The 72,089-nt window shown below is 34.0% G+C and overlaps 3 protein-coding genes and 1 long non-coding RNA gene across 5 annotated transcripts; 1 reads left to right on the forward strand and 3 right to left on the reverse strand.

The window, feature by feature from the left end:
* Positions 1-11,202: 11,202 nt before the first annotated feature.
* On the reverse strand, positions 11,203-15,005 carry LOC126667447 (14-3-3-like protein D). Of its 2 annotated transcripts, none has more exons than XM_050360422.2 (7): positions 14,808-15,005; positions 14,424-14,730; positions 14,249-14,336; positions 12,811-12,920; positions 12,572-12,720; positions 11,585-11,634; positions 11,203-11,486 (listed from the first exon to the last, which is right to left on the reverse strand). In XM_050360422.2, the coding sequence occupies exons 1-7, from the start codon at positions 14,878-14,880 to the stop codon at positions 11,484-11,486; spliced, it is 780 nt and encodes a 259-aa protein (XP_050216379.1). In that variant the 5' UTR covers positions 14,881-15,005; the 3' UTR covers positions 11,203-11,483. The 2 variants fall into 2 exon arrangements, with proteins under 2 accessions (XP_050216379.1, XP_050216378.1); XM_050360421.2 differs by having other exon boundaries at positions 11,585-11,637.
* A 12,187-nt stretch (positions 15,006-27,192) lies between these two features.
* On the reverse strand, positions 27,193-32,720 carry LOC126667446 (dol-P-Man:Man(6)GlcNAc(2)-PP-Dol alpha-1,2-mannosyltransferase). Its single transcript, XM_050360420.2, has 10 exons — positions 32,332-32,720; positions 31,814-31,901; positions 31,554-31,713; positions 31,136-31,353; positions 30,685-30,980; positions 29,886-30,000; positions 29,673-29,811; positions 28,200-28,396; positions 28,020-28,109; positions 27,193-27,646 (listed from the first exon to the last, which is right to left on the reverse strand). Exons 1-10 carry the CDS (start codon positions 32,607-32,609, stop codon positions 27,515-27,517), a joined length of 1,713 nt encoding a protein of 570 aa, XP_050216377.1. The 5' UTR covers positions 32,610-32,720; the 3' UTR covers positions 27,193-27,514.
* Positions 32,721-45,128: 12,408 nt separating this feature from the next.
* Positions 45,129-48,955, reverse strand: LOC126667448 (uncharacterized). The gene is made up of 6 exons (XM_050360424.2): positions 48,864-48,955; positions 48,599-48,738; positions 47,144-47,345; positions 46,233-46,281; positions 45,867-45,934; positions 45,129-45,334 (listed from the first exon to the last, which is right to left on the reverse strand). Exons 3-6 carry the CDS (start codon positions 47,308-47,310, stop codon positions 45,316-45,318), a joined length of 303 nt encoding a protein of 100 aa, XP_050216381.1. The 5' UTR covers positions 47,311-47,345; positions 48,599-48,738; positions 48,864-48,955; the 3' UTR covers positions 45,129-45,315.
* Positions 48,956-52,175: 3,220 nt separating this feature from the next.
* On the forward strand, positions 52,176-55,050 carry LOC126667449 (uncharacterized). The gene is made up of 6 exons (XR_007638196.2): positions 52,176-52,691; positions 52,780-52,910; positions 53,013-53,224; positions 53,984-54,136; positions 54,242-54,357; positions 54,822-55,050. It is a non-coding gene; the product is annotated as an uncharacterized LOC126667449 (long non-coding RNA).
* Positions 55,051-72,089: the final 17,039 nt, after the last annotated feature.

The following is a 72,089-nucleotide window of genomic DNA, read 5'->3' on the forward strand; positions in this document are numbered from 1 at the left end:
GCTAAAGGTCTATCTCGGGACCGTACCACTTGGGTTGGTTTGATTATAGATAATACAAATAGAACAAGATATATATTAGCAATAGTATAAGTAGTTTTGGAGGAAAGTTCAGTCCGTTTACATTATGATTAAGATTAGAGTTTCGATCGGACCTAATATTGTTGTTGGCTTTGATATATGTTTATGCGATTTATATTTGTAATATCTTAAGTAAATGCAAACTCACTCAGTGTCGAATGACCTCTCCACAGTGTTTTGTTTTAGGTTTGCTTGATGTTATGTGGTCGAGCTTCCATTCTATTTTCCTGAAGTCTCGGGTCAAAGAATTCGTGGAAAGCTTTGTTCCTCTGTAGAGCTGCAGTAGTTGTCAGTAGTGAACAAGTTATGTATCGACGGTTTTCATGTATACTCTTTGTTACATTATTTTATAGAAATAAAGTTGATTTGAAAACTACACTTTATAGCCGTTTGATTATTTCACCAATTGCCTATGTTGGAATTGGTTAAGTGTATTGGATTGTATGTTTAGACAAGGCATGCTTTATTGTATTCGTGGATTTAAAGAGGTAGAAGAACTTACCAAGTTACACAGTTAAAGGTCTGGAAAACTTATGAAGTTAGAGGTTTAAAATTCAATTAAAGTTATTTGTTTAAACGGTTTTAATAGCATAACTGTCCCTAGCCTAAAATAGAAATGCATTATTTCCACGACATGAGTAGAATGCATCACTACATACACATTAAATGGAAAGAATAAATGAATGAATTCATACATTAGTAGAACATGCATCATGCACATTTGGATGAGACAAGAGGTGAGTTGTGGCAACTCTTTGGGGATGAGAGACGTAATCACACTAGTGCACAATTACGCTAATCTTTAAAGGATTCGAATGTGATTTTTGTAAAGAGTCATTTTCTTTGAGTTTCAAAGATAATTAAATTATTTTAAAGAAATTTGTTTTAAGTGTAAGTAAACCTAGACCAAAACTTTGTAACGTAGGTGAAATGCTCAAGATCAAGCTGTAAGCAATTCTCGAAGGCACAACGAATGTGTATTAGAATGCGAAGTAAAGATTTTATATTTTGAATGTACGAAACTAACCGTAGTTTAATGAACTATAATGCGAGTAGAATAGTAAGGCGTATCTGTATAGCGATGTATATACGATTAAGCGATCAGCTAGGATGTTCCTATCTTTTAACGAGGACATCATAATAGACGACAGTAGACGTGTACAAGATGATAACAAAACCTAGTAATCGATTTATAGACCACGGTATTAGAAATATGAAGCTATTTTCGATAGATTAATGAAGTGAAATTTTCAGCGATATCGAAGACTCGTCAAATTTATTAAAACTAAGATAAATTTTGATTGAACCGTTGGATCGATTTGAGATTGGAGTATGTTATTCCTAAGACGGTTATTCAGGAATTAACCGTCGCAATCGTCAAACAAAGAGCTAGATGATAGTTTTCCATAAAAAGTGCAGAGAAGGGATTTATATGTCTAGAAATGGCCAGTCTAGTAGACAAACTGCAGGAGTATAAGGTACACAAGGACTATCAACATAGGATACGTATAGATATGTATGGTGGGAAGTACACGATCAATAAAATTAACGGACTGATTGCATGAGTGGTGTGGGGTACGTTAAGGATTTGAAAATTTTTATGGCATGATTTGCGATTATGACTTTTGACCAGCAGATTAAGAAATAGGTATATGTATAAGGAATGTATATGGAGTGTCAAGCCACAAGCCTGGAATTTGGAGTGAAAGGTATAGTACGGTGGCTATGAAAGATGGCCAATGACTCTTAAAGGAGGACGTGAACACTGCATATGAAAGGTTAGCACGCATTTCATAATGGAAAATATACTAGATATATAAAGTTTAAGAGTTGTGTATATTAGGAATGATGAAGGAGTCAACGTAAGCTAGCGTTTGAGATATATCACATTTTAAAGACGGAGGTATCCGGATAAGAACTTTATGATGAGGATAAGAGGGGGAAACGACTTAATGCAAGCAAAGAAAGGAAGCAGACAGTGTATAATGCATATAAAGATGCGATGGAACTCGACGTGATCTTGAAATTCCCATCCCATTGTCCTTGCTCATTTGTCAAGTTAATTTTTGCTAGATTATCCCGGTGGACTCAAGATCTTGAAATTTCCTTCTCTGTAAATCCATCATCCTTGTAAATTCTTACAGTTTCCAGATTGCCAATTCTCCATTTAGTGCATGCTTCCAAAATGCCCCTCTCCCAAATAGTGCTTTTCTAGCTATATGATGCCATTCTTGGCACACTAGCCTCCATAAAGCTACTCATCTTAAAGATATCAGGTTGAGTTAGTATTCTCCAATCTTGCTTCGCCAAAAGACTTCTGCTAAAGCCTTTAAATTCCCTAGATCCCATGCCACGAAGGCCTTGCACAAATCACTCAATTTAGGCTAAATATATTCTCCTCTCTCATCAGTGGTCCCATCTAGACTTGTTACACAATTTTTCAATGTCAGAAATTACAGACTTTAAGTCTGAAACAATTCATATAAAATGCCCTGTACGGTTCCAAAGCAACCACTCTTAAAGCAACTAACAATCAACTAATATGCTATAACGAGCTATTTAAAAACTAAAAGTTAATAGATACAAATTAAAGCATACAATATTTTTAGTGTTTATAATATTTGAATAATAATATCATATTATTATCAAAAAATATAAATAAAAAATGTCGTTATATTGTCTAAATTTGTAATGACGTTACAAGAAATTATTCGACATATAGTCTTGATATAATTAGAAAATTACAAATAACGTTTAGCATTATTTTACATGTTTTGTTTATTAAATTTGTACACCCTACATCTGCTATATCATGTTGTTCTTATCTAAGAATTTTAAATTTTTTAAACTCATCCCTGATTCTAGGGTTTCCTAAGAATTAGGGTTTAAGCATTATCTAGCTCTCCCGTATCTGTGGAGTTCTCTCTCCTATTCTAGGATTTCCTAAGAATTAGGGTTTTTTCTTCTTTGCTGAAGTTTTTTTCTCGGATTTTCTGAGTCTGCTACGTCTGAGTACGTTTTAGTAGTTACAATCTGTTCTTTGTTTTGGCATTGGGAGGGAGATGGGAGATGGTTTAGTGGAAGCCTGTGCTCAGCTTCGACTAACGGATGAAGAGCAAACAGCCATAAATCTAGAAGATGTGGTTGATGGTGTTATTAAAGAGAAGTCAGAGTTGTGTGTGGTGGGGAAACTCCTAACGACGAAACCCTATAATCTGAACCATATGAAAAATGCCCTTGCAAGTGCGTGGCGGCTGGCGAAGGGATTTGATCTCAGAGACGTAGGAGATAACCTTTTTATTTGCGAGTTCTATGCAAAGTTGGATAAGGCGAGAATTCTTAGAGAAGGTCCTTGGCACTTCGACAAAAATTTGATTTTATTGGAACCACTACAGGGTAATATGCAACCAAACAATCTCTTACTGACAGGTTGTCCGGTGTGGGTTCGCATATATGATTTACCACTTAACTGTAGGGGGAAGGCTGCAGTGGGAAAGATTGGAGCGAAAATAGGACGGATTGTGGAACATAATGAGGATGAAGGGAAGGACTGGAGTCGGTATAGCAGAATTCGAATTTCTATTGATACTACCAAACCCCTGATGAGAGGTATGAAAGTCATTAATCCGCTTGGGGAACACTGCTGGATTGAGTTCAAATATGAGCGGATACAAAATTTTTGCTATTGGTGTGGTATGCTTGATCACATGGAGGCGGAGTGTGAGATTAAACCAGAACAAACGGAGGTGTCGGAATGGCCGTATGGACCCAAGCTGCGCGCTACACCTCGTAGAAGGAAGCTGATGGGGAGTAGAACAACTTTAGAAGCTAGGAACAGATATCAGGATGGTCAGCCGAATGTATCTTCTTCTAATGAAAATTTGAGGGGGACGCCCAGACGCAACCTGAATTTTAATGATGAAAGAGTAGATGAGGAGAGGGCTGTAACTGATGAACCAGTTCAAAAGAGAGGTACGGCTGATGTGCATGGGACTGTTGGTAGCAATGAGGCCCATGCAGATGTGGTGGTTTTAAATGGTGAACTGGAGGGATTTGTTGAGGTGAATATTAGTGAGGGCCTCGTGGATATGACTATGGGGAAGAAGATTCATAATAGTAAGATCCAAAAGGATACCCATGTGAGCAGTAATGGGAAGAAGAAGACCTGGAACCGAAGTAAATCAGGTCGAAAGGGGGAGAAGGAGGGTACAAGTGTTGTAGGGAAAATGATTTCTACCAAACGGAATCATTCTTCGACTCAGGATGCTGAAGATTCGCTTAATTTTTTCTCTAAAAGAGTCAGAGATGGATTATCGAATCAGTTTGGGAGTATTGAGATATCGGCGGAGACTGCTGAGCAGTCTCGCCGGATGCAATGAAAATCCTAAGTTGGAACCTCCAAGGTATGGGGAATCCTTGGACGGTGCGCGCGCTCAAATTTATTATTCAAACTAATTCCCCAAACATATTTTTTCTGATGGAAACTAAACTCTTCCGACGAGAGTTTGAGACTATTGTAAATATTTTGGATCGTATAACTCTTTTATCATTGACTCGAATGGTAGAAGAGGGGGACTGGCGTTATTTTGGAACAAAAACTTAGATGTGATTATTAATGATTTTTCTGCTAATCATATTGAGTTTATGGCTACGGATATGGAGCTGGATGTGAAATGGAAGGGATTGGGTATTTATGGTTGGCCAGAGGGGAATAACAAACATCTTACGTGTGAGTTAATGAAGCGATTATGTGAAAACAGTAGTGGACCGACTTTATTGTTTGGAGACTTTAATATTTTCTTGTACAATCATGAGAAGCAGGGGGGTCGTATTAGAGATCAAAGGGAGTTGCTTGAGTTTCGGTGTACGATCGATGATTGTGGTGTAACGGATTTGGGCTATGAGGGAAACCCTTTCACCTGGACGAATAGGAGAGATGGCGAGCAGCTCATCCAGGCGAGGTTGGACAGATTTCTTGCTAACTCCCAATGGCAGGATACTTATATTGATTGGCAAGTTAGCCATTTAGTCAGGATCCAATCGGACCACTGTCCAATCATGATATGCACCAAAACTGAAGGTCCAAAATCTGCGGCAAGAGTTTTTCAGTTTGAACCATTCTGGATGCGGCAAGAGGGCTTTGATGAATGCGTGATGCAGGCTTGGGGGAGTCAGGATTTATATGAAGGCAATGTCATGGAAAAAATTAGAGCTTGTGGGTCTAATTTGAAAGAATGGGCGTTTCATAATATTGGCAGCCTGAGGAAAAGCATTAAAGAGAAAGCTGAGAAGTTAAAAAAGGCCCAAATGGACAGAGATCAGTCACAAAACGGAGCTGTTGTGGTAATTCAGGCAGAAATGAATGAATTATTACTCCGTGAAGAGATGATGTGGAAACAACGATCAAGAGCGGATTGGTTACGAAGCGGCGATAGAAACACAAAATTTTTTCACCAAAAGGCATCAAACCGAAGGAAGAATAATTTGATTTTCCGAATCAAAGACGATGCGGACTGTTGGCAGGTTGGTGAAGGTGTGAAACGGGTGGCTATCAAGTACTTTCAGCAGCTTTTTAGTACTTCAAACCCGTCTAACCAGGATGACGTGTTAGCGTGTATAAATTCGTCAATTTCTGATGTGCAGGCAGCAGCTATTAATCGGCCTTTTTGTGTTGAGGAGATTACCCAAGTTCTTAAGCAGATGAGTCCGTGTAAAGCCCCGGGGCCGGATGGTATGTCTGCTTTGTTTTATAGCGCCTAAACGTCGTGGGTAATGATGTGGTTAAGTGCGTGAAAAAATTCTTCGTGGATGGTGTTATGCCTGCAAGTATGAATCATACCAATATCATGTTAATTCCTAAAGTTGCCAAACCGGTAGCTATGAAAGACTTCCGACCGATTAGTTTGTGTAACGTGGTTTATAAACTCATTTCGAAGACTCTAGCCAATAGAATGAAGCGGGTTCTCTCAACGGTCATTCACGAATCGCAAAGCGCGTTTGTTCTAGGTCGGCTTATAACAGATAATGCTTTAGTGGCTTTCGAAATGTTTCATTCGATGGCCAAAAGATCGAGAAGCAAGCGGGGTACTATGGCACTTAAGCTTGACATGAGCAAAGCGTATGATAGAGTGGAGTGGTCTTTTGTTGAGGGTGTTATGAGGAAAATGAGATTTCCTGATCATTTTATTATGTTAATTATGGCTTGTGTTACATCAGTTTCGTTCTCAGTTATGGTCAATGGGCAACCTCATGGGAAGTTTTTTCCCAAAAGGGGCTTGCGGCAGGGAGACCCGCTCTCCCCATATTTATTCCTGTTGTGTACTGAGGGTTTTTTGGCTTTGCTAAGGAAGGGTGTGGAGAATGGGAGGCTGAAAGGAGGTAAGGTTTGCAGAGGGGGTCCGAACATCAATCACTTATTCTTTGCAGACGACAGCATTCTTTTTGCTAAAGCTAACGTTCGTGAAAGCGAGTACATAAAGGATGTGATCAGACGCTATGAAAGGGCTTCAGGACAGATGGTAAATTTCGAAAAGTCCGAATTGATGTTCAGTACGGGTACGCAGCGTCACACTCGTGATAATATTGGTAATATTCTTGAGGTGAGGGAGGTTGGGCATTTCCAGAAGTATCTAGGCATGCCTACTCTGATAGGTAGATCTAGAAAGCCGATTTTTACCTTTCTTCGTGACAGAGTTCATAAAAGGATGGAAGGGTGGAAAGAAAAGTTTCTATCCAAAGCCGGGAGAGAAGTTTTGATTAAGTCAATAGTTCAATCTATCCCTACCTATATAATGAGTTGCTTCGCTCTTCCTATATCGTTCTGTAATGAGATGCAAAGCTCAACTGCGAGATTTTATTGGAGCGGGACGGAGGATAAGCGGAAGATCCCTTGGGTTAGTTGGGATACAATCTGTAAATCCAAAAAGAATGGAGGGTTAGGGTTCAGGAATTTGCGAGCGTTCAATTTGCAGATACCCATTAGCAACCGTTTGCCGCCGGACAAACTGTTCTGGCCTCACAGCAGACTGGGTTTGTTTACAGTTAAGTCCGCTTATTATGTAGCTGTAAATATGGATAAAAAGGATGAAGCTGGGCCTTCAAATGGGAATGGGAATGCTGATTTATGGAAAAAGATCTGGCGTGTTTCTATTCCCCCTAATGTCAAACATTTCTTATGGAGGATTACTCACAACGTACTACCCTGCAATTCGAACCTGGCAAAGAAAAAGATAGAGGTGGAGTTGATTTGTCTGAGATGCCATAGTGAAGAAGAAACAGCACTTCATTGCTTAAAGGAGTGTGAAGCTATACGGGGTTTGTGGCTTTTGTCTCCCCTTAATTTGCGAGTTGATAATTTCTTGTGCAGGTCTATTCCGAAGTGGCTGTCAATAATGTTTAGCTCGCTGAAGAGTGAGGAGCTGCAGCTTTTTATTATGTCATTATGGGTGCTTTGGAACGACCGAAATAATATTGTCTTTGATAATCAGCGAATTCCAATAAGGATGTTGTTTAACAATATACCTTCGCTGCTCTCGTCAAGCAATATAGCTGAGCGCAGAGTTTCACCAAAGGCTGTGGTAGATCCGCGATGGACTCCTCCGTTATCTTCTGGTCTGAAAATCAACTCGGATGCAGCTGTGTCAGTGGAGAAAAGGTTATCGGTTTTGAGCGCAGTTTGTAGAAATTCCACAGGTGCTGTTGTTCGGTGGGGGGTTTCTGTTTTACATGGATGTATAAATGCTGAAATTGCTGAAGTTAAAGCTGTCAATTTTGGTTTGCTTATAGCCAGAGATCTGAATGCCGAAATGGTGATGTGTGAGATGGATGCTTTAAATGTTGTTAACAGACTTCGAAATCCCGGAGAGGCTGCTGATTATTTGCAGATTTTGGTGGATGATTGTCTTGCTTTATGTGAAGATAGGAATGTGAGTTTTCACTTTGTGAGTCGTAATGGCAATCAAGTGGCTCATGCGTTAGCCAAATGGGGTATTTTCTTTGGTAAAGATTGCGTCTTAGACGGAAATGTTCCTTTTCCAGTCAACGAACTTGTAACCGTTATTAATTATTAATAAAGCGCAATATTGATTCTAAAAAAAAAAACTCATCCCTGATTTCTTTTGTATTATGCAAATAAAAACAAATATCAATAGTCATATATTATAAAAAAAAAATTAAATTAGAATATAGATTAAACATTTTTGTAAATTAATAAAAAACAATTGTTAGAAAATTGTAGTTGTAAAAACTGAATTTCCAATAAAAAAAAAAGCTACCAAAATAGAAGTAAAATACAATAAGCTCAAACAACAATTAATGAACAACAAATAAGTTACCAATGAACCACCATAATCAACAATTAACAACTAATAATCAACTAAAGAGCAACTAATGAGCTACTAATTTGCTACTAAAAAATAAACAAAGATAATGAACAGCTAAATTCAACCAACAATCAACGATAACTAAAAAATACAGTTTAAGATATTATAATGAAAGATATCATGGAATTTCAATTTCCTAGAATGTGTAATCTCTAATTTTTGGACTTTTCTTTCTATTGTCTTTCAAAAAAAGTTGATATGTTATAGAGATTTAGAGAAATTCGGATGTATATTCAGAGAATCAAAGTAAGTTCAAAAAGTCTCTTTATCTTAGATATTTTATTGAACATGTTAAATTTATTATAAAAAAATTATTTTCATTCATTATAAATAAATATCTCTTATAATTCTTTTATTAATTTTAATTTTAATAAAATCGAAGTTTAAATTTATAATGTCAAAATTTTGTTTGTTTAGAGACTGCAACTTTTGTGCATCTTGATCAAGCATGTGTTGCTTCGTTAAAATTGTCTAGTAACAATGACTCACACCAACGAGTTATAACTCAAATGGTATAAATATTGATCATCACTTGTTATAGTCGTGAGTTTAATTTTTTCCACAAGCACTCCCCTTCTCTAATTATAAATTAATGATTCATAAAATTTAATATATTTTATTTTTATAATTATGTAAAATTTGTTATATTTATTTTAAATTATATTAAAGTTTAATTTTCTTGAATGAATTTTAAAATGCGTAGAATCTTTTAATTATACTAAAATATTTTTAATATGCTAAAGTAAACTAATTGAATATATAAAAATTATTCTGATAAAATATATGCTTTAGTTTTTTTAATTATGGAGGAAGAGCATTTGTGGGAGAAAGTGAATCCACAACTTTATCATAATGATGTTTTAATTAAGAAAATAATTTCAAATAATTTTTTTTAATCGTTCAAAATTAATTTTTGATCATTATTTACGAATTTTAACTCATAATTTATATAAAATAAATTTATTATAAAATAACAAAAAAATCAGACATTTTGTAAGATAAATCAACAAATCTATTTATTGCATGAAAACATTGTCAATTGTTTTTCGAAAAATATTCTATTGATTTAAATATTATAACATATTGCCATTTGGATTAAAATTAGAGACACCAAAAATGAGGGGGATGTTTACGTATTTACTTCAAAAATTGAAAATAATTGTTTTTTAACCTTAAAATGGAAAAGTTGTAGAAAATACTCTAAGATTTTTTTTTCAAATTTATGTTTTTACTCTCAGTTTTAAAATAATTATGATTTTACTCTGTTATCATGTAGTTATCATCACATTATAATCTCGTTATCATAATTGTTTTTCATACAGGTATCGTATTATTATACTATTACCATAACCTTATCATTTTATATCATAGCACCTTATCACTCTATTATCTTCATATTATCATCTCGTTATCATAATTTTTCTGTAATTTTTTTTCATGTAAGTATCATATTATCATGCTGTTATCATAATCTTATCATTATATTATCATAAAAACCTTATCACACTAATATCATAATATTTCATAGTATTATCATTATCGTACATTATATTATCACAACTTTATCATAATCATATAATGTTATGATAACGATATTAATAATACAGTGGTATTCATATGATAATCAGCCACCGTTTTTAATAATAAAAAATCAATTTTCTCAGCAGTGTTATAATATTTACATAATAATGAAGCGATGATACTCATATGATAATCAGAAGCTGTTTCTTTTGCAGAAAATCGATTTTTGTCTATAAAATTATTTTCAATGCATATTTTTAGATCTAAAAATGAAAAAAATTCAAAAGTAATTTATTTAGATATGAAAGTTAAAACAAATCGTATTAATCACCACGAGTTGATGAAAAATCGCTAAAATCAAATATGAAAAACGGCTGAGCGATAGTGGAGATATGAAGGAACGACGACGGAACGATGAAGGAACGACGAAGAAGAAAAGAAAAAGAAAATGAGGAAGGAAAGAAGAAACAAAGAAGAAAAAAGTTGACGAAAAAAGAGAGAAAGAAAAAAAAATATGAAAAAATGATAGTTGTCACCTGATAAGAGTAAAAAAATATATTTAGAATAAAATTAAGGGTTAATGTCAAAAAAAATCACGAACTTTACATGTTTTCTCATTTTAATCACGTAGTTTAAAATTTCTCATTTTCATGCAGGGAACTACCACTTTTTCTCAAATTCATGCACGGTGCTGAGGTGACACTCATCTATTGGTGTAAAATGACCTCCACCTCAGCGAATTACACCAATGGAGCTGTGACACCTCAGCATCGTGCATGAATTTGAGAAAAAGTGGTAGTTTGTACATGAAAATGAGAAAATTTAAACTGCGTGATTAAAATGAGAAAACGTATAAAGTTGGTGAATTTTTATGACATTAACCCTAAAATTAATAAAAAAATAGGAATAATTATAATATAAACATATTTTAAAATAAAAAAAAATAAAAACATTAAAGTGGTATTTTTTTTCTTTATTGAAATAGGAAATCAATTTTATTTTTTTTAGAATAAGAAATCAAATTATTTTTAAAAATAAAATATTTATCCTAATTTTCTCAAAATGAGGTGGACTAGCCTTGTTGATATTGTAAATTTGTAACATAGTAATAGTCTAAAATTGCAATGCCAACATTAAAAAAAGAGTAAATATGAAAAACATTTATTTGAAGCGTAAACTGGAATGATGTGGACTAAAATAAGTATATGTGTAGAAGACCCGATAATTAAAAGTCACGTCGATTTTCAAAATTTAGAGGTACAACTGTAATTTTGATCTAGATGGTTGATCATAAATAACTAAAAAAGTATTTAGAGTAAAGGCTTCTTTGGAGAAACCAAGAATCATGAATACATATTTTCCTGCTAATGTATGCAGCAGACAACAAGGTACAGCAGAAGACAAGAAACTGTCAAAATCCTCTCAAACAACAAGAAAACAAAGGTGAGGGGAAATCATCTTCTCCCTTCCACACATTTTACAGCTACAAGATTTCCATCATCTTCACTGCAAAAACATTACGAGAAAAAGAAAAACATGTTTATATATTTAACAATCTAAAATAATGGTCCGTAAGCATAGGCAATAGGCGAATGACGACCAACCTCTGCATCTTTTTCTCCGCCAGCTATGCGGGAGGTTTCCATTTTCTGGTCTTCTGCCCCAAAAAATAAAGACAATTAATGGCATTTATAGGACTAATCTCTTTCATGCACTTGACAATGAAAATAAAACAAGAGAAGAATCATTCCGGTCTACAAAATGTCGCAAAATTAGATAGATCAAATTTAACCAATTATGGTCAAGTGGATCCAATATTTTTAAAAATCAGATCAAATAGATTAAAATGATCCAAATTGAGATGGAATAATAAGAAAACTTGGATCCATTTAACCTAGAACTATAACTTTTCGGTCTATTTGACCTTAATGAATGAAAATAGACCTAATTGATCCTGTCACACGAGTTTGTAAATCAAAATACCCTTCTCCCAAAATAAAACAGATAGTAAAGGGGAGAACCATTTCATTTAAAAATAATAAAAAACTATTCATAACAACCCCAATCAAATCAGCTAGCTCTTCTAATGCAATAACATAAGCTCAAATCATAGAATTAAGGACAAAAAGAAAGGCAGCGTACTATATAAAATTCATAAATTATGAGCAAAAAACGTTCAAAAATACACTCCCGCATGTCCCATAAAGATGGAAAAGCTGCACTTTTAGAAGGATTAAGTAAGTAGCTAATTATAGACAAGTTACTATAATGTTTCTAAAATATCGTTTTAAATTGTTTGAAATGAATCATTATTGATTAATAATTTATAAACCAAAACTACTATAATGGTGTTCTAATAAATTTTCTGATAACTAACATCAAAAGTAGTCACGTATCACGTTTTCTATTTTTATGGGACATCAAAAGTAGCAACTTTTTCTATTCTTATAAGACAGGGGGAATATTTAAGTTCCATTTCATGGCTGGTCTGATTGTATAATAAAAAGGTGAGATAAGACTAGGTTCTATACTTAATCGAATAAGCTGTAGATAATGTCACAAACTGCAGAGACGGATATGAACGGAAATACCTCCATCCTCTGGAATGTCAGAAGTCCATAAAGTTAGGTTATCCCTCAATAGTTGCATGATCAAAGTGCTATCCTTGTAAGATTCTTCACTAAGAGTGTCCAGCTCTGAAATAGCTTCATCAAAAGCTTGCTTTGCCAGGTGGCAGGCCCTGACAGGCAATCAACATAAGGTAAACATTTGTATGCATGATAGTTATCAAACCGAAGGCAAATAGATTAAGTTAGTTATCTTTACATACCTTTCAGGCGAGTTCATAATCTCATAATAGAAGACTGAAAAATTAAGAGCCAAACCCAATCGAATGGGATGAGTGGAAGGTAAATCACTCTCTGCAGCGGTTGAAGCACTCTGCAAAAGACAAAAGAAAACATTATAGGAAATGTGAGCTATAAAATTGTTAAGAAAATGAAACAGAAAACTGATAAGTCGCAATTTCTTCTCCTTCCACAACAAAACAAAGAAAGGCCACATAAACTATATTTCGATTTGCAATTTGAATTTCTTTCCTTTATTTCTTTCTGTCATTTATGTAATTGATGTACGATTGATTTTCTTTTGATAATATTCCTTCAGTCAGACAGTGAAATTAAGAATCGAAAGTCAAGAATCAAAGGACAGACTAAGAATGCGAAAAATGGATTGAAAAAATAAAAGGACCTAACGGAAGGACAAAAACCATATCTACCATAATATTCCAATCTAGCTCATCTTCCCAAAGGCGCAATTTACATTATCAAACATCAAGTATCTACTTACATACGACATGATAATGCATGCTTTTTAAATGAGAAGCTAAATCTCACAGCACATGGTATTAGTAATTTCATAATCATTAGGAAAACACATAGAAAATATCATAGTCCTAGTGCACAATGAGCATACAGCATAAAGACAATAGCACAATCTCCATTTCTACTAACCCAAAAGTGGATTCAAGTGATGTTCTAGTTATGTCGGATAAATAAAAGGCTTAATTGCTTCAAAAATCATGAACTTCAACATGTTTTGCAATTTGAATACGAACTTTTAATTTTGGCAATTTAATACATGAACTATCATCTTTTGCAATTCCAAATACTGAGCGATTTTCCGTCAAAACAATGCTGATGTGAACACCGAAATAAACATTGTTCAGGCGTCCACATCAGCACTTTTTAAACAGAAAATTGCTCGGAGTTTAAAATTGCAAAAATTGAAAAGTTGGTGTCCAATATTGCCAAAATTGGAAGTTCGTATTAAAATTGCAAAACACGCTAACATTCGTGATTTTTTACACAGTTTAGCCTAAATAAAATGAATGTTCATATGAACTGAAAAAAAAAATAGTACTCCATAGTTTTATCAAGTAGAATCAGTTACCAGATATGAGATAACAAATCTATCAAATGATTCCTAGTCAAAATTATTGATTTAGTAAAAAAGAAGAGCTTAAACTGGTATGCTAATAAGGAAACCTCATCCATGTTATATCCATGCATCACGAAAAGTTAGGTAGAACGGACACTTCATTCAATCAATGTGTCCTATTTCAAAAACGTTTCGGACACGAAACTTCATTTTTACATAGAAACCTTAAAATAACATTGTTTTGCAGTGTCCGTGTCCAAGTGTCCTATTTTTTCCGTGTGCATATCCGTGCTACGTACAGAAAAGCTAGAAACAACTGATAGATATACCTCATATGCCTTAAGTGACTGATCAGCTGCCTCTTTCTTCTCATTACCACTCTTAAACTCTGCTAAATACCTATAATAATCACCCTTCCTGAGCACACAATCAAAAACAAAAAACCAAACTCATCAAAAAAATCAAATCCACAACTTAAAAAAAAAAACAAATCAAATGACTCACATCTTATAATAAAAGACATTAGATTCACCAGCAGTACTAGAAGGTATAAGATGGTCATCAATAACAGCCATAATATCACTACAAATACCCGACAACTCCGACTCGACTTTTTGTCTATACTCTTTAATCCTTTTCACATTCGTTTCGTTCCCTTTCGACTCTTCCTTCTGCTCAATCGACGACAAGATCCGCCACGAAGCTCTTCGGGAACCCACCACATTCTTGAATCCCACGGACAGTAAGTTCCTCTCCTCCACTGTCAATTCCACATCCAGTTTCGCTACGTTCTTCATCGACTCCACCATTTCTACATTAACGTCGTCAATTTAAGTAATTTCAAGAAGAATGTGTTCAATCAAAAAAAAATAAGGCATTAGATCTAACCGTCATAGCGCTCGGCTTGCTCTGCGAGCTTGGCCACGTAGACGAAGGTTTCACGATCTTTGGATGAATCCATGGCGGATCGGAAGAAAATCTGACTGTTTTTGGTTTCTCTGGCTAGTTTCTTTCTGCAACTAGAAGGGTAATTTTGTTGCTAGAACGAAATAAAGTGCAGGCCAGAAGATCAAGGGGAGACAATAATGCTTTTTGTTTTTTTACTGTTTTTTAATAGGAAAATAACTAAAAGTGCTTTATAGACACTTCAACTTTTTTTTTTTGGAAAAATATGACACTTTACCTTTTAAAAAAAAGGATTTATGTAAAAAAAAAATGGCTTAATTCCTTAAAAAAACCCCACCTTACACTTTTTTTTCGTTTATACCCTGATCTTGTAAAAACACCATTTGTACCCAATTTTGAGTTTTTATGTTTCATCTATACCCAAAAGCATTAAATTGTACTCTTTTCATTTGAAAAAGAGTTTAAAACAATCCTTCATTCTTAACTTATATAGTAATTAGATATTAATATTATTAATAGTACAAAAATATCATTTTAAAAAAAAATAGAAATAATAATAATTTTTTTAATTTTTTTCAAAAATATTTTCGAATTTTTTTTAATTTTTTTTAAAAAAAATTCCGAAAAAAATTAAAAATAATAATAATTTTTTTTTATTTTTGTATTATTTTATAAAATTAAAAAATTAATTAATTATTTGGATGTATTTGATAATTTTTTAAGTTTAAGGATTTATTTGTGTTTTTTAAAATAGTTTTAAACTCTTTTCCAAATGAAAAGAGTGCAATTTAATACTTTTGGGTAGGGATGAAACATAAAAACCCAAAATTGGGTACAAATGGTGTTTTTACAAGGTCAGGGTATAAATGAAGAAAAAGTGCAAGGTGGGGTTTTTTTTAAGGAATTAAGCCAAAAAAAATCACGAATTTTGCACGTTTTCTCATTTTAATCATATACTTTAAATTTTTTCTATTTTTATACACGAACTACCACTTTTTTTTTAAATTTATGCACGGTGATGAGGTGACACTCATTTATTGGTGTAAAATGACCTTCACCTCAGCAAATTACACCAATGGAGCCGTAACACCTCAGCATCGTACATGAATTTGAGAAAAAGTGTTAGTTCGCGCATGAAAATGAGAAAATTTAAACCGCGTGATTAAAATAAGAAAACGTATAAAGTTGGTGAATTTTTATGACATTACCCCTTAAAAAGATGCAGAAAGTCAAACGCTTGCCGAAAATTTCCGTTTTTGTTCAAACATTTAAAACGTCATAATGTCCAATATCATATTATATCATTTCAAAAATATCTCAACTCAAAAAAGAGTGTTGAGTTTTGATGTTGGATGAAAAATATTTTAAAATTTGGAATAGTAGAGTTTTTCACTACATGTGTGGACATAATAGGGATTTTCACTAAATGTTTTGTTTTTTTTATTATCTATACCTTTTATTTTATATTTGCCATATATGGCAAATAAGTGGCAGTTCACGTCAATGACACATAAACATCAGCCCTCTCCTTTTCGACTTGGAACATTTTTAAAACATTATAATGCTATTGCGAAGACGTTTTTTAATGTTTGGGAATAACAGAGATTTTCGCCAAATGTTTAGCGTTTTGGAGTCATTTCACCATTAAAAAATATTTGAATGTCAATATTTTTTTAAAAGAATAATTACTTAAACCTCCATAAAAAAAGGTTGGATTATTTAAGTTCTCCCATGTTAGTTCAAACTTAGCAATTTAGTGGTTTTATTGGAAATAGATTCACCAACTATCAGGGTTAGAAATGTCTATTCTACTGATTAAACGTTTTCACTCGCTTATGTATAAGACGTTGCTATCAGACCAAAAGTCCCGATTTTATGGATACAACTAAATCTTGTACTTGCATGGCTTATTAATTTTATTGATTTACAAATAAACCCCAAGTAGGTAAAATCATATTATATAGACAATAGACAAGCAACTCATCATAATCAAAACAATTGAAAAATACTAAAAAATGAATAAATTGAAAATAAAGTGTTGAAATAATGAAAATATCCATCATACTATGGGTGATCCATGATTCAATATGGGTTGGAAATCAAACATCTAATTTTGGGATTTTTAACAAATAATAGACAAATGATTGTATTCATTTACATACACAAAACCTATACTAAATGCATAAAGTGAGATTGATTTTAGTGTTTACCGCCTAAATAACCATTAAGCGTATGTATCATGAAATATGTATTTTTCAACGCAATGATCTTCTGTTGTAGATGGATATAGTACTACTCCACAGTCTCCACTACTTCTCTGATAAGCATTAATTTTTGAACGCATTGAATCATTATAAATGGTCATGCGGAGAACTAGTGGACACTAGACTAGACAGAATCCATAGTCTTGAAATTTCCACTAACGTATTAATACTAGAAGATGTATGACTGAACTAGTCTTTGAATCATTTTAATGATTACTGCAGTTTGTAGACGGCTTGTCTACAGTCACTTGCCATATCGTATTAAATAGGGGCGGAGCCACTATCCAGAATCTGAATTCAGGAGTTAATGCTAATCATTAACACTGTTAATATACACCTTGATACTAAACGGTTAAACCTTAACCTTATACTATAACCCTGAAATTAATTTAGTTAGAAGTTTCTTAATAATAGAAATGTAATAAACAGCTGGTCCCTATTGATAAAACGGCTCGGATTTGAATTGGATATACACTTGCTATCCTGTTATTAGCCAAAAGTTTTGTTCCCTGTCCGAGACTCTATATTGATAGCTCTGATTTTTAATTTCATATTTTGATACCAAGGAAAATCTACATTTCAGAAGCTCATTCTGAGGTGCCCTCTACTTGAAAACTTTGGTACCGGCAAGAAAGCAAAGTTCAATCTATCAAAGTACGGAATAAGTAATTCCAGGAATCTAATTGCTTTGTTACAATTTTAGATATGAAGATAGATGTAAAGGCCAGGACTCAGGATTAGTTTTTTGGAAACAAGTTTTTAACTATATTTGTATATTTAAAAAATCCTCTGATGTCTTATGAATACCTTGTTATTCAATTCGGGATATTTCAATAAAAAAACATTTTATCGCAATTGTTTTACGTAAAAAAGGATCATAATATATGCAGCAGCTACACGTCGGATATCATGTAGATACATCTTTAATTGCTGAGTTAGGACTTCCGGAAAGGAGATATGCCATAAATAACAGTTTAACTTGTCACTGTGCCATGCCCTCTAGAAACTTAAGTAATCTTAAACAGTAGTATTATTTTTGGAAAACACATATTTATTTATTTATATAGGGGGGTCTTAATGAGTAATTGGTTAGATTAAGTAATTTATCTACTTGTAGCTTCTGACGCAAGCAGCTTTAAGGGACATGACATCCGGATTAAGAAGTTTTATTAGATATTCATTTCAACTAGTATTTGGCTAAATCTGTTTGAGCCGTATGAGGTGAAATTCTCATATACGTCTCGAGATATCAGTTGGGCGTCGGAGTTGGAGGGAGTAGCTGTTTTATTTAGTGATCTAATTTCTTCTATCGACTTCTTCCCAGGCCTTCATTTAGTGATCTAATTTCTTCAATCGGCTTCTTCTAGGTTTAACACGCTTGTTCCTCCTCAATTCATGTTTTTAGACGTTTGACTTTCAATTCAACACTTCCCTTTATTACATTCTTCTAGATAAAGCCTGAACATCTACAAATGCATATTCGATGGATATACGTCAAATATGAGTATGATAGAAAGAGTTATGGTGAATGTAATTGAATCTAAAAACTCTACCATTGATTCGCCAAATGCATTTCAAACTTTATAAGGATGGGACTGATTGATTCGAACGTCCCTGGGTCACTCTCGAATGGCTAAAATTTATTCGCCTATTGCATTCCAAACTCTATACAGAGGTGGTTTTCTATGTTTAGCTTGTACAACTAATTAATGCGCCCATTAGATGAACTTGTTAGCAATCTAACATATTGATGAACTTGTCAGAAGCTTAAATCTTCTTCCTTATGATCTCAATCAGAATATGACCCTATTCTCTATATCTTATGTTGACCTTTCATTATAGGTTTTGGAATGCAATTAGTTAACCAGGGGTGTTCGGATCATTTCAATCGGACTCCGGAAACACAAGTTTTTGCACGAAGAGAGCCGGCTAGCTTTCCTATTTCTTTTGTGTCCCCTGGTAGTAAACTTGATTCTCATAAATTCACGAATCGAAGTAAAATATTATAGCAACATGTGGAATTACCTAGAAAAAAATAGATCATTATGAATTCTCTTTAAAAGCGACGTATATTTAAACTGAAAAGTAAAATAATCAAACATGTATTTTACCTACTCAAAAAATAAATAATTATAAACTGTTTCCGTTGCCAAAAGGTCCATGTCTTTTACTATAAGTTCATCCACTATGCACCTCAACCGTAAAAAAGGTAAACATGGATTACCCCAATCGGACGCTGGGAACACCAGGTGTGCATGTACTCTTTTTTTATCGAACTCTCTAAAAAATAAGAGAAGTGGATATATACAGATACAAGCATTTGTACGTTACTTATCTGGGCGATATCCGCCCAGATATGGTGTAGATTTCACCGTACTTGGCACACGCAGAGGCTTCAAGGGAGGTTTCGCCCTTTTTAGAAGACGAATCCGGGTAGGATGTCCCCATGAAAGCAGTAGGAAGTCTAGGGACGTTCGTATGATTCCAATCGGACTCCAGAAACACGAGTTTTTGCACGAAGAGAGCCGGCCAGCTTTCCTATTTCTTTTGTGTCTCCGGATAGTAAACTTGATTCTCGTAAATCCACGAATCGAAGTGAAATATTATAGCAACTTGTGGAATTACTCGGAAAAAAATAGATCATTACGAATTCTCTTTAAAAACGACGTATATTTAAACTGAAATGTAAAATAATCAAACATGTATTTTACTTACTCCGAAAGTAAATAATTGTAAACCGTTTTCGTTGCCAAAAGGTCCATGTCTTTTACTATAAGTTCATCCACTAGACACCTCAACCGTAAAAAAAGTAAACATGGATTACCCCAATCGGACGCCGGGAACACCAGGTGTGCTTGTACTCTTTTTATATCGAACTCTCTAAAAATAAGAAAAGTGGATATATACGGATACAGGCACTTGTACGTTTCCTATACGAGCGATATCCGCCCGGATATGGTGTAGATTTCACCGTGACTCTACACACGCAGGGTCTTCAAGGGAGGTTTCGCCCTTTTTAGAAGATGAATCCGGGTAGGATGTCCCCATGAAAGCTATAGGAAGTCCCAGATCATTCCAATCGGACTCCGGAAACACGAGTTTTTGCACGAAGAGAGTCGGCCAACTTTCCTATTTCTTTTGTATCTCTTGATTGTAAACTTGATTAATTAACTAGTCCATAGAGTCGAATTCAGCATATCTGCCCAGTATCTATAGGTATTTTGTTGTGTTATAGGTTTTAATACTGCAGCTTGACAATATAAGGCATAACTCTATTTTCCAATGTTTGATTGAACCGATTCAAACGTCTCTGGAAACTTTACTCGAATACCTACATCTTTTATAATGATGAGAAATTAAAACGTCCCTGGTGCATGTAAGATTGCATGATGACTCTTCACAAAAAGACGTATTTTATAAAGAAAAGTTTGTAACTCTTCACCAGTTGGATTCAAACTCTATAAAGAGGGGGTTATCTATGTTTATTTTTATTTTGTCCACTTGTTCCCATTAGATGAATTTGTTTTAATTTAAATGTACGTCGTTTTTATTAATTTATAATAAACTATTTTCATCTGGATTGTTCAACACTCGTATCTATGCTTATCTATTATATATTTTTAGGGAGTGTATCCACTCTCTATGTAGATGAGAGTGGTTTTGAAAAAAAAATCACATGTAAGAAATATTTTTTTAAAAAAATAATACTGCTAAACGAGATATACTGTTTAACTCGTGGAGAGTGTATCCACCTTCAAAATGATGAGAGTGGGTTTGAAATATGTCATAATGTCACATGTACCTATTAATAATTACTGTTTGCTTTACTTGGTTACACAAATAGCTAATTGTTATTGTCTTATTCTACCGCCAAAATACTTGGCTCTCCTTGCGCTGGACCGGTCCAGCGCTGGACTGAAGTCCCCCATAAACTATGAACTAAAGTAATGTAAAAACATTATATAAATCAATACGAGTCTAGTGGTCAGGTTAGCCGGAGGAGGGGGATCTGGTGGCATGGAAGATGTCTGCGACAACTAGAAGTTAAACCATGACGTTGTTCTTCGGAAAAGCATATGTTTTGACAAAAAAACATCGTGCAAAATAGCCAAAAATGCAAAAATAAGTCTTTGGAACACGCACGTAATCATTAATAAACATTAAAACAACTCTAAATACAGAAATGAAGGCAGATTTAATAAAAATCACGACATGCAGTCCTAAAACATGCAGTCCTATATTACAATGTCATGAGAGATATTAGATTTTCCAACCATTATAGGTAGAACCAAGAAAGATAGCTTTAAAGCCATTAAAGAGAGAATTTCAAAGAAGCTACTGAGCTAGAAGGATAGGATGTTATTTTAGGGAGGAAAGGAAATGTTTAAGTTGTAATCGAGGCAATACCAACTTATTCCTTGAACTATTTCAGACTCCCGAAGTCTGTAATTTAGGACATTGAAAAATTGTGTAATAGGTCTGGATGGGATACACTTATGAGAGAAGAAGAATGTAAATAGCCTGGGTTAAAGATTATAGGGGTCACCAAACTTTGCCCAAGTTGCAAAATGGTCACCCAATTTTAATTCGTTACAAAATAGTTACTCTACTATAAAAATCTAACTTCCGACGGTTTCTAAATAAATTTCGGCTAATTATTTCCTGTGTGGCAGCCGAAATCCGAATCACCCTCCCTTTTTTTGCCATATCATCATCTTCTTCCTCGAATTTCTTAAAAATTAAACACCAAAAATGAAATAAAAAATTAACCATCTCCTACCACCTACACCATCTGCCAACCCTACCTGCCGCCGCCACCCTTATCAGCCGCCTTCCTTAATCGTCGCCACCTCTACTCTTCGTCTGTTTTGATCCCAGACGAAGATCTCTTCATCTAAGAACGAACCCAGATGGAGATCTTTGTCTGGGTTCGTTCTCGGACGAAGCTCTTCGTCTGGGGATGAACGCAAGACGGAGAGCTCCATCGGCTTTCATCCCTAGACAAACAGTTTCGTTGACGTTCGTCCCCAAACATCATTCGACGGTCTGAATGGTGGTCGTGCTAGAGGAGGTGGAAGTGCTGGGACAAAGAGATGGCGGTGGCACTGGGAGGTGAAGGTGGCGGCTGCGCTGCAACATGAAGATGGAGTTGTAGGGTATTTTTGGTTAGGAAGAAGAAGAAGAAGCTGACATGGCAAGCTGCTGTGTACTCCAGCTGCCACGTCTGATTATTTTGGCTGGAATTCATTTACAGACCATCATAGGTTCACTTAGTAAGAGTATGGTGACCATTTTGTAACGTTTTGAAATTCGGTGATAATTTTGTAACTTGGTGATAGTTTAGTGACTCCCAGAATCTTTAACCCATTTAGCCTAAATTGAGTGATTTGTGCAAGGCCTTCCTGGCATGGGATCTGGGGATTTTGAAGGCTTTAGCAGAAGTCTTTTGGCAAAGTAAGATTGGAGAATACTAACTCAACCTGATATCTCAAGATGAGTAGCTTTATGGAGGCTAGTGTCCCAAGAATGGCATCATATAGCTAGAAAAGCATTATTTGGGAAAGGGGCATTTTTTAAGCATGTACTAGAAACAGAATTGGTAATTTGGAGATTGTAAGAATTTACAAGGATGATGGATTTACAAAAAAGGAAATTTCAAGATCTTGAGTCGACTAGGATAATCTAGTAAAAATTAACTTAAATTAGCAAGGACAATGGGATGTGAATCTTATGAAGGCAGCTTTTAATCAGGAGGATATTGACCAAATTCCAAGCATTCCTCTGGCTTCTTCAAGTCAAGTTGACATAATGAGATGGCACTAAAAAATGGGTAAACGCTAGCAATCTGTATTAAAGACAACACTTTTTCATTTAATGATGAGTTGTATTTCAGTTGGTAAAGATTTCTCTAGAACTTGTCACTATCTTAAAATATAAAGACATTTATTTAAAAATAGGCTTATCACCTGAAAACCCCCCCACCTTTCAACCCCCTTCGTTTGCACCCTCACCTTTCAAAATCTCCGATTTTACCCAAATTACGACCTTTCGTTTTTAATTGCACCCTCAAATATTAAAATCACCACCTTTTAGTTTCAATTACACCCTTAAACATCAAATTAACCTTTTTTCATATACTTAAAATTTTTAATAAATATTTTAAATGGTCCTCATAATTATAATTAAAACAAAAAACCCATCTTTCTTAAATTTTCAAAAGTAATAAAATACTTCTAATTTTAATTTAAGAAAACAAAAAAATTAACCCAACTCGACGATCGACCCAACCACCACATCATCTTCTCCGATGTCCCGATGACCGGAAAAATTTCCGGTCATCAGAGCAGACCCAAAATTTTCCGGTCATCAGAGCAGATCCAAAAATTTCCGGTCATCAGAGCAGATCCAGGCTGGATCTGTCTTCATGAACAATCCAAACCGGATCTGTTCATGAAGAACATATCCATGCGGGATCTATTCTTCATGAACAGATTCCCGCCAGATCTGTTCATGAAGAACATATCCGCGCCAGATCTGTTCTTCATGAACAGATCCCGGCCGGATCTGTTAATAGATCTGGTTTGGATCTGTTCATGAAGAACAGATCCATGCGGGATCTGTTCTTCATGAACAGATCCGGATGACCGGAAAATTTTCCGGTCATCGTTAATTTGGAGAAGATGACCTGAAACTTTTCCGGCAGTGGCGGCGGATGACGGTAGTAGTTGGGTCGAAACAGATTAAAATTTTTAATTTTAAAAAAATAAAAAGTATTTTATATTTAGAAAAATTATTGAATGTAAATTTCTTTAACGAGTCGAACAATTTTGACAAAATTATTCAAATATCGTAATATTGTTAGTTAATCTCATAGAGTCGAGGCGACGTATTTACATATATAATTTTCTATAACATAATATTATTTATATTAAATACAAAATTAGTATTAAGTTTTATAATTTTTGAAAGAAGTGTTTTTTATTTTAAATATAACATTAAGCACTATTTAAAATACATATTAATATATAAAGTATTAATTTAAACATCTTTCCAGTAAAAAGAGATCGATTTGATGCTTGAGCGTGCAATTGAAAGCGAAAGGTTGTAATTTGGATAAAATTAGAAATTTTGAAAGATGAGGGGGATTTTCAGAGGATTAGCCTTAAAAATATTACAATTATTGGCTCCCCATTAAATTGAACCTTATAAAAAGAGGTACGCAAATTAATACTATTAACCTTGTTTGTAACACGATTAATGAATATGTTCTACATCCTCTAAGGCTCTGTTTTAGTGCAAGACAAGGCTGGGAAACATGAGATAGAGTTTCTCTGATCAAACTTGTAAACATGAGATAGGAAGAATGATCACACAAGGGAGGGAAGGTGCTCTTGAGAAGGTTGGTGATATATCGTGCAAATGTAAATGTCCTTGTTTGGTTCAACTGTTTCTTATAGCTGGTGGCTGTTAGCTGTTGCTGAAAACTATTAGCTGTTGGTTGGTAGCTGATAGTTGATAGACCATAAGTGTTTGGTGAGATTTAATTAGCTGTAACTGTTTATATATAAAATATCCGTAAAGGGCATAATTTTTATTTTTATTTTTATTTATTAAATTATGAATATCTTATATCATATATTATTTAATAAAAGTATTAATAATTATTTTTTTATAAGGAGCAATATTTAGTTTAAACTTATTTAGATATTTTTTTGATAAATTTATAATAAATATTTCAAAAAGTTATTAAACTATATTTGTTTTAATATGAATAAAACAATTTTATATAATTTATAAATAATTAGAGTATTTAAAAATAAATTAAATAATTTTATATATAAAAAAGCGGTATATTCTAATAGGGGTAATTTTGTCTAAATAATGAAACCGCTATCAGCTGTTGGAGGTTTAAAAAGCTCCAAAAAGCTCTGAAAAATTTCCCACCAAACACTTTGGTGGAGTTTTTTGAAAAGTAAAAGTCAAAAGCTCCACCAAAAGCCAATGATCTCTAGCTCAGTTGGTTAAGAGTGAGGCATCAAGTCTCAAAGGGCGTGGGTTCGAATCCCCTTGTGAACAAAGAAGATGAAGATTATTGAAGATTTATGGAGAATGCTACAAGCGTTAGAAGCGACGGATGCGGCGTCGTCCCGCCACAATGGCGAGTCCCGTAAAGCGATGTATTCAACGTAACACGGCGTGGATGACGTGAATAGCGTATAATTTGTATATATTTGTAATGTCGTAGATATAATTAGTTTAAATTAATCTATCTCTGTTAAAAAAAAAAAAAAAAGCTCCGCCAAAATACTAAACCAAACACCCCGTAGTGTTTAATTATCAGAGATATGGGTCCAATACAACGAAATGTTAGGATTAGACTACAGGGTTTGAATTTAATTTGCTATTAAGCCTATACATAATTAAACTCACACTTAACTTTGCACTTCCTTATTAGAATTAAAATCCTATATTTTAGTATTTATAATTCATTAAAGTATTTTCTCTAATTGAAATTAGCTCATAGTTAACTTTATATTTCTTTATTATAATTAAACTTCAACATTTTCCATTATTTTTTTCATATTTAAAAATTACTCATTATTACTAATAATTTAAATAAATAAACTTTAATTTAGAGTAATATCATAATTTTACTTTCCTTACATTATGTTATAGATATAGATAAATAGATAGATCAATTTAGTTTGCATTTATAAACTTATGTATATATAAAAAAATGGCAACAAACTATTATCTATATTTAAAAGAAATTGTTGTATGATTATTACTGCTTAAAACTTCTTCTCACTAATTGTCTCTTTCTAAATTGTTTACTTTATAATAGAAAAAACTAAAACAGAAATCCTTTATTAAGAAGAGATTTATGAAAATTAGAAAAACAATTGCTAAATAAATTAGGGTTTACGTATTTTATCTAAAAAAATAAAAATAATTATTTTTTTCCCCTCAACACGAAAAAGTTTTAAAAAATGCTCTACGTTTTTACCAAATTTAGATTTTTACTCTGAATTTTAAAATAATCATGATTTTACTCCGGCATCATGTAGGTAACATAACATTATCATCTCGTTGTCATAATTTTTCTGTATTTTTTTTCATATATGTAACATATTATCATACTGTTATCATAACATTATCATTTTATTATCATAAAAACATATTACCATAACTATATCATAACTTTATCAATATTGTATAATGTTATGATACCAATATGATAATACAATGATAGCGATATGATAATCTAGCATTGTTTCTATTAAAAAATTATTTTTCTCTGCAGTGTTATAATGCCGATATGATAATGCAGTGACACTCATATGATAATCAGACGCTGTTTTTTTTAAAGAAAATTGTTTTTCTCTACAATGTTATGATACCGATATGATAATGCAGTAATACTCATATGATAATCAGACGCTGTTTTTTTGTTGTAGAAAATCCTTTTTTTTTTATCATAAAATCGTTTTTCATGCAAATTTTTAGATTTGAAACAGAAAAAATTTAAAAATAATTTATTTAGAATTGAAAATTAAAATAAATCGTAATAATCAACACAAGTTAAGAAATAAAATTGCAAAATCAAATATGAAAAGAACGGTGGAGCGACAGAGGAGTGATGGCGGAACGATGAAAGAAAGACAAAAAAATAGAGAACAAAAATAGACAAAAAAATGAAGAAGAAAGAAAAAAATAAAAAATATAACGAAAAAATGGAGAAGAGTGACAGGTGGTTGAGAGAAGAAATATATTTATAGAAAACAAATAGTAAAAAATAAGTATAATTATAAAATAAACAAGTCTTATGGTAAAAAAACAATATGAAAAAAGAGATATTTTCTTTATTTTTTTCTTATTGAAATAGAAAATTATATTATTTTTAAAATTGAAGTATTTATCCTAATTTAATATTCTCAATAAATTATAAACTTGAACGTATTATTTGTATTGCTTGATATTTAGAATTACAAAGAAATAGCAATTTAAAATTTAAATTCAAAAGTTATAACCTATATTAAAATTATAAAACACGCTAAAATTCATAATTTATTTTTACAATCAAATAAAGAGTCGTGAAGCCATGCAACAAAACGTAAAAGAGATTGATTGAGCAGGAAACATATACTTATACAACACTTTCTTCAGTTGTAAGAACAAAAATAAATTAATGCTACCTTAATCTTAAGCATTACAAGTATTAAATCCAACAAACTAATCAACTTAAGTTTCCACCATAATTGTCAAAAATTAAAAGTAAAAAAGAGGAGACAAATGTTAGGGTTCATCAACTATAGTTATTTCAAGATTTTCCTGGGTTTGGGATTAACTTTCAGCTATTAAATTGCTGTTAGGATTCAAAATTGTGAACAATAATTCCGGGGCTGCACGGGCGACAGCCGCATCTCATTTTTGCACCCTTTTGAGCAGTTTGTACATGCCAAATATATTCTTTTCCTGCCACAGATAGGGTATGAAAAACGATCTGTGCAAGGGAGGTGAAAGCTCCCTGTCTAGATAAGGATATGCTGCAATGGCCTGAAGTATGTAAACGTCAGTACAATTGGGAAAGAAATAAAAACAATGACATGTATATCAATTTTACTTATTACATTTGTATGTAACGGACAATTAACACTAAATTTAACTTTTTAATTAGTTACTCCCACGAACTTGTTAATTTTTTATCAATTAGCCCAATTTTTTTATAAATTAATTCAGTTTTTTTAGTCAATTAGCCCCCCCACAGTTATTTTCAGAATTGACACATTTGGTGTAACTTATAAAAATCGAGAGAGAAATTGGCAGACAAAACTAATTCTGGAATTAATTGTTCGTTGCAAGGGGCAAATTGATATTTGTAAGTCCCAAAACAATTGGAGGAAAGAGATGAGACAAACATATGTTATACCTCCCAAGTTGACATGTCGCTTCCACGTGAAGGATAAGGCCGATCAAGCTGCAGCTCTACTAGGAAAGTACACTCTTGGAGATCTCGAAGCTGCATGTCGTCCGAAAGTGTAATTCGCGTTAAAGCAGAAAAATTACGATATAAATAAAGGAAATCATAAAAAGCAATCAAGTACATTACATATTGCTTTTCGTCTGCCTTGTTCTTATTGTTAAAATATGGAGGAGCGGCAGCAGTTCCACCCAAGGTAGAATTGAATGGGAATGGAAGAAGACCTCTGAACCCATCATCAATCCATCGAATTTCACTGACGTAATCAGGAACAAAAAATGATGATGGGAACCGGTGCCATTCACTTCCAACACAAAGCACAGAACCTGCAAATTGCAGATATTAAACAAGGATATGTTTCTCCAAAAATCTTATACTACATTGCATAGATTAGGAACTATCTAATTAACAAATGACTTTTTTTGTATTATGTATGAAAAGGAACAAAAAAAGTAATTTGAAGCAAGCCAAGCAACTGCACTAGTGTAACAATTGTGATTAAGAATAGAGAATATGTTATTATGTACAATAACAGAAAGTGCAAAATGCGCTTCTAATGGGACTTTTTCTGTACCACTATAAAAATAGTGATCCAGAATTTGCTACATGTAAAGCATTTTATTAGGTCTAACTACTACATCATATGTTGTACTGAGATTTCTCCATAGTTATCAAAAGCGCGCCTCAGGCGTGCCTAGGCGCTAGAAAAGCGCTAGGCGAGGGTGGTGCGCCTGGGTGCGCTTAAGGCATGAAGTGCGCTTTTTCCAGGCAAGAGACATTGTTGGAAACCCTATTTTTTTGTATTTGTTAAAGTTTTGGGCTTTGGACTTTGAGCTTTTAAAAAATCAAATATAAATAAAACAATTAATGAAAACAGAAGCCTTACAAATATAAAAATATTGCACTTAAAAACTATTATGCTCAAGACTCCTCTATCTTGATCGATGATCTTGTTTTTTATCACATTAAAATAAGAATCAAGGTCATGGACAAAGAATCATGTCATCTGAGCAAGCTTTTATATATTTATAATAGGTATTTAACTTTTTTACGTATATGCGCCTAGATTCACTCGGGCGTGCGCTTTTTTTGCGCCTAGCGCCTCGGGCTATTTGAGGCCCTTTGCGCTTTAGGTGCGCCTAGCGCTTTAACAACTATGGATTTCTCAAATCCTATGTTTCAGCTTTTCGTTTAAATGCTTCTCAAACACCAAAATTTTATATTTAGAACCTACTTTTGTAAAATATATTATTTCGTAATTTTCTATTTCAGTCGCTTTTCATTTCAACATTTTCTTTTTCGTGCCGCATAGACTACACCTTTTGCCTACAACTTACTTTTTCTAACACCAAAATAAGAAAAATGATTTAAGCAAAATTGGAGATAAGAAGAAAACATAAATGAACACTCCCAAATTTAGGGAACAGTACTAAAATAAACTTGTTGGAGACTTTTTGCACTACAGAAAGTTGACACAGCTAGTGCAACAAAAGGCATTTCATAGTTTACATTAGCTCAAGTATGGAGAACAGATTTCTCAAAGCCTGTAATTTCAAAAGAATAACAAGACACTTGTGCAATTTATTGGTTCATATTTCATACCTGTTCCAGCATCATCATGGTGCTCCAAAATTTTGTAAATCTCAATAGGGGCACCATAACCATTGATTAGAGAGAATGTACGGGCATGCGATGCACATAATATGAGGCTAAGAACCACAGGTCTGAGAAGTTTTGCTATCTGCATGTGGAGGTCTGTAAGTTTTATGTTTATTTAATATATAGCAATAATTGGGCAATGGAGAAGAAACCTACCATAACCCACACAGAACTGTCACGGGAGCTATATTTATCTCGGAAGAGATCAGGAAAGCTCTCAATGACGGCAGATGCAGCAACACAAATAAGGGGGTAAATTGGATAAAGGAACCTGCATTGATCATAGAAGATATGTCTAGTCACCAGAATGATACATTTGGAAAACAGTTCCCTACAGTCCCCTAGGCCTCCATGCTAGACGGGAACCTATTGAACCAAACCAAAGATTAAACCGCCATCATGAACAGTGCATGTCATACTGCAAACTTGTGCCAGTAATTGAAGATTATCTTTCTGATCAATTATAATCCCAAAGTTTAAGTCATACAGAAGGTTATATGCATTTATGGTGCAATCTAATGCATGTACGCATAATATGGTTCGCGGTAACATGTGGCATAAGGTTCATTTAATATAAAACAATTCACAATAATAAAAGGAGAGCATTTAGATGTGATTCGAAAAATCCACAGATCTACCATAAATAAAGTTGTTGACTCTACTGAATAAGAGAACTTAAGAATGGAACTGATAATGATACACTACATTCACTAAATTGAGAGCATCAAAGTTAAATTTCAGTGCAGTGATTTAAAAAAGGCAACATTGCATGGAAACTGTTACAAGCAAGATAATTTTCATTGTTACATGTGCTCAGCCACAATTTTCATTTTCTGATCGGCAGATATTAATTTATCAAATCATTGTTAAAATTCAAGCGTCTAATAGGGAATAAAAATTCAAAATTGATCAAGAAAAGGAAAGGTCTCAACTAAATGATTAGAAATAATCAAACCTCTCTTCTTTATGTGGCTGCAAGGACATAAATGCCAGCCATATATAAAGAGGCGAGACGACGATTAGCAGGTCCGGGGCATACTTTCTCTTTGCAATTGGAAAAATTCCAAGGAAAAGCAATGCAAGAACGAAACAGAAGTTGAAATTGTTAAATGCATTTCTGAAATAAAATAATTGCCCTTCGACCCCATACAAGTGGCTCTCACCACCTCCTGCGACATTGTAGAGTAAAAGATTCAAGACAGATGATGTCCATCTTCTGTAGTAGTGATAGTCAACCAATACTGAGAGTACCTGGGAATAGTATCACTTTAGTTTGTAATTTAAACGTATGTTAAAATAGGTTTCAACAGAAGAATACCCATAACTTCTCAAAACTTGTCAGTTAGAGGTATACAACTAAATGAGCGACTAAATTAGTGTGAAAATGAAAACAAAGATGGACTTACTAAAGCACCAGCAGAAGTGACAGCACCGGCAAAAAATGTTTGTTTAAATCTTCTTTTCAAAGCATAGAATGTAATGGGAAGGAAAGCCAAGATTGAAAATGGCCAACCAAGGATTACACCAATAGCTGCAACAGCTACAGCCATAGCAGGTTTATCAAGAAGAAAAAATCCAGAAGACAGACTCATGGCATACATAGAGAATGAACTCGGGAGAAAACCTGTCAAGAAAACCAAAAGAAGCATAATTTATAAAACTAGGATAAAGAAAAATGCCAAACAGTCTAATATTAGGAAGACAACGACCGAAAATTGTAATATGCTGCTGAAAATTGGCTACTTAATCTATAAGGCAGAGTACCAGAAAAGAAACTAAATTCACAATCCACGGAAACAAAAAACAACTTAAACGTTTACTCACTTGTGCTGGCAAAGAAACAACCACTGGTTAAGCATAGCATAGCAAGTGCATATGAAGCAAGACGTTTCCCGTATTTTCTGGAAAGCGCAACCACCAGAGTGGCATCGGCAAGAACAGAAATGAGACCAAGGAAGAGTCTCACTGCATAAAACACTCTCACCTGAGAATGACATACAAAGACATAATTCATTAAACACTATTTTCATATAGCAAAAGCAAAAAACAAAAAACAAAGCCATCAAGAAGGACAGAAATCTTACTTTGTCCTCACCGTACAACCAGGAAGCTGGTAGACCCACTAATTCGTGAAAATTAATGTACAAGTAGGACCGAAGAGCAAACTGAGAGCTGCAAGCAGTATATATGTTACAAATTGATCAAATATCAAAATGAAAAAGACTTAGCAATTGTTTCAAACTAGGTAGCATGGACACGGGAAACGGGACACTTGGAAATGTACCCTACGAAACAGCCTTTCCTATGTAAACAACAAGTGTGGGACACATTTCTGAAACGGGAAACATTGATTGAATGAATGAATTGTCCGTGCTACCTAGGTTTCAAACAAAACCAACCCTCTAAAATCTAAATAATCATCAAGTAATACGAGACCCAGTTCCAAATTCAAACTCAAACCCCTGCTAAAAATCACCAAACAAACAGCTTTCAAGTACCCACTACAGAAATGCTGAAAAACCCATTCGTTAAAACCCACTAAAAACACTAAATTTTGTAAAGTAAAGATTAAACCAAAGCAAAAATAAAGAGTCATAGCTACCTGTATTCCCAAGTTTGAAAGCCAGAGTTGTAAAGAAGATAATGAAGAGGTTCCCAATAGTTAAAAACCTCGTCACAATCATGTATAATATTTGATGTAGCGCTCATATACCTCAGCATTCCCAAAGCTAAAATTGGAAATAACCATGACACCCCCTTTTCTTCTTCTTTTTTGCCATTCGATCCATCAGGTTTGTTTACCTTACTGTAAGGTTCTGATGATGATGATGAGGTGTCGCCGGAAGGTAGCGGACGCCGCTGCCTTGTTGACAGAGACATGTAGCAGGCTGTGAGTGAGAGTGTTGTTTCGCCGGTCAGTGTGAAAATAAAAAGGTAATTCCTTCCTTCGCTACAAAGAAAACTTCAGCTTCTTTTAAGGAAAGTATAAAGAGAGCATAGTGTTCATTTATATTATTTAATTTCGGGTTAATCTTATAAAATTTCATCAACTGTATACGTATTCTCAATTTAATCACGTTTTTTGAATCTTTTTATAAAAATACACCGACTTCTATTTTTCTCAAATTCATAAACGGTGTGACGTGTCACTCATTTATTGGTTAAAAATAACTTACACCTTTGTAAATTGCACCAATGGATGAGTGCCAAGTCAGCAGCGTGTATGAATTTGGAAAAAAAATAAAAGTTAGTGTATTTTTATGAGAGGTTTGAAAGAGCGTGATTAAATTGAGAAAATGTGTAAAGTTAGTGAATTTTTATAACATTACCTCTTTAATTTTCATAAGGATAATTATACATTGCAACAGTTGTGGCACGTCATTTGTACAACAAACCAATGAGCCGGTAACCATTTGTAAATATTTAATAAAAAAAATAAAAAATAATTAAAATTTCTCTACCACATATACTCATTAACTTGTTGTTAAAATGACGTGGCATAACCGTTGCATGGGATAAACACTCTTTTCATACATATCAATATAATTATTTTTATAAATATGAAAGCGGTACGTGGTTCGAACATATTTATAACAAGGAAAATTAAAAAATACAGCTAATACATTGTATCATTCGTACAATAAATCAATAATGCGTTAGCCATTGTGAGTGGAGCGGTATTTGGGGGCTGCTCGCCTAGACTTATGTCTGACTTCTGATATGGAAACATTTTGAAAAATGGAGTCGGCACCTATCTAAATTAGGAAATGCATTTACTACTGACTAGATAACCTCATACGCTTATGGGAGAGATCATCGTGCATCAGATCAAAAGACAGGCTTCGATGTACCAAAATTCTTGTACTTGACTGATCGATTACATTCATTTACAGGACAATATCCGGTATATCTCATCTCAATCATACATGTAGTCTATAGGATAATGTGCTGGAAATATAAACCAGTCTGAAAAGTTGATAAAGGAAAGCGATAAAGCATGTGATACATGCATATGACTCGATTTGTACTTCCATGTGAGACATGTAGCAAATAGTCCCAAACAAGCATCTCCTAGGGTTTCTATCATGTAGCAGACATAAGTGGGTGTTAGTCATTTTGCATGCACAAAGACTAAACTGGATGTATATGTGATATTTGTTAGTGATATGCACTAGGTCAATCATGTTTGACCATGTTTTGACTTTATCATTTTGTTATTTATTGATTGGCAATTTTATCATTTTATATTAATGATTAAAGACTTGAATGGTTAATTCTTTCTAAGGTCATCAAGTATGCGACTTGATAGTAGAATCCTTAGGTTTAATAAAAGAATTATATACCATATATCCCTAGTCTTAATAGAACATTGAGACTAGTATGATGTTGACTGATGATTATGTTTTACTAATCATGTATATGAGATATTAAGTCAAATCATAGGTGCTATTTGAGAAATAAGGCACTGGATGACCCACTGTGAGAATACTACATAGATCACTGTCATAAGTAATTCTCATTACAGTTCTATTAGTATAATCTTTTGACCTTGAAATCATCATGGATTTCTACATAGCTATTTCATATTTTGATACAGTCTTACATTATCTTTAACAGGATAATGGAATAGATTGTCATTGGATATGAAAGTAACTATGTGAGAAATGCGAGTGACTGAGAATGAATTTGTCCCTCATTTATTTGAGTAAGATATCTATGGGCCCCTTGAAGAAGATAGACTGAAGGAAATGCATGGCCATGCTAATTGATAAGGAGTTATCATTTTCAGTCTACTTAGAGTCAAGAAACTAATGATTGAATATTATAAGGATGACAGAACTATGCCTTATATTCAATTTGGATATCGAGAGACAAAGGGATTAAAATATTATTATAAATGGTTAAATCGGATTATCGATATTCGTATAACTTGGGTAGTCATAATGTCTTGTTAGAGGCCACTTATGACTTGTGGACTGAAATAGGGATTTCGAGCCTACTGCCAACGTTATATGAACCTAGAGGGTCGCACACTAAGAACAGGCCCAAAACAGTTATGGGTTGTACAAGTTCAATGTGATTAAGTGATTAATTATATATATATATATATATATATATATATATATATATATATATATTAATTCGAAATTTAAGGATAAGTGTTTTCCTTAATTTATTATTTTTTGGAAGATAATAAATATAGTAATTAATATATATGGATGATTATCAAAAAGAAGTTTTTGATAAACATAAACTTGTAGAATTGCAATGAGATTGAAATTCGAATTTGTCTCAAACCCTAATGTTGTTGTATCACTATAAATACACATTAAGCAATTGGTTTAAGAATCACGAAATTCATTATTCACTAAATCACTAAAATTCGAAATTGCTTGTGAAGCAATAGTGCTAGCACACAAGCACTAGTTTTGGCTAAGGTCTGTTCGTGTGGATACTCGTAGAGGACGCGTTCTTTTGGAGGTGTTTCTGATCCGAGGCCAGGTATCACCAAAGTGAACCACCTCCTTCCTTCCTACATTGCTGTTGAATTCGACATACAAGTAAGTACTTATTCTGTTAATTCGAATTACATGGATCTTGGTTTGGGTTTTTAGATAAAATTTTGAAATTCCGCTGTGTTATGAACCTAGAAAACCCAGCAATATTGATTTTATTTTAAGTCATCTTGAATGCTTATTCAACGACCAATTACTTTTTCATATATTCTTTCTAAGTGATTTGTTGGAATTGCTGGATTTTGAGTTAAGTTAACGTGGTTAAAATATTAAGCATGTTAATATTGGATTTGACATGCTTTGGAAAGCGCATAAACATTGCAAACATACACAAGTGTAGTTGATATACATGCAAAGTTAGATATACTTTTTAACCTTGTTGAACCATAGAGTCTGGCACTCATCTGTCGTCTGCTGTTTGTGTGATCGGAATATGGAATTGTTCAAAATATGGAAATTCTTCGTCTCATCGATATGGTTACACAGATCCAAACATAGGTTGATTCCAAGTTCAACCAAACCCGGAATTACTTCTGGAAGTTTCTGGTCTCTAGCGGGCTCAGGTTTCGGGGCCTGTTTGGCTTGGCATGTTATAAAAATGGCTTTTAAATCCGAAAAACATTTATTCTGGCCCATTTCAATGCAGAATATAAAACTACAAATAATTATAAAACTGTGGGCTCAAACAGAGCCCAATTTCGAGTTCAAACGAGCCCGAAAACATGAAAACAAGTTTTGGAGCGATTATGGAAGATCTAGGAGTGGTCCAGGCCAAAGAATGACAGAGCCAAATGGATTAGCACTGGCGCCAAGAGGATTTGCGGCTGCACCACTTTCAAGTAGCGGCGGCGTCACTAAAAGGTGGCGGTGGCGCCACCAAATACTAGTTCGCGGCAGTTCGTCGTTTGGTTCGTCTTTCATGCAAAAAAAACACAAAAACGAGCAAAAACGTAGAAAAAACATACTTGAATATTCTGAGATCAAAATATAATGATTAAAACTTATTTAAACATCCTAAATATATGTTTCAAGTTTGATTTATAGTAATTATGGCAAAAACAACAAATATGACAAATATGGCAAACATGGCTAAACATGCGATTCTAATATCAGATTTGAACATATTCAATATATGATGATTAAAACTGGGTGAAATATCCTATAAACATATTTTTAAATCAAATTTATGGAAATCATGGTAAGAAGACGAAAAGCATGGCAATTACGGCAAAAATACTGAAAATAAACTAAACATGCATCCTAGATAAAAGGTATGTCCTTCCTTCGCTACAAAGAAATCTTCCGATTCTTTTTAAAGAAAGTATAAAGGGAGTATAGTGTTTATTTATGTTATTTAATTTTCATAAATATTAATCTAATTATTTTTATAAATATGAAAGCGGCGTGTGATTCGAACATATTTATAACAAGAAAAATTATAAAACACAACCATTGCGCCATATCATTCGTACAACAAACCAATAATGTGTTCACCATTATGAGCGGAGCAGGGTTCGGGGTCCGCTTGCCCAGATTTATGGCTGACTTCGTATATGAAAAGGTTTAAAAAAAATGGAGTCGCCACCTACCTAAACTAGAAAATGCCTTTCCTACTGACTAGACAACATGATATGCTTATGGGTGAGATCATCATGCATCGGACCAAAATACCGGGTTTGATGGACATTATCAAAACTCTTATACTTGGCTTATCGATTGCATTCATTTACTGGGAAAATCCGGTATTCTCATCTTAATCATACATGTAGTCCATAAGATAATGTGCTGAAAATATAAACAAGTCTGGAAAGCTGGTAAAGGAAAGCGATAAAACATGTGAGATGCGCATATGACTCGATTTGGACCGGCATGTGAGACATGTAACAAATACTCCTAAGCAAGCATCTCATCTAGGGGTTTCTATCATGTAGCATACAGAGGTGGGTCTTAGTCATTCTACATGCACAAACCCTAAACCGGATGTATATGTGATATTTATTTTATTTTAAGTCTTCTTGAATTTTTTTTACAACCACTAATTACTTTTTCGTAGCAATCCTATGATTTCCAAGTGATTTGCTGGACTTGCTGGATATAGAGCTAAGTTAACGTGGTTAAGTTATTATGCATGTTAATATTGGATATGTACACGCTTTATAAATCGCATAAACATTGCAAACATACACAAGTGCAGTTGATATAAATACAAGGTTAGAGATACTTTTTAATCTTGTTAAACTAGAGTGTCTGGAACTCGTCTGAATGTCTATGCGATCAGAATCTATAATTGGTCATAACATAGAAGTTCTTCGTCTCGTCGATAAGGATCCATAGGTCTAAACTAAGGTCAATTCCAAGTTTAAACAAACCCATAATTGCTTTTGTATGTTTTTGGTATCTAGCGGGCTCGGTCTTCGAGGCTCGTTTGGCTTGGCAGATTACAAAAATGGCTTTTAAGCCCGAAATACATTAGGTCTAAACCATTACAATATATAATATAAAACAACAACTAAGTACAAAACTTTGGGCTCAAACGGGGCCCAATTCCGAGCTGAAACGAGCCCTGAAACACGAAAACAAGTTCTGGAACAATTTTAAAAGATCTAGGAGTGGTCTGGGCTGAAGAACGGCGGGTATCTTGTTCCCTCAGATCGTACACTAGTTGTTTTTTCATACTTATAAATAATCGATAAAACGATAAACAAATAGATATTTAACGATCAAATCATACTATATGCGATGCAATTTAATACTAATACTTATGATATTACAAAATACCTTATGCAAACAAATATAGAATAGACATGTCGATCGATTCTCCCCCGGATGTACTAACTGGTCGATCTCGTAGCTTGTCGATTCCTTTAATACAATGCAACATCAAAAATGTGTTTAATTCACAAACGCCAAACTTATAATAAAACCCTAAGTTTAGGGCTAAGCCGACATCGTACTTTTTTTTGTTTACTCACTGAACTTGTTGTTTTATTTAACTACTCGACTTTGAAAACACTTGTACTCTTAACAATTCATTTGATTATAACATTTAACTTGTTAACCCTCTACGAATCTTATCGATTCTCTTTTACACTTAATCGGAAGGTCCTCGATATCCTATTTATTGTCCGATAGAATTCCACTCGAATACACGGGTAGAGGGAGGGCAAAAATGCCCTGTACGGTGTCCCTGTCTGCTGTGCACCCGCACAGTTGGCACTGTGCGTTTGCACAACTTGGTGTGCATCCGCATAGCACGACTGTGCTTACGCAGAGCCTCAGAATTCATATTTCGAGCTGTTTCTAACGTGCCAAAACGCTCCAAACTCAATCTAGAACCAAAACCTAACTCAATACTATCATTAAACGTCATAAAATCAATAAAACGACTAGGTTATAGCATTTTCGATTCAACCGCAAACACTTTAACTAAAACAGCCCACAAAACCCCAATTTTCAACCCTAAAATGAATTTCTTACCTTGATTCAAAGCTTGAAGAAGATAGAGGATTGAATTTATAAAAGAACGGTACAAGAATCACGCAAATCCGATAAGAAACGATCAAACACTAGCTTTCGCCAGTTTTTCTTGCAATTTTGATGAACTGAGATGAAAATGCTTTCTGGATTCTTCTTTCTTCATTCAAATGGTTTCTTTTTTATATGATGGTCAAAGTGCTTATGGGCTGCCCATAATTTTTTTATCATGTTAATGTTGAATTGATTTTAATAATGTTGATTCAAAAGAAAAGAATTATGTGTTATGCCATTTGGTACGTGGTTTTGCCATTCAGTATAATAATCGAGTCATATGCCTTTGGTTGATTGTTTGCTCGATTTTGGATTGTCCAATGCTTATGTATGCGTGGTACGAGTTTATCGATTATTTTGATATTGTAAGTTGTTGATAGTTTAGAATTTTCCAAGCATGTTATAGGGTTGTTTTGCATGTCTTTGCGATTCATAAATGTTGAGCTATCAATTGTTGTTTTAAATCCAAGTTAAGTGATTGTTAATTGAGTTTCTATGATGTTTGATACCTATAAACTGTTTTGGGTTGAATTGGAGTTTATGGATGTTTTTATATAATTCAAATGGATAATGTTATTTATGGTTTGTGATATCCGTTTCATGTTGGTGTTGGTTCAAACGTAATTTTTGGATGTTGTGCTATGCCATGCTTTATTTTAAATATTGGATTGATGTTTAGTTTATTGTTGACTTTTCTTGGGCATGATGGATTCATTTATGATGTTTTGTTTGCTAAGGCATGTTGTGGCTTGTGTTGCCATTTCGTGCATGATTGGTCATTTTGGATTTCTATCCAACACTTTGGGTGCGTGTTGTATATTGTTGATTTATTAAGTAATATTGAGTTATGTTTGCTTTCAAACTTGACATTGATTTATTAAATGACTTTCCAGATTTTAAACATCGTTTATAAATTGTGAATACGTTGGGTCGTGTTAGACTTGGGTCGCGCGATATGTGAGATATAACTTGGAAGTCTTGTTGACTCGGCTAACTCACCACTTCAGGTTGTAACTTGTTTTATCGAGTTGTTTGAAAAAGTTTTCGGATTATGTTTTCAAGTGGAACTCTATAGGACTTAATTTATTGTATATCTTTGGCTATTGATTCCGTATGTATGTTTTATTCAATGTTCGATTACGCTTTTGCTTGATTGTGTTTGTGCTAGTCCTATGTGATGTCTAGTACTCTTTATAGTTAGGGGTTGTTTTTAATCATAACTTTGTTTTGTTTTAGACCCGTCGACTACTCGTGCCTTAGAGTTGAAACATGTCTAATTTGCTTGCCAAGCTTTCTCGGGAATTTGCAAGCAGTGAGTTTATATTATCGTTTACCGCTTTATTAAGTAAAATACATATACTCCCTCCGTCCCAAAACAATAGTCCACTTTCCCTTTTTCACACAATTTAAGAAATACAATTAATGCTCTAACTTTTCACAAATTTATCTTCATTCTTCCTATCATACCCTTATTAAATGTTATGACTATAGGCTAATAGCAATAAATGATACACATTAAATAAGGATAATATGGAAAATAAACACTTTAAATTGTGATTTACAAGAAAAGTAGACTATTGTTTTGGGACAAAAAAATAAGGAAAGTGGACTATTGTTTTGGGATAGAGGGAGTATTTTGTATTTATGTGTTGTATATGCAGTTTCAAAATGGGTTTGAATTCACTATGGATCTGGATTGGAACGAGCTACTCGAAGGGCATCATCGAGACTGTGTGCACCAATTATACTTATTATCGGCATATTATTATCTGGCCTACTTTGGATTCAACAGAGGTATATCTCTAGCCTACTTTGGATTTGGTGGAGACGCGTCTCACCTACTTTGGGATTGATTCAATACTTATTCCATAATGACTATATATAAGTATAAAAGGTTTTATTGTTTTTAACATTTTTCACTTAATAAATGTATGAACGCATCTCAGTATACCTGACCCCTGTTGTTTTCCCATTTTCCAAGTTTATGAATTTTGAGCACACCTGATTGATTTCCAGTTTTCACATTCCTTCAGAGGTCTCGTTTTTATTTAATAAAGATAGTCAAAACTATTTAACTCTTAGACCGCAGTAGTATTAGTTGATGTCTTATTTATTCTAGACTCGTGTTTGTCGAATAGGTCCAACTGTTATTATATTAATGTTGGCATGTTTACACTTTGGTTTGATTATTATTTATATATGCCATGTGTTGGAGCCTCGATTTGAACCGAGCATTATTATATTTATTGTTGATATAATTGCTAGAGTAAGGTTGGAGTCTCGGTTGCCCCATGGTGTTTATGCAGGTTAATTGTTATATTTAATTGTTTGTATGTTTATCCGTGAGGCTAGCTGCGGGTTTCGGAGCTACCACTCCCATACCCTAGCGTCGGTCACGATCTATGAAATTGGCTCGTGACACAAATAAAAACAGGCTATGATTTATAAAATGTGTTAAAATAGCCTAATAACGTGTTTCTAATCAATTTGCATGACAATCATGGCTGGAACATTAAAATTGACATTTACAGGAGTTTTATGGCAAAACACTAGAAATCGGCTAAACATGCAACTATAACACATGAAATCTAGCAGTTCTATATTATGCATGGCATAGTTATAAGAGATTATAACCGGGTCCTCAGAAGTACCATTCCGAGTCTTTGGATCGTTTTCTAGTGATCTGGATGTGGAATCCAACTTTAGATCTATGCACAGCAGGGCGTTTTCTTGAGTAATTAAAGCGCAGAAGCTTGTTTTCTGGACTGGGATTGACTGTGAAGTGTGTGTGGTGGGGATATGTGGTTGTAAGCGGAGCGGGGTTCAGGGGCCACTCGCCCAAGGCTTATGGCTGACTTCTCGATCTGGAAATGGTTTGAAAAATGGAGTCGCCACTTAGTTCAACTAATACATGCCTTTTAACCGACTAGGTAATCTTACTCGCTTATGCGTAAGATTACCGTGCATCAGACCAAAGACTAGGGTTCGTGGACCTCCCCGAGACTCTTGTGCTTGGCTTATCTATTATTGGCTTTATTTACTGGACATATTCGTTTTTATCTCATCTTAACAGTATATGTAGTTCAGAGGATATGAAAGCTGTAAATAATCAGGGATGAAAGGAGTAAACAGGCTGGACCCGCATATGACTCGATCGGGACTGGCATTTGAGGCAAGTAGTAAGTACTCCTAAACATACATCTAACCTTAGAGGTTTCTAGCAAATAGGCATAAGTCTGGCTGGTCTAGATTGATTACATGCACAAAGCCTAAACCGGATGTATAAGTGTGATTTATTGATTTTATTAGGTGATCTTGAAAAACCTATACAACCATTACTATGTTTTTGTGTTAGTCCTACGATGTCTTAGTGATGGGCTGAAATTTCATTAATGGGCCAATTTTAGGTGATTAGTCCTTTAACTGGTTATTATTTGATTTGGAATGCTTTTAGAAAGCGATAAACAGTGTTGACATGCTCATTGATAGTTAGATATATATATACAAGGTTAGGAATACTTTTTAACCTCGTTGACTTTGAGTGCCTGGCACTCGCGCGGGTTTTGACCATTGGTCTATTGGTCAGATCACGAGAGTTGTGCATCTCGTCGATCCGGTTCTACTGGTTTAATTCGGGGTCGATTCCGAGTTTGGGTTAACCCGAAATCGGCTCTGGAAGTTGTTGGTTTGCTAGGCCTCGGGCTCGTGGGCCCGGTTTATACATTGTATTACATTATTGTACTTTTGAGTTCGTTTTGTATCGGGTCTGGCTATCTACATTACAAAATATTAATCTACATTGAATTATCTACGTTTGGGTTCAAACCGGGCCTGATCCGGAGTCCGGATGAGTCCGAAAACACGTCTGGAAGTTTGGATCGAATCTGGGAAGATCTGGGAGCGAATCTGGGAAGATCTGGGAGCGAATCTGGGAAACTGAAGAACGACGAATACGGCGCCAGTTTGATCTGACGGTGGAGCCACTTTATTCTGGCGGCGGAGGCACTGCGGGCAACGGGAGAAGTTTCAAACATTTCGTTTTTTAGCGTTTTTGGCTTGTTTTTGAGTCTGTTTTTCATGCAAAAAGGAATAAAAAGAATCAAACATTCTTAATATGACAGGTAAGGACTGTTTCGAGGTCATTTACATCATCATAACTATCAAATTGCAACAGTTATTGAATTAATCATATTATAGCAAATAGGCTTGTAATTAACCTAAACATGCGTGCTAAGCAATTCCGGTGTCAGGATTTCTAGAATTAAGCATTCGAAACTTATTAAACTAGTTAATAACATGCTTCCTAGTCAGTTTTCATGGCAATGATGGCAATATTGTTGAAACCGGCAATTATGGAAAAAAAACATAATTTAAGCAATTTACAGTAAATTAGCCTAAACATGCAGTCTAAAAACATGAAATCTAGCAATTCTAAATAATCATGGAAAAACATGATGGAAAGAAGATTAAAGTCCTCAGAGGTACCAGTTTGAGTCCTTGGCTTGTTTGCTAGCGAAGTGGATGCGAAATCTAGCTTTAAATATGTGCAGAGCTTGTGTTCATGGAGAATAAAAGCGTATTTAGGTGTTTTTTTGGTCTAGAATTGAGTGATTTTGTTGTGTGTGTGTATGGTTCGGCTTATGGTTTTTTAGGGGGAAGAGGTCAAATTTTAGGGGGAAGGGGTCAAATTTTATGCGCTAGGGTTTATGTGTTTCTGGTCCGACCTTTGACTCAGCCAACTAACAGTAGTATTTATAGGAAAAGTATGACCTAAGGTTTACTAGAGTCTTCTAGGGTTAAAAGTGTGTGAAGTGATAGGTCTTTAGGTATTAGGATTAGGATTAGCAAGAAATATTATTTTTTAATTAAATTCGTATTTCATATCAATGGCCAAGTAAAAGAGTGCTGCAAGTGCATTTTGGTGCCTGAATGTGTCAAAAAGGCTACTAAGATCCTATAGGTTTGGTTATGGTCAATTTCAGCCCGTCAAACTTGCAAATTGGCTCATAAACTTCTAAGACATTGCAATTAGTCCAATTTATGGACTTAGACCACAAACTCTTTGGATGTTTATTGGCCATTTACGCCTAATTACGTTTTGATCCTCCAAGTCTACAGCTATGCGCAGATTTCGCTCGCTTAGATTCTAACAAGCAAATCGATAGCTTATCACCCGGACATATTTCTCTGGAAATCATCATTGGACACGTCAGTCCCTTATCACTTTTTGCATGTACGAAAAATAGGTGTCTATAGTGGCTAGCCACTACTACTACTACTACTACTACTACTACTACTACTACTACTACTACTACTACTACTACTACTACTACTACTACTACTACTACTACTATATTTAGGGTTTTTATTAATTTTCTATATCTCTGGTGCCACCGGTCTAACCTTTGGCTTGGCTAATTAGCAATATTAATAGGGGTTAGGTTGACCTAGGGTTTACAAGTGATTGTGTTGTTTTAGGTGTGTGCAAATGAGTGGAGTGATTAGCTTAGGAATTTAGATTAGCACTACAAAAAATTTGACTTGTTGGGACGAACGAAATTTATCATGTTAAGCCCAAAATTTGTCATAACAACGTTATTGTGACTACTTTGTGACAAATTTCGTTGGTCAAAACAAACAAGTCACAATAAGTCCATTTTATAGTTTGTCACCATAAATTTTCTATTGTGATAAAATTGTTTTGTCACATTCATATTTATTGTGACGAAAATGTATATCACAAGTAATCAAATCTTGTCAAAATTTGTCGTAATATACATCGACTTCTAGTGACAAAATGCTAATAACGTGACAAAAAAAATATATATCACAATTCATATAAATTTATCACTACATACACCGAATTATTAGTGACAAAAAGATTATGCAGTGACAAAACCATATTTATCACAATTAATATACATTTGTCACTACATACGCCGAGTTATTCGTGACAAAACGATTGTGAAGTGACAAAAAAAATTTATCACAAGTAATCTATCATAACGTGACGAAATTAATTGTCATAATAATCAATTAGTTGTGATAAATTTAATTTATCACAACAAGTAATTTAACATAACGTGATGAAATTAATTGCCATTATAATTAGTTAGTTGTGACAAATTTAATTTATCACAAGAAGTAATTTAACATAACGTGACGAAATTAATTGTCATTATAATTTGTCAACGGTGATAAATTTAATTTATCACAACAAGTAATTTATCATAACGTGACAAAATTATTTTTCATTATAATTAGTTAGCTGTGACAAAATTAATTGTCATTATAATTATTATTTTATTTTATTATTTCCATTTTTATCGATAATAAAACAATTGAATACGATAAATTGTTGCTAAAATCAATGAATAAAAAACTAAATCAATTCAAATATTACATAAAATTATAAATGAATAAATCTTCAATAATACTAAAATAACCAATTGTATGCAAACATTTAAAATATTCGCTAAAAAACTGAACTAAGCCTAACTTTTGATATAGCTAGGAAAACGTCCATCTTGATTTCATTTCTTTCATTCCAATAATTTCCATCTGCAAGAAAAAAAATTAATGATATAATATAGATACTGAAAATAAGAAATTGAACCGAAAAAACAAGAAACACATTGCAAGAAATCTATTTTATAGGCTAAATACAATTCCTAGAAATTTATAATTTCAATTGTACTGTATATAGCCTAAATTTCACCAGCAGATAAATACGCAAGTCTAATGTTCTTAAAAGTTAATATAACAAAAATGTTTTATAAAGCCAAACAGTAGGAAGTAAAATATGGGAAAGGTACGACACAGCAGAATGAGAACGGAATGGTCCAATTAACTAAAACAAACACCTAATGTAGGTATCTAACTTTGATTTGAGGACAAATATACAATAAGGCTGTGTCCAGGAATAAACAGATATTTCTACACCTTAAAAAAATATTTTCCCAAATATATAGTTTGCTTTACTTTTTGTTTCAAATGGTCAAAGTTTATGATTCAGCTTTAAGCATATTTATAATTTATAACTATTTTAGTACGAAGTTAATACTCCAAGAAATTATGATGTTGCAAAACTTACTTAGAATGTGCAAATATTTGTTGCCAATTAGACCATGACGAACCAAATACACAAGATGCTGGCACAAACTGCAAAAAGACAAGAATGTTCAATAATATCATTTAACATAGAACGCTGGCCACGGGAAGTAGACATGCTCAAAAAGCTTGGATCAACACTATCTTGTCTAAGTCTCAATAAACTGAATAAGCATATATCAGTTCACTTGAATAAATCAGTTCATTTACGTATATTATAAAAATGATGAAACATTTAAAAGTAATGAATGAGATAGAACAGAAAAAATGAGGTTTCGTAAGTTGGAATTTCAAACTAAATAGCTTCACTAGTTGATAAACTTGCCCAGTGAACCATAATGGAACTTACTGTGAATGATGACATAAGAAGAGACCAATTACTGGTCTTTGGTATGTACCTTTGTCAAATGATAAGAAAGAAAATCAATATCCTATTGTAGATTTTTAACTCCAAAACAAATAACGGCAAGAGATAAAATTTGTGTTCTACCATAATTGAAAAAATACGTAAGTATCCATCTTATTACTTTAAAAACCACAAGTCATATACTCATAGTCGAGTTGGACAGCCACCACCATCATGTAAACTTAATACCCCAGCTGAATTTCAACTATAATTAACTTTCTTTCAGAAGAAAATGGAAAAAACAAAGATCTTTTTTGTTGTTGTTGTGTAGATTATACTTATCAACGTATAACAGTAACAGGTGCTTATCAAATCAAACCAAAAGAGTAAAATGACAAAATAAAACCTTAATGCCATAGGAATTACAGTAAGGAATTTAATAATGTCAAAAATGGAATTTCCATAAGTTTTAGTACTATCTTAAGGAATTTACTTATTAATCGATTGTAGCAAGAGGAAAAATATAATGTTTCCATTCAGTTCAGTAGGTTCATATGAACTTTATCAAGGATGTGTCATTGAGGCTTACTCCAAGAGATGTAAACGACTAGATCCTGGAGAGATGATTTATAAATGTCACAATTTTTTTTTAAAGATGCTCTTGATGAATTACATAATTCCTCATAGGTCATTGCTGTGAATGCAGCTAAGTCCAACTAGACAATGACAAGGTTTAATCAAGTTGGACCCAGATAGATATTTAGATATATTATAGTCCAACACAAAGTCATTAACGAACAGATATTCACAACTTTGTTGCGGTACAAGAGGCAAAATTAATTCAACTTTTGAGAAGCACAACACAGTAATATGCTAAATATTATCATTCAAAGAATGGGGAATAGAACACTTACCTAGAAGCAGGGAGAGAATTAGAAGAAGCACTCCAGCACATGAGTAGAGAATCAATAGCTTGCACGAATGAGGATAGACAGGAAATAGGCAAATCGCTAGAGTCAAAACAGGCCAAAAAAAAGGGAGGAGAGTCTGCCACAACGGCCGTTGTTTTACAAATGTCCATGCAAAAGAGGCATAATATTCTGAAAATATTTGGTCCTGCCAAAAAAATAAAATGCAGATCTTAGACAACATAAAATATTTCATTTGCTCTTAATTTCTTACATCAAAAGGGAAATCCAAAATAACAAAATTACACTGATGTGAAAAGGCTGTAGGATGTAGCTATGACGGTTGATTGAATATAATGCCTATGCAAAAAATAGAAGATTTAAAAACGGAAACTTCATAGAGAGTGGCAGTACTTTGTCTACTTATTCTTGTGTTAAAAGAAGAAATATCTAAATATGATTCACAAAAAAGTATAATCTACACAACACTAAAAAATAAATTAAAACGTAAATCTGCATCCAAAAAGAAGATCAATGCATAGATTCAAGAATGAACAATTGAAACTAACATAGAAAGTTAAAGAATTTAATAAAATCGAGAACAGTGGAAAAGATAGAATTGCCAAAAGATAACAATGGAAAAGGCATTTTAATCTTTGGTGGATTATATTTTCCGTTTTACTATACTTGTCTGTATTTCATTATCACACAATTAAAAAAATATAATTAATGTTATAATTATTATTTTTCTATTTTTTAATGTGTTTTTATTTAATATAGAAACTAATTCTCATTTTAGTTGCAAAAAAACTAAACTTAGACTATATTCTCTATGTAATGTCCTGAAGATAAAATTAAAGCACTAACGTAATAAGACAATAAATTGACTAGTAAAGCTGGTAGGAGAAGACTCCTTAAACATTACAGAAGACAAGGAAACCAATTCATCCGAGGCTTAATTAGTTGGGGACAGAATATAATATTGTGGCTATCTAATGGCTTAACTTTAAGGCCAGAACAAGAAAGAAAAACATGAACAAATAAGCCATTTATCATTAAGGGAAAAAATCATTTTTCTTGATAAATGCACAGTTAAACAAAACTATGAAAGCAACATAAGCAACCGAAGCTACATTAAAATTTGGAGACCAGCACTGTCATTTATAATGAGATATCGGTAATTTCTCATCAGTAATGGCACGGTGAAGCCACAACAGATTTTCTCTGTTAAACCTCATTTTTCTCTGTTGGGCCTCATTTTTTTGATAAGAAATTGACACAACGAAGTTTAATTATTGGTCTATTTAATTTACAGTGGAAGAAATCCAACAAAGAATTTTTATGGACTAAAATCATCAAAACAGAGTACTTGAACACAACCTGATAACAGAAACATTTAAAATTGAAATCAAAGTAATGAATAAAAATTAATAATTTCAGAAAGAAGATGATCTTACTCACCGGTCGTTGAATGGAAGGTTAAGAGGAAACTCCGCAACCGCACCTCATCCTCGCATATAAGCTCTTCCTTCTCACTCACGCTGAAGCTCAAGTCACTGAGAAAGTCCGCTTCAAGGAGGAGGTCTCCGCCGCCGTTAAAGCTGGGACGAACCGGTTGAAGTTAGGGCGGAAATTGTGGAAACGGAACCACAAGTGATTGAAAAGGGACAAATAGGAACAGTTATCAAAATAATTAACTATTAACAAAGATATTAAATGCACATACTTGTTGAAGAGCAGCAACAGCGATGGGTGGTGAGCAGCGGCAATGGGTAGTGAGCGGCAGTAACTGTTGATGAGGAGCGGTTACTATTTTTCAAACAATTTCAGAGAGCAGTTGCATATCCGTTTGAACCTTGCAATCAAAACCTATGTTTAGGGATCAGTTAACAATTATATTTTCTCTGCTTTTGTCGAGGATAATTCAGAGTTGTGGATACTCTAAACGCATGTTACGCATCTAATGAAAATTCCTTCTCCTCTTTATCCACTAAAACATGGCCGTCGCTTCTTCTCCCACGCTCAATTTCACACCGACGACTTCACCGTCGTTGATAATCAAACAACTAAACACATTCTTACAATTCAAACCGCCACCGGTGACAACTATCGGCAAACCCACGACCGCAATTAATGCAAAATCGAGAAGAAGCGGACTTTTCATGATTCGAGCATTGGAGGAAAAGAGTAAAAAGAGCACGGAATCTGAGGTAGTTATTGAAACGGAATTGTTGGAGGATGAGTCGAGCAGCGAGTTAGGGCAGGAGATTAAGGAGGCGATGATGGAGAGGAAGGAAAAAGAGAAGGAAAAATTGTATTTGAGAGATTTTAGGTTTAACGATTTAGAAAAAATAAAATAAGAGGGAACAATTTTCAGTTTGCCGCTCATAAAAAATAAATTTTACTAATTTTTTTTAAAAATAACTTCTATAAAATAAATGTTACAAAAGATAATAGAATTGTTAGTATTAATAATAATTTTTAGCATTATTTGTAGAAATATCATATAAAGGTAATTTTATCACTTTAAATAACATTTTTAAAAATTGTTATTAGAACAATGTCATTATAGGTCAATTTTTATTGTAGTGTAGGAAACCCTTAAAATAATAAGCTTAATCGCAAAATAAACCCAAACCTTTACGACTTGTTGTAATTATATCCAAACCTAACGATTATGCCCAAATCATACAGGTTTTGGTGTCAATGATGGTATATGAGTGATAGGAGTGGAATACAGTTTACTATTACAGTTTACTAACGGTTTATTATCACTATTATAAATACGTGTGAAATTTGCTTTTGTATTTACTACTAGTTTAGTAAAATAACAAGTTTGTTAGTAGGATATTATCGATTTACTTAAAAGAAGTAACTATTGGTTTATTTAAAATATATATTTACTGATAACAAGACAAATAGACCGGGAGTAAAAATCGTCCTACTCTCTTATTTATAGCATTTAGCACTTTTGGAAACTTCTGTCATCTTCAACTGCTCACGTTCCACAACTTCCCCCACTTTTCAGACTGCTCCTGAAGTGTCGCTTCGTGCGTGAGATGTGGCCAATTAATCTTTTGACAAAAATATCCTTGAGCTACTGGCCAATTAAACATAGTTTGACGGCCAATCTAATTATGGGCTTATTCTTTTGAGGATGAAAATAAAGATTATTTTTTAGCTTCTGACCAAACCTCTGACATCAGCTTCTGGCCAAACCTCTGAATTAATCTTCTAGTCAAACCTCTGGCCAAACCTCTGAATTAATCTTATGGTCAAACCTCTGGCCAAACCTTTGGAGTTAGCTTCTAGCCAAACCTCTGGAGTTAGCTTCTAAAACTATCTGTAATTAGCTTCTGGTCAAATCTCGAGAGTTAGCTTTTGGGCAAACCTCTGGAGTTAGCTTATAGCCAAACCTTTGGAGTTAGCATCTTGACAAACCTCTGGAGTTAGCTTCTGGACAAACCTCTGGAGTTAGCTTTTAAAATTGTTTGTAATTAGCTTCTGGCCAAAACTCTGGAATTTGCTTCTGGCCAAACCTCTAGAGGCCAAACCTCTAGAGTTAGCTTCTGGCCAAACCTCTAGAGTTAGCTTCTGAAACAAACCTCTGAGCTTAATCTTCTGGTTAAACCTCTGACTACTGAAATTAATCTTCTAGCCAAACCTCTTAAATTAATCTTCTGGCCAAATCTTTGAAGATAACTTCTGGCCTTAATATTTTGGGCTTCTGGCCATTGTGGACTCTGAGAAGATTCTGGACTTTTAGGCCTCGGGCTATTTTTAATTTTGGTATAAACAGTTAGTAAACTGATAGTAAACTTTTTGTTAGTAAATCGTTAGTAAACCAATAGTAAACTTACCGAATTGACATCATAATTACTAATCAAAATTCAATACTAGAAAATTCCCATAATCATTCAAATGAAATATCATTATGATAATAAAAATTCATAATTATGTTTATTTTTTCGGTTATTTTCATCAAATTAGGAACAATCCACTTAAAATTTTGAATTGTGCTTTGAAACAAACCCAAAATAATAGAAACAAGACTTGAGCAGCAGTTTCCAAATCTTGAACAGGAAGCCGAAGAACAACAAACGGGACACCAAGGGGGACACGAACGGTGGCGCGGAGAGTGCACCAAAATGTTCACCGCGCTCAACACAACCATGATCCTGACGGATTGCCAACTGCGTCTTCCGTCAGTAAAGTATAAAACATTTTATATTTTGATTAAGCATAACGACAAGTTACCATCAAAATCGACTGTTGGTAATCCGTCGAGTTCGTAAAGTCCAATTTAATTTAACTAAACTGCTATGCTTAAAAAATTAAATTCTTATACTGATCAGAATACTTAACTGCTTTTTCTCTATATATCCTTCTCCAATTTAAATTAGGATTATGTTTTACCTCTTTTTATTACTATTAATTAGAGCAATACATGTTTAGTTTTAGTTTAACTTAAATCCTGCTATTCTCCATCTCCAAATATTAATGTGAGAGCGATTGAAATAACGCGATCAACTCTTACTTTTAATTACACATTAATTATTTTAACCATAAATCACCTTAATATCAACCATTTATTAAATTTAGACTTTTTATTTTGCATTTTGATATGGGATACGAAGACTTTTTATTTTACATTTTGATTCTAACTATCTAAAAAAAGTGGTGAATTTTTTATTAAGTTGAAGAAAAGGCTATAAATTCGTAGAGTATTTCACATTTTATGCAATAATATATTTTGAAAAAATCTAAAATTGATTTGATTTGCCAAAATTCTGGAAAATCAAATTAGAAAAAGAGAAAAATAAAATTCAAATCGGAGGAAAATGAAATTAATATTAGTATTTTATACATGCGGAAAAACTGCTTTCTAACGATAAAATTTTAACGAGGGTGAATAACATTTCTAATTAAAGACTCGATTTACTTTTTTATGAGAGTATATAATTTTCTTGATTAGAAATCTAAGGGAATCTCTACTTTCTAATAATTGTTAATATTGCCGTAACCATAAAGTAAAATTTTGAGCAAAACATTCCCACCATATTTTTAAGGGTTTCCCGCTCTCTCTTTTCATTAGAGACCCACTTTCTTTTTAAGTCATATCTACTATTGTATTCTTATAAAACTCGCTGCTCATGTCCACTTTCTTTTTAAGTCATATCTAATAAAAAAAACAAATTCTCTAATTTTATTCTTATGAAACTTGCTGCTATACAACTCTTATTTACTCTTCTCCTAATTAAATTCAGTTCATCACAATCATATTTTTTCAATTTTATTTTATATAATTTTCTTGCTTTTTTTTTGTTTAGCTATCTCCGAATTTCGTTTTGATTCAATTTAACGATTGAATCTGCTCTTCTCGACTCATTACAAACAATTCCTCTACTAACCTAACTCTAGAAGCCTGCAAAACAAACCCAAAATCAACAACCTTTCCTACAGATATCACAAAATTACCCAAATGGATAATCTTATAAAAGGCTGTGTTAATTTCACCTGGTGATGATCAATTGTGGTGGCGGAATTATTCAAGGTAAGAAGAGTATCTTCAGGTGTTAAACCAGCAAGAGTGATGAAATTCTTTGTTTTGGGTACATAAACAGGTTATTTATATATTCCAGGAGCTACACGGATTACTGTACGGCAAGTGGTGCTGAACGGCACACTGTCTATTGCGTCTTGCACCGTTATGTAATCGCTGGAGCCATCTCGGGCCAGGGTCAGCACTCTACTCGCCATTGATTATATAAAGGTTGTTCCTTCCTTCTAAGTGTTCTATCCTAAAACAGTCTAATTAGAATTGTTTTCAATTTTAACTTTTCACCTTTTTCGTTTGTGTATGTATTATATAAAGGTTGTTCCTTCCCTCAGCAAGCTGCTTCTATTCCATTGAGCAAAGATATGCACCGATTGGCTTCACCATTCTTGGAGAATAGACTTGCTGAGGGAGCTGAAGTGGAAATGGAAGTAATTCCAATGAATGATAACAATCATGAGCTGTCAAACTCATTTAAGGTTGCGTCACCTTTGGTTGTGGATGAAACTCTGCTGGAGAAAGTACTAGGGGTAATAATTCTGCCTCAGTTTTTCTATTTTTCTACAGTATCCGCTATATATGGTTCTTTATTCGTCACGTGCACTGTCGAGATTTTTTTCTTTATATTTTATCTGCAAGATTCTTCTCTTTCAACAATTAACATTCATTAACATTTGGTTGGATTAAACTTGTCTTATAGCTATGCCATCGTGAATAAGTGCTTTGTGTTAATGCATTTGCTTGCAGAAACTGGTGGATGATTTTAATAGATGTTTAATTACACAGATGAAGTGAAAATTCTTGATCAAGATCTACTGTATTCTTTTACTTTTATTATCTGGTCAGTAGTTAAGAAGCGCAGGGGACTTTATCAATGTCTTAATAATCCTTATAATCTTTATTTTTCACTTTTTGGAATCTGGTTATTTTTGGAATACATCATTGCCAACTACTAAATGATCTGGAACTGTCCACTCTTTTTTCTAAATCTTAGAACTCCTTCCTTCACTCAGTATATTTTACAACTTTCATGTGTTCTTTCTTTTTAAGTAGAGTAAGCAGATTCATTAGCTAAATGCGCTTTTGGACCATAAATTTTTTTAATCATTTGAAGTTTTCTTACACTCTGCCCATGACAATAGATGCATAATATAGAACGACGTTTATCTTTCATGGAATTTGTTTATTTTTGCTTTAGTTGTAGGATTTTTTTGCGCACCCCAAAAATAGCGGTATAGAGTTCTTTTTTTTTCTAAATTGTTTTATTCTATAATATTGGCGGCATGGAGATGGGCATATGTAGGCGGTTTTGGACCACGTAAAACTTTCCCTGAATCTGTTATCCTATGCTATGAGTCGGCCTAAGAAGTTAAGAACTCATAATTGCAATATGGATTATATCTTCTGCTTCTGTCTTTGATGTGGTGAAGTTTGAAGTTCAGGTAATGCAGTTTCTATAATGCATGATCAGTTTTGTTTTATTAGCTTTATGTGGATGATAATATCACAAAAACTTATATAAGCGTATTGATGCATGGTCTTGACAGCTTTACAGAACTCGGGAGGAGAAATACTTGCTCGATTTTCATGCGCTTTCAAGAATTGTTTAATGGCAGTAAATTTCATCTCATGAAGTCTCTACTATCCTATCCAACAATTCTGGGTACAATTTCTCTCCTTTCTTTCTATACAATTTTGTTAGTATAGGATTTTGATGGATATTTTTTTCTATCGCTTAATTACTTTCAATTGGATATTTTAATTGAAAATAGAATGTTGATGCTAAACTAATTAATTATTTTATCAATTTTGTTTGACAATGAGCAAAATCTCAAAACAAATTTTACTTTGGAGTTAAATTGCTAAGATGAGCTGCAAATTTCAAACCTTGTTTATGTAATGGAATGGAATAGTAGAGACTTGAAGTTTAGGTGGGGCATCAGGGGTCATATAAGATGAGCTGCAATTTTAGGTGGGGCATCAGGGGTCATATAAGATACACACGTTGTTTACAAATAATGATGAAAATCGAATTTAGAAGTTTGTCTTTATGTATTTTAGTATGTAAATTCTAATAACTAATTGATATTGGGGCTATCAACTGATGTTGTTCTTTTTTGACTGCAGGTGTGCGTTACTTTTCAAAACTCATGTGCTCAATTACATTTTATATGTGCTAATTTCTTTTGTTGAAATTGAACCCCGATGTCTTAGTATGGATGAATTTAGTTAATTTTTTACCCTTTCACCCAATGTGCAGAGCTAATGTGCTACAATTATAATGAGATCTCCAGAGCCTTGAAGTCTACAATTAAAACTTACCCATTACAAATCAGATATCGTTAGCTATTTTAAACTTATCTCCAATTTCTTTCCCGTAACTACATGTGGTTCTGAAACAAGACTAACATTTGTTTAGGGTTACTGTTAAAAAGGTTGAAGACCCTCTCGAATGAGGTATTATTAGCCAGAAATTCTGTTTAAACTTGCATAGGTTATTAGACCTTAGAAATTTCATGCCATTTCAGTTATAAACATACTCGAGGTAAGGCTATATAATCGACGACTTTTAAACGTTACTCGAGTTTATACATCTTTTGCAATGTTAAAACTCGATGTCATGCTTAAGACTCGACGAGTTACATCCTTAACTCGACTTTTTTTTATCTCTGTCAAAGCACAAACTTGATGTAAGTCTTAATACTCGACGAAATGGAAGCATAACCTCGAGTTCTTGTTTTTACTGAGATACAAAACTCGAGAATAGGTGATAACTCGTCGAGTTTGAAGCCCGGCCTCGAGTTTTTACGAATTAGTTGAAAATTTAAATTATCAATTGAACAAATAAGCAATTTGAATGTGAAATTCAACCTACATTAATCAATTTAGTCTTTTTTCTTAAGTTAAAAAAATACCTGGACAAATAAGTATCAACAAACACAGAATCAATGAAAGTACGGCGGCGTGAGAAGTTTTTTTCCCTAATGAAGAGTGCTTTGATAAGATAAGAGATTAACCTAATTTGGATATTTGAATCTTAATTGTCACATACCTTTTTTATCAAAATAAAATATAATTTCATAACCCATTTAATCCTGTTATCATTAAATTGTTTTTCAATTGCATGGTGACAAAACATTTATTAATCACAATATCATTTAATTTAGCTTAATTGCTGAAAAATAAAATTATTCACAATATTTTTACATATTATGATAAAATTTATTTTATCATAATAACTGTATTTTTAATATACAGTGACAAAACAGTTTTTGTCAAAACCCATTGTCACAACAAACACAATTAATTGCTATAGTGACAAAAATATTTGACACAATATTTAATTATCACAACATTACATAATTTTAATTAATTGCTGCAAAATAAAATTCGTCACAAAAGTCTTTAAATATTATGCTAAAATTTATTTTATCATTATAACTGTATATATTTTCTATTTTACCATTTATTTTCTGCAATTAGTTTCTCTTTCTCTATTTTGTGTGTATTTTGTATTTCATAATGTTGACATATGGCCGACAAACGGTTCATTTACGGTTATTATAACTATAGTTTAAAATACAGGCACAAAACATTTGTTTTGGCAAAATACTTCGTCACAACAATATATTTACTTTTTTATATAGTGACAAATAAATATGACACAATAAACTATAAATATTTTGTGTTTTATAAGGTTAACATAAGGTTTACAAAAGGTTCACTTTAAGTTATTATAACTGTCTTTTTAAAATACCGGCACAAAATATTTGTTTTGACAAAATATTTTGTCACAAAAACAAATTTACTTTTTTTATTGACAAATAAATTTGACGCAATAAACAGTAGTGGAAATAGTGTTTTTCGAATTATTATTTAACATATATATTTTCTGCAATTCCTTTTTCATTCTCTATTTTGTGTTTATTTTGTTTTTTATTAGGTTGACATCCGGTTCATATACAGTTGTTATAACTGTAGTTTTAAAATACGGAAACAAAACATTAGTTTTGGCAAAATACTGTCACAAAAACATATTTACTTTTTTTTAGTGACGACAAAATTGGACACAATATTAATTTATTACAATATCATTTATTGGCAAAATACGTTGTCACAATAAACATAATTAATTTTTATAGTGACAAAATATATCTAATAGCTACAAAATAAAATTTGTCACCATCTTTTTAAATATTATGATAAAATTTATTTTGTCATAATAAAAATATTTTAAATTACGGCGACAAAACATGTTTTTGTCAAAATAGTTAGTCACAATAAACATAATTAATTTTTATAGTGATAAAAATGGTTGACACAATATGTATTTGTCACAATATCATTTCATTAAACTTTCATTGTGACAAAATATTTTTTTTTGTCACAACTAACCTATTTATTATGACAAAATATAGTTTGTCACATATTTTTTTGTCACAAGAAGCCAAATTTTTTGTAGTGTAGGTTGAATGTATATCCTAGGTATTTATCTTATTAAATTCGTATTAATTACTGTATGCTATACGAAAATGCGTAAAAAGGTTGTTTTGGTACCCGAAAGTATTAAAAACGACTTTTAGAACCCCAAGGGTTTGTGGATGGTCAATTTAGTCCATCAAACTTGTAAATTGGCACATAAACCTCTAAGATATTGAAATTAGTCTAATTTCTTAGACTTACATTACAATTTCTTTAGACTTTTATAGCCTATTTGCAACTGATAATATCTTAATCCCTCAAGTTTGCAACTATGCACTAATCACGTCTTCTTGAATTCAAACAAACGGATCGATAACTTGTCACTCGGACAAATTTCTTTAGAAATCATCATCGGACACTTCAGTCCCTTATCACTTTTTACCTGCCCGGAAAATAGGTGTCTACAAAGTGCATCACATTATCCCAGATCGTCACCTCTATTTATTCTTCTAATTAGTAAAGAGTTACTAATGAACGGTGGTCGTGAGTCTCAAACTACTCGATGGAAGATCAAAATAAAATATGGACACTCAAAGGTTGAGTAGGTCGAACAAGTAATGCTATATGACTTATATATGGTATTTCATATAAGTCAATATAATGTCAACTACTTCACGATTGTACATATAAGTTCTTAACTTGTGGTGACACGACTATCTTATATATAAGTGATTAGAGTTTAATAATCCTTATCCCTAGATCTTTCACGAGCTAGGATACAGGATGTGTTGGCCCTAGTTAGTTATATTTAGAGATATGTGCTCAGCCCAAGAGGATTCATTACTCCGAATGAACGGGATAAGATTCTATGCTATCACAAATTATTCTTGATGGATGAATTCCTAGCTAGAAGAATATGAATTGTTTAGAAGGATTTCTAATACTAGAAAGTTGTTTCTAATATAATTTATATTTATCAAGACTTAGCATTGAGAGATGAGGTTGTAGACACCTATTTTTGGACAGGTAAAAAGTGATAAGGAACTGAAGCGTCTAATGACGATTTCCAGAGAAATCCTTTCGGCTGACGATCTTTCGATTTGCTTGCTGGAATCTAAGCGGGTATAGTCTGTTCACAGTCATGAACTTGAAGGATTAAAACGTAATTAGGCGTAAATAGCCCATAAAAATACAAAGAAATTGTAATCTAAGTCTAGAAATTGGACTAATGGCCATATCTTAGAAGTTTATGGGCTAATTTACAAGTTTTATGGACTAGAATTAACCATATCCAAACCCATAGGACTTTAGTAGCCTTTTTGACACTTTTAGGCACCAAAACTAACTTTTAGCACCTTTTTGCTTAACCACTAAGTATAAATACAAATTTAATAGATAAAATCCTAATTAAATAATTAAAAACCTAATCTTAATCTTAGAAGCATATCACTTAACACTTCTTCAACCCTAATCAAACTCTAGCTAGGTAAATAGTAATTCAAAGCTAACTGAACCTCTAGCTAACCATAAGTCATACCCTTGCCATTATAAATGTACCCCTAATTATCCTAGCCAGGGGTGGCACACAAACCCTAGAAAATTAGACAGTAAAATTAGGCCACCACACACACACACACACAATCACCGGTCTAGAAGCACTAAGATCGTTTTGATTGTCCAAGAACGCAAGCCCTACACAGATTCGAAGCTGGATTCTGCATCCACTTCGTCAGCAAACGAGCCAAGGACTCAAACCGGTAATTCTGAGGACCCTCTTATTATATTTCTTTGATTTGCCATAAAATATATGCATAATTGCCATGATTATTGAATTTAATAATTTAGGATGCATGTTTATTCTTTTCATTGCTTTTGCCATTAAAATAGCCATATTAGCTAATTCGATGCTTTCAATAAATTGCCATGAATTCGATGAAAAACATGTTGATCACTATAATTAGCTGTTTTTAATGTTCAAAACCAGAAAATAATCAATTAAGTGCCTTAGAATGTATGTTTCCAGGTGTTTTTAAGTGTTTTTTTGCCATGAAAAAACCTATTTTCGAGTTGCTGTCCAGAAAAATAAATTTATTTAGATGATTTTTAAACACTCTGATTATGCCATATTTGGATTCCTTGTTCGATTTTATGCGGTTTTGACTACTTTTGCATGAGAAACGGAGTTAAAATGAGTGAGAACGAAGCAAAACAAAATCCCGGAAAATTGCTGCAAATCAAACCGCCGCCGCCCCAAGAACCGACGCCGCCACCGGAATAAAGTGGCGGCGAGGCCACATCATCCTGCCGGCGCCGGAAGGTTACGCTGGCGCCGTGCTCCTCCTTCGTCAGCTCCCCAGATTCGCTCCCAGATCCTCCAGACTTTGATCCGAACTTCAAAATGTTTTTTCGGACTCATCCGGACTCCAAATCAGGCCCAGTTTGATCCCAGACGTAGATAATTTAAAGTAGAAACATATTCTGTATTGTAACGGGCCATACCCGATGTAAACCGGACTCAGAAGTCCGAATATGTAACATAGTGTATAAAGCGGGCCCACAAGCCCGAGGCCCAGCAACTTTCAGATACGATCTGGGCTAACCCGAACTCAGAATTGACTCCGGATCAAATCAGTAGAACCGGATCGATGAGACGCACAACTCCTGTGATCTGACCGAGAGCCCATTCTGACCAGACCGATGGTCAAAACCCGCGCGAGTGCCAGGTACTCAGTCAACGAGGTTAAAAAGTATCTCTAACCTTATATGTATATCCAACTGCCCCTAAGCATTCCAACACTATTTATCGCTTTCCAAATGCATTCCAAATCAAATAATAACCGGTTAAAGGACTAATCACCTAAAATTATCCCATTAATGCAATTCGAGCCCATCATTTAGACATAATAGGACTAATACGAAAAAGTAGCAACGGTTGTATAGGTTTTTCAAGATCACCTAATAAAATCAATCAATCACACTTATACATCCGGTTTTTAGGGTTTGTGTATGTAATCAATCCAGACCAGTCAGACTTATACCTATTTGTTAGAAACCTCTAAGGTTAGATGTATGCTCAGGAGTACCTGCTACTTGCCTCAAATGCTAGTCCAGATCGAGTCATATGCGAGTCAAACATGTTTACCGCTTTCATACTTGTTTATGTACAGCTTTCATATCCTGTGAACTGCATATATTGTTGAGATGAGATATAAAACGAATATGTCTAGTAAATAAAGCCGGTTAACGATAAGCCAAGAACAAGAGTCTCGGGGAGGTCCACGAACCCTAGTCTTTGGTCCGATGGACGATAGTCTTACCGGAGGCGAGTAAGGCTATCTAGTCGGTTAAAAGGCATTTCTTATTTGAACTAGGTGGCGACTCCATTTTTCAAACCATTTCTAAATCAAGAAGTCAGCCATAAGCCTTAAGCGAGCGGTCCCCGAACCCCGCTCCGCTCACAGAAGTCATATGATCGAGACATTTAGTGTTTGACTACCCGTGACACTAGTCGAGATCAGAATCTTGTAATAAAAGGAATTTTAATGTACGCTAATCATGAACATTGGTTCATTAGAATGCATTGAAATATTCATTTCTATTTCGGAGACGCGATATGTTGCTATACGGCACTCATGATTTACGAGATTAATAATTATAAGGGATTTTAATTACTAAAGATAAGAAAGTCTTTTATTATATCTCTCTCGTTTTCATCTATATATGAATCTAGTTTTTTTAAACACAATAAGGTGTGTAACCGATTGTTTTACGAGAGATCAAATTTGAAATAGATACTAGCATATCACAAAATTTGATGTAAGTTGAAAACAAAGTTCAATTTAGAGACTAATTTGTAAGAGTTGTCAATTAGTAGAAACCTAATTGTTACATTAGCTAAGTTTAGTGGTTAGTGGCCTAAAAGTTATTAATTAGTGTAAATAATCACACTCAAGCACTAATCCAAGTTAATGGAATTATCCATGTAGGATATCCACTAAATGCATTATAAATATGAACTTAGACTAAGAGTTAGTCTATGCACATAAGTTCTTTTTATAGGAACACATAAACTAGTTATGTGTCTTATGTTGGCAATGCATAAGCAAATCATGTGACACTTAACTTAATATGTGTCTTAAGAGTTAGGGTTTCTCTAAAAACTCCACTAACTCTTTCCTATATGAAGAGAGAAAATATGGATGTAACAACATCTCTTTCATACATGAGATTACTCTATGATTGTGAATCAAAGGAAAACCTAAGATAGCAATCTTTGAGAAAGATTCAATCATGTGCTTGTTGAGGTTAACAATGGCTTTAAGTTATTAAACATTTATAAGCATAACTTGAAGTAGTTCAAGTGGTAGCTTTGAGAAAGCTATGGTTACTTTTCATAGACCACAAAGGCAATTAAAAGCTTGGAGAAGTTTTAAAGCATCCAAACAAGGAGGTGAACATAGTGAGAGTCGAGCATTGGGTCACTCGACAAGAGGAACTCGAGCGGATCATTTAGGGCAAGAATTCAATCGGAAGCATGTTCGTGTGGACGAGTTTGAGGTCACCGTACTTTACGTACTATAAGAATGATTAGAAAACTGACATAGGTATTCTTCTTGATTCCACGATGCTAGTTATTAAAACTAGATGATACGTTGATGATAGGAGTAGAATTACTTCTATATTACCGTTGTTTTACGAGTTATTTACGTGTGTTTAGTGATTATTTTTATGTATATCGGGTCTCATTTCTTATTTGAGCGTTTCAGGTACTACCACGTAGATTTCACGGAGTTCCGGACCAAATCAGAGCAATACGGTGCAGTTTAAGCAAGACCGGAGTCGTATAGGTTTTCCGAGTTAGTTTTGGAGCTGTTTCAGAAATTTGGCCTGAGGGAAGATGGAAGGCACGATGGAGGCAACGTATCTCGCATCGTGCCCAGGTTATTGTGCATTTTTAAGTAGAAGGGAAGACGGAAGGGAAGATGGAGGCAACGTGCCTCGCATCGTGCCTTAAGAAAAATTATGTTGAGTTGAAAGGCGGGATGGGTCCAACGCGCCTCCCATCGTGCCCTAGCTGCTAGACTGACCAAATTTATGTTTTGACCTCGTTACTTCATTCTGATGCTTAATTTATGAAGGGGCAACTTCAGCACTTCACCAAATACAAAACTAAGACTGACAACGGGTATATATAGTGGTTTTTACAACCAAATTAGGGTTCGCTTACCATTGTATTTGACTAAAAACAGTAGATTAGCTTAATTTGAGTTTCGTTCATCGTTCATTATTTATTTTCTGGATTATTCGACGAGATTATATTTTGGGAATCGAGCGACAGAGGTACGGTGATTTTTGAGAGATCATTAATTATTGTAACCTTAAGAACTATGAATTCCTTCTTATTGATTGTTGAATTTCCCTTAGTTATGAGTAGCTAAACCCTTAATTGGGGATTATTGACTGAATTATGTTTACTTAACGGAATTGGGTTTATGGATTATTATTCAGTTGTATGTTAATTGTTGTTTTTAGTGCTTAGTTTAATATGATCACTTAGACAATTGCCTTGTATTTTGTTTTGACTCGAGAGAGCTAAATTGAAATAGACCATAACACTTAACAACATAGGAATTAATTACGCGAGAGTGAATTAATGAATACGTGTTTTTAGGGTTTGGTTAATAAACGCTATTTTAATAGTTAATTAGGTTGATTATAACACGAGAGTGAGGGATTGGCCAAATAGTTGGTGTGTGTGCGTTTTTTACTATAGCGACTTGTGAGAGCGATATAGGTGGTTTCGACTAGCCTGAACTGTAGTTAAAACAACTAAATCCATAATCAATTTGTTGAATAACATAAGTATTGTTAATAATCCCTGATTTCCTTCTCATATAGTTTATTCTCAGTTTAATTTCAGCCTTAATTAATTTCAGCTATTAGTTTATTTGATACATTAGTTTAATTTAGCTTTTAAGATTACATACCTCAATCTGAATTATCTTTTTAACTATCCAAATCGAGTCTCCTAACTAGTTATCTTTAGAAGCTTTCTATGTGGGTACGTACGCTTGCGTATTTTTACCTACAAGTTTTTGGCGCCGTTGCCGGGGAAAGCATATTTTTAACATCTAAGTTAGGATAGCTTGGCTTGTTTTAGTTTTTAGTTTTTTTCTTGTTTTACGCGTGTGGTTTGTTGATTGTGTTATTTCAGGTACCCTTCTCATAGTTTATGCATAATACACGACGCAAAGTATTATCGTTAGAACCCTTTCAACAAGATCTCACAACCTTTGAGCACAGTGTCCGAAAGTCATCTCAGTCAGCTCTAAGAAATATTAATATGGCTGACGAAGATGGTGTTCCACCTGGGTTAAACCATGTGGTGGATAACAGAGTGATCCCCCAAGAGTAGAATGCGCAGGATAACAACCGCCGTAGACAACCAACTCTGATGGAGTTCTTTCAACCGAATGTGGGCAACACTACTCATGGTTACTTTGCACATCATGTGCAGGCAAACCACTATAAGATCAAGACAAATGTCATTCAGCTGATAAAAGCGCGCTGTCAGTTCTATGGGCTACCTAGTGACGAGCTGAATCAACATAACTCCTATTTCCTAGAGGTGTGCAGTATGTTCAAACTCAGCAACATGACAGAAGATGAAGTTTGGTTGCGCTTATTCCCGTTTTCTCTGAGGGATAAAGCAAAGGGTTGGTGTCATGCTTTACCACGATTTGGCATCGATACATGGTCGGACTTGGCAAATGCATTCTTGAAAAAGTTTTTTCCCATGGTGAAGATTGTGAAGTTGACTAGAAAGATCATGCTTTATCAACAACTTAATGGAGAATCATTTTATGATTCTTTGGAGTGATTCAAGGAGAATCATTTTATTTTGCTTTTCTTTTGGTGTGTTTTTATTTTATGTTTTTGTTTTATTTTGTTTCTGTAGGATGTTGCTTTTACTTTTGTTGATGAACCCGTGGGGTGTATCTATATGATCCTATGTTGTTGATGTTCGTTTTTATACTTACCGTGCTTTATTGTTCAGTTTGTGTTAATTCCATGATTAGATGCCGAGTCGGAATTGTCAAAACTTTAGTGTTTTCGTCTCCCCTAATTAATTAGTTGGTAAATTTTGGTTTTTAAGTTTGAACAACTTGTTGAGAATGACAGTTAAATAACGTGCCTTTTAGCCGACATAAATTAATAGGACCGAGGTGAAAATCTGTACTTTGCAAACGCTGATTTATGTTGAAAGTCGTGATTTAGGGCATTAAAGCTTGACAAGAACATTGTTGAACATTTTATTTTCTGAGCATTTAAACAGGATGTATAGCGAATCACGGAACATTAACCCAATTTTGAGATGTTTTGAGCTTTATTGAGCATATATTTTTTATGTCTCATTTTATTATGGTGTGAGTCAATATTTGTTAGTTCTCTAGAATTTGCTAGGTGTCCACAGTAAAATTACAAAAATTGATGAAATAACTTGAAAATGATAATGGCACTTAGGTTTACCCATTTCTTCAGACCACTTAAAAAGCCTACCTTATTTCCCTTAGTTAACCAAGTTGAACCTTAGCCTATTTTCTTGTTACACCGACTGTTGCACCTTACTTTTCTCATATTCCTCTTTCTACCCGTTTGGCTTGATGCAATTATGATTTGTGCAAAGAACTAGTGTGAGGATGTATAACATCCTAAGCTCGAGATTATCTGTTATTCTCTTGTAAATATTGTCTGCCTTTGAAGTTCAGAAAAATGAAAAGAGTTGAAAAGGCCAAGAAAAAGAAAGAAAACACAAAAACAGAAAAGAAAAAAAATATATGAGCTTTAAAGATAAAAATTCAAAGCAAAATGGACTTAAGGCGTAAAAAGTGAAAGAAAAAGAGAAGTGTATCTATTAGTGAGTTGTGTTTCATTGTTTTAGTTCTTGCTTCTTGAATGATTGTATCAAGTCAACTTAACGTTGTTCAGTTTACCTGTACCATACCCTGACCTAAGCCCAGTTACAACCCTGAAAAGTCCATGTTGATTCTGGTTATTTGATTTAATTAGTAGTGGAATTGTGGACTATTGGCAAACCTATGGTAGAATTGCATGTATTGACAGGAGAGCTTCAGTTTACTACCCTTAAACACTTGTATGTGCGAGAGTGCCTTGTGAGATTCATGTTTCGTGATTTTTATTTGGTTTGCTATATATTTTGTTTTTCCGCTCAGAACCTGATTTTCACTATTGTTCTGAGAATGTTTAAATTGCCTTAGTGATCGCAGCGATTCAGAAATTATGCAGGAGTGAGTATAGCTGAGTAGTCTCGGTGCTATTGGTTTATGTGTGAGCATTTGGCACTGTTATTTGACGTTATTCTCTCTATGTTGTTCTGCTTAAACGCCTGTATTTTGACTGATTCATTAGCTAGGGGAGTATGTAAATTCTTTAGTTTTGTTATTCTGGCAAGGTTATCTGTGTCGTTGTATGGCATTATTCTGTGTTTACTTGAGGACAAGCAAAAGGTAAGTGTGAGGATGTTTGATAGGAGTAGAAATACTCCTCTCTTGAGGTGTGTTTTTGACTCGGTAATTGCCTATTTTGATTATTTTATCGGTGTTTTATTTTCTTATTATTACTTTGAGCTTTTCAGGTAACATATGCAATTATAGCGAGCATCAGGGTGTTTTTGGTGAAATTCAGAAGTTGGGGGTCAGAAAGCATACTGGAACAGAATTGGAGGGCCAAAAAGCAAATTGTCCTAAGGAAGAAATAAGGAGTGTGTGATCGCACACTCCCTTGAAGAGCCAAGTGTGCGATCGCACACAAGTATGCGAACGAGGAATGATGATTCGAGCTCTTCACGAGCTAAATTGAAGTTATAGAAGCTTCACCATAAAAATTTGTGGCCAAGTAGAGGGGTATGCGTTCGCACACCCCATGAGAAAAAGGGAGTGTGCGTTAGCACACTCCCAAGTGAAGGAAGAGTGTGGGTTCGCACACTCTCTTGTGTGCGAACGGACACTATGTGCTGAATCGTTTTTATTTGGACAAAAATGTCCCTGTTCGTCAGCAATATCCAACAAGTTTAGAGGGCACTTCTGGGATTTCATCACCGCTCAACCTAAATACATCAGAACATTGGGAGCCGTATAAATACTATACTTAATCATTGTAATAGGGTTCGCGTAATTTTTGTATTAGACAACAAACCCTAGTTTCTTAGTTTTCTATTCGTTTTCGCAATTGGATTCATCGTTGATTATTATTTTCTATTGCAATTATTATTAGATTACTTCGAACAAGGTACGATTGATTTTAATTTCATATTCAGTATTCAATTTAATCTTAGAATGAGTTCTTTAATTATTATTTTTAGTTATTCTATTATTATGTCTAGCTAAACCCTTCATTGGGGATAATTAATCAAAATTATGTCTGTTTAATTGAATTGGATTTATGGGTTCTTGTTCTTGATGGGTTTTAATTATTGTGCTTAACGCTTAGCCTAAACTGATCACTTAGTCTATGCCATATGTTTTAGTTTTAGCTCGAAAGAGTAAAATTGGAATAGAACAATATAATTAAGAACGCAGGAGTTGATTGTGCGAGAGTGAATTAACGAGTGCAGGTTCTTTGAATTTGCTTAACAACCATTAAATTGATTTATACATAGGTTAATCATTGTGCGAGAGTGAATAATTAACCTAGTATTAGTTAGTTTAATGCTTTTGCCTGTAATTCCTCGAGAGAGAATTTTAGGTGCTTTAGATTAGTTCGAACCTCATCAGAACAATAGAATCCATAACCCGAATCAAGTAAACAGCATAACGAAGATTGATAATCCCTGCTTTTCCCATTATTGTTAAAACATCATTTGAATTACAGCTTTAGTTTACTTAACTTACAATCATTAAATTCTGTCTTTTAAATTACACAACAAACAAAATTATCTTTTCGACTATTCGAATCGAGTCTTTTAACTGGTTGTCTTTAGAGCTTTCTCTATGGGTACGATATCCGGACTTCGCAGTCTGTATTACAAGTTGGCTACGTACGCTTGCGTATTTTTACCAACAAGTAACTGCGAGGTATGTGGGGAGTATGGCCATGTGTCGAACGACTTTTATGTATTGCCTCAGCCTATCAATGAGCAAGTCAACTTTGTGGCAGGACAGAGGCCAGGCAATGATCCATATGCCGTCACTTATAACCCAAGTTGGAGGAATCACCCGAATTTCTCATGGAAGGATAATGGGGGCAATGCCAACAATCAGGCGGGTCCAAATTTTCAAGGAGGACAAAGGCCACAACAGAATTAGGAAAACTTCCAGAATCAGGGGAATTTCCAACATCAAAACAATAGGCCATAACATCCACCTGGCTTTCAGCAGAGAGAGCAAGGAGAGTCGCTTCATAGCAAGGTGGACAAGATGATGGAGTTAATGTTGAAAAAGGAAGCGGAGACGCAGCCAACTTTAAGAAATTATGCTGCTACTATCCATAATCTTGAGTTGCAGAACCATCAAATGCCAAAGCACAGCAGACACAAAATCAGAGGGGTTTACCATCCAATACTGAGGCCAATCCAAAAGAGCAAGTCAAGGCGATAACACTGAGGAGTTCAAAAGTGTTGCATGAACCTCATGTAGAGAAGGTTGTAGTAGAGTCAGAGAATGTAACATCTCGTATTTTTAAGGGATTAAATATTACGACGTGTCTAATATTTTATTAGACGGGAGTACGTAAATTAAATTAAAGATAAATTTAATTTACAAGTGTGGATAAAAGTATATTGTGGCAATAGGATTTCAAATTTAAATTTTTGAAATTTAAATTTGGATATTTATATAGTTAACGGGGATAATATAAACTTATTAATTGGATGCAGAATAATTCATAAGTCCCGTGCGAATAGTTTTGGTGCCAATATTCGCGAAATATTTAAAAAAGGTTATCGTGAAAATTTGATAAAATTTAGAAGTAGAAATTTTATCAAGTGCGGCCAATATAGGCCTAATAAATCAAAAATAATTTATTAAAAATAAAATATAAGTCAGATGAGAATAAAATTATATTTTATTCGTCCGTTTCTCGATTCTAACTCCGTTTTTCGATTCTAACTCCGTTTCTTCGACGATTATTCAAGTAATCGAGGTATTAAACCCGTATTAAAAGTTTATTTCGATATATTTGGAATATATATTCGTTTATAAACGGTTACCAAATCGAACGATCGTTTTAAACGTCAGAATTGTGATTGGATTGTGTATATGTATAATAGGACGTTAAATTCACGTTTTGCAGTGTTCCGGACGTCCCAAGCACGTCAGAATACCCGAAAATTAAGCTTCCTCGGGCTGAATTCATGGTTGCACGGTCGTGCAGCTACCTGGTGTGCCTTGCACAGCAGGTTTGACGTAGAAGGGGAGGGGAATTTCTCGGGGCCTTTTTCCCTATTTGTTCGATGTGATTTCTTCGAACCAAAAGTGTTTAAAAACAATTGTTATTTTAAAAGTAAAATGAAAAGAGATTTAAACCTAAACCTAAATACTTTTAAAAAGAGATTTTTAAAGTAAAGTTAAACGTTTAAATATGACTTTAAAAAGAGTCAAAGTTGACGTTTAACCGGTTTAAAAAGAATTAGCAAACGATGTTACTAAATAATTAGTATACGACTGTGAATTGTTTTGACAATCAAGTCGATACTATTAAACGATTTTATTTAGGTATTTCTATACCTAAAAGGACTTCTAGAGTGAAGTCTAAACGTTTTCTCAAGGTAAAAACGGTTTAAATGTTTTTTGAAAATAAAGAGACCATAAATGTTACGTGTTATGTGAATTAAATGATTTGATTAAACCCATGTTTCAGGACCTAGATGTTTATACCAGAAATAAGTATTGATGCGTTGTCTTGTGTGTTTTGTATGTTTGATCCGACTAGCTGTTCAATAGTCAAACCAGGATTCAGGGGAGTCTGTCACATATATAACGAGGCTAAGTAGTAACTTAGCAGTACTGTGAGTTTACGTGTTTACTTTTGAATATCATTATTCAACTGTTTTAAATCCATAAATCGCAGTAGTATAACTTAGCCAAGAGAGATCCATTGGAACGAGCTACCTATTGGGCGACAATAGGGTTGCGTGATCACCGACACTGATTGTAGATGTACTTCTATCGAGGTATAGAGGTATGTCTGGCGTGTTAAGTCATTGGAAAAGTGAATGCCTTGACTTAACGGGTAAACCCCGAGACGGTAGTAATACGGTTACGGTCGCAGATAAAACTGCGAAGGTAGTTTCTGATTACGGTCCAGGTACCAAAGATATAGAAGTGGACGGTAGTGATTTAATTCACGGTCCTTATTCTGTTGTCTATAAGCTTGTGAGTCGATTTTTTCTGTTTGGACAGTTGTGGACTAGGGTTTCATATGGATCGACAAATTGGTAATATTTTATATATATATATATATATATATATATATATATATATATATATATATATATATATATAATTATTTAATATATATGATGTGATTTTGATATTTATATGTAAAATGTTTACTCACTCATAAATATTTATTTTTATTACCCAGTTGTTGTTTTCCATTTAGGTTAGTCGAGCTTCCACATTCCTACTTCAGAGGATCTCTTCTTTTGGGTATTGTACATAGGATTTTGTACTCTTAGTGTGCTGCAGTAGTATAAGTGTAATATGCCAGCAGCCGTGCCACTAGTCCTCTGTTTAGATACTCGTATAGGATTTAGGGCACGTGTGTATACCTTTTGGATGGCTGCTTAGTGGCATACTGTATCCAGTTACCGAGTCGGCCTCGTGTACTTTTGGGAGGGTCAAAAGCAGTATGTTTTATATACGCCGGCTATGTGTAACCGGTCCACTGTGTATTTTAATATGTTTAATGCCACCATTGCGAGATGCAGAGGTGTCCGCATTATTTTATTAAGCATATTAACTGTGGCATATGGTTTGGAATAGGGCTGCCTATGTGTTAAGGCAAGCGAGACTTAAGTCCTTTGTTTCCAGTGATCATCACGCCAAGTTTTTAGAAGGAAGCAAGGGTCGAGATAACGAGGTTATCTAACCAGTACTTTTGAAAACCAGATTTTGCTTATATGTATATTTCAGAAATGTGTTTGAGTTAAACGAGAAAAGTTTTAACTGTATATTTTGAAAACGGATCGTACGCGAGGTATGTTCCAGTAACAATATTTGCAAAAACATTCTAGAGGTTCTAGACTTGCTACGGGTTTTGGAACAACCATTCCCATACCCTAGCATCGGTCGTGACTTGGATTAGGATAGAATTCGGATCGTGACAAAGGTGGTATCAAAGCAACGTTTTAACTACTCGACCATCTGAAGTACTATTGTTGATACTGTTAAGTAAGTTGTGTTAGGTATTATGGGGATTCCTAGTAGACTATTGCAGCAGCATAGGATTCGAGCCATGTCTTGATTAGTTTTCAGTTGTTGAAAACATTCAGCTATAAGTAGCAATCCGTATACCTGTGTTGTGTATATGTGATGTTTGATCAGGAACATATGAGATGTTCTTGTGTTTGAAACGCGACGCTAACGAGGGAACATGTGAGATGTTCCTGTGTTCGAGACGCACTATTAATGCAATGTCGAATGGTCAGATCAATTGACCACTATTCAAAGAAGTCGATTCTGTTCGAATATAGAACGAGGTGAAGATTTTAGAAGAATCATTTGTTCGAGGAAATAGTTAGATTTTTTCTGAACTATGTGTGATTGTTATGTGTTTTGTTTATATTTGTTCATACGGTGTTACGTGTTATATGGAAAAAAAAGTGTTTTTCTATAACTGTTATATCGGCTACTCGCGTTATGGCTACATGTGTTTCAGTATGTCTGGGCCTAGTTGAGCTCAGCTACATGTTGTGCCTGATCCACATGGTTGCCCGATCAGCCAGTTATGCCTGACCTGTTTGTACCATTAGAGGCTGAAGATTTTGCTTTAGTTTATGAGATGGATACGAATGATGATTCTATCAGGTTAGAGGATCTGGAAAGATCAATGGGTGACATAGATATTACAGACAACAGTGATGGATCTGTATCTGATGCGAAAACTACACTAGCCTATACATGGTTTAGGCTAGATCAGTACTTAGCAGAGGTGAACCATCTGAGAAGTGTTCAAGAAAGGATGGGTCATTTCCCAAATCATAAATGGGAGGATGTATGCAAGAATGAGGATCTAGAAGGATCAATGGAGGTCTAAATTCTTAATAGACTAAGGCATTATCTGAGTATGTTCACGAAAGAGAATCTACCAGTAGGAGCCTATGCCATAGAGTTCCGTAGAATAAGTGAAGAGGTTCCTAAATTGATGAGAGATGGAGTTGGAGTTGGTGAGATTTGTGAGAGGCTTGGGTCCAGAGCTCGAGGAACTGCTGGCGGAGCAATCTGACTCAGTGATGTATTTGGCTGGATGTGCCAGACAGATTGAGCAGCGATTGGTGAGTAACAATACACCACCACAGCCATTCTACTACATCAAACCTGATGAGCCAACCTACACATTTCCTAGAGTTAGTAGGTCTGAAGTTGAGTGGATCAACCTTTACTTTGACAGCGAGGGGGAAAAAGGAAAATGAAAACTTGTGCGCCGATGCTGACGAGGAAAAGGTCCGATGATTCGAGACGCACCACCGCCTCGACAATCATCATCATGTATTATTTAGATATGTGTCATATGTTTAAGTTAAGTACGTTTATGTGTTTTAGTATGAGATACTAAAACTAGGAAGCATAAAGTACATATAAGAATATCCATAAACAAGAACACACATACTAATGAATAATAATTGTTAATAAACAGCCTGGCGATGAATAATAACATAAAAAGATAAATGTTAAATAAAGAACAATAAAGCCTAATGTGAGGATTAGGAAACCTTGAAATGGCACAGAGACA

This window comes from Mercurialis annua, linkage group LG2 (genome assembly GCF_937616625.2).
Source record: "Mercurialis annua linkage group LG2, ddMerAnnu1.2, whole genome shotgun sequence".
Taxonomy (NCBI): Eukaryota; Viridiplantae; Streptophyta; class Magnoliopsida; order Malpighiales; family Euphorbiaceae; genus Mercurialis; species Mercurialis annua.

Excerpts from the sequence above, each read along its gene's own strand:
- LOC126667447 (XM_050360421.2), bottom strand. The coding sequence starts at position 14,880 with ATGGATTCATCCAAAGATCGTGAAACCTTCGTCTACGTGGCCAAGCTC. Across the intron at positions 14,731-14,807 it reads GCAAGCCGAGCGCTATGACG|AAATGGTGGAGTCGATGAAG; the intron begins GTTAGATCTAAT and ends ACGTTAATGTAG. Across the intron at positions 11,638-12,571 it reads TGACATTCCAGAGGATGGAG|AAGACCAGAAAATGGAAACC; the intron begins GTATTTCCGTTC and ends TTTTTGGGGCAG.
- LOC126667446 (XM_050360420.2), bottom strand. The coding sequence starts at position 32,609 with ATGTCTCTGTCAACAAGGCAGCGGCGTCCGCTACCTTCCGGCGACACC. Across the intron at positions 31,902-32,331 it reads TTTCAAACTTGGGAATACAG|CTCTCAGTTTGCTCTTCGGT; the intron begins GTAGCTATGACT and ends TACTGCTTGCAG. Across the intron at positions 27,647-28,019 it reads GCGACATGTCAACTTGGGAG|GCCATTGCAGCATATCCTTA; the intron begins GTATAACATATG and ends TACATACTTCAG.
- LOC126667448 (XM_050360424.2), bottom strand. The coding sequence starts at position 47,310 with ATGGACATTTGTAAAACAACGGCCGTTGTGGCAGACTCTCCTCCCTTT. Across the intron at positions 46,282-47,143 it reads AATTCTCTCCCTGCTTCTAG|GTACATACCAAAGACCAGTA; the intron begins GTAAGTGTTCTA and ends CATTTGACAAAG. Across the intron at positions 45,935-46,232 it reads TTCTTATGTCATCATTCACA|TTTGTGCCAGCATCTTGTGT; the intron begins GTAAGTTCCATT and ends GTCTTTTTGCAG.